At 37.8% G+C, this 72,089-nt stretch overlaps 3 protein-coding genes and 2 pseudogenes across 5 annotated transcripts; 3 read left to right on the forward strand and 2 right to left on the reverse strand.

The window, feature by feature from the left end:
• Nucleotides 1-14,429: 14,429 nt before the first annotated feature.
• On the reverse strand, nucleotides 14,430-17,036 carry LOC101004047 (annotated as a pseudogene).
• Nucleotides 17,037-29,424: 12,388 nt separating this feature from the next.
• Nucleotides 29,425-30,363, reverse strand: OR51B5 (olfactory receptor, family 51, subfamily B, member 5). Its single transcript, NM_001168852.1, is given in 1 exon segment — nucleotides 29,425-30,363. A coding segment is annotated over 1 exon segment (939 nt).
• An 8,988-nt stretch (nucleotides 30,364-39,351) lies between these two features.
• On the forward strand, nucleotides 39,352-47,546 carry OR51B6 (olfactory receptor, family 51, subfamily B, member 6). 3 transcript variants are annotated; one of them, XR_002516901.2, is made up of 4 exons: nucleotides 39,352-39,399; nucleotides 42,461-42,540; nucleotides 42,748-42,822; nucleotides 45,092-47,546. XR_002516901.2 is itself a non-coding variant. In XM_021925309.2 (3 exons), the coding sequence occupies exon 3, from the start codon at nucleotides 42,896-42,898 to the stop codon at nucleotides 43,832-43,834; it is 939 nt and encodes a 312-aa protein (XP_021781001.1). In that variant the 5' UTR covers nucleotides 39,352-39,399; nucleotides 42,461-42,540; nucleotides 42,748-42,895; the 3' UTR covers nucleotides 43,835-44,195.
• A 55-nt stretch (nucleotides 47,547-47,601) lies between these two features.
• Nucleotides 47,602-49,013, forward strand: LOC108582163 (annotated as a pseudogene).
• Nucleotides 49,014-65,679: 16,666 nt separating this feature from the next.
• OR51M1 (olfactory receptor, family 51, subfamily M, member 1) lies at nucleotides 65,680-66,672 on the forward strand. The gene is given in 1 exon segment (NM_001168854.1): nucleotides 65,680-66,672. A coding segment is annotated over 1 exon segment (993 nt).
• The last annotated feature ends 5,417 nt before the right edge of the window (nucleotides 66,673-72,089 follow it).

Here is a 72,089-nt window from a genome sequence, read left to right on the forward strand (position 1 = left end):
GATCTCAAATGAGATAGACAAAGCAGTAGGCAGAGATATAAGAGGGTAGCAAAGTTGATTTGTATTTACAAAAACAAGTGAAAAAGAAAGTTTATAGGAGTAGATAATATGGTGGTTTCATAGTGAAAAATATCATACCATTGTCAAGTAAGATACAAATAGAGAAAGCTCATTGTTTTGAGAAACTAAGCTTTTGGTGAACTTCACCAATTTCTTAATGGCTGTGAGAGAAAAAGTGAATTAAAAAAACAAAAAAGTACAGACAATATATTATTTACATTCTTCTGGAGCGGAAATTGAGGCTTAGACAAGTTAAGAAATTAACCTAGGATCACGCAACTGATGTGTGTTATAAAAGAATTCAAATTAGGTTAATCTAACCCAAATCACAAACTCATACTCTGAACCAATGTCCATAGAATAGAAATAGTGGTTCTCCTGTCCAAGTTAACCTTTCCATATAGTGGCCCCTTTCCTGAATTCCTCATGCAATTTTTTTTAAAAAAACCTTTTGCTTTTTAAGTCTTTATTCAAGAATTAGCTGCATAAACCGGGTATAAAAGCAACCCTTAAACTTGCTTGCTGCACTTGAATCCTTGGATTTCCTTACCTGAGCCACAATTTTCTCTTTGTGGTTTCTGAGCATGATCTGAGTATTGGTTATTTGCTACATCCTGCATATTTATTCAGTATTTTGATAAGAAACATATTTGTTAAAGAAACAACTCCCAAAGGGTAATTCTAGCTCATTTCCACATAGGCTATTTGGGAACACTGTGTCAAATAATCCTGTTTTTCTCCTTCACCTAGGAAAGATTGGGGTCATTGAAGTTGGTCCCCATGGCTTTCATTTTTTCTTTGGAAGGAGAGTCTCTAAGAGGAGCTGTGTCCCTAACATTAGATGAAGCACGACCTTTGTGAGTTGCTGTCAAGTGTTTTAGAGGTGTTAAAGTGGGAAGATCAGCGACTTTGTAAATGTTGACTTTTAAAAAACATCGCCCCTTTTCAAACTGTTTATGTATTGTATTCTCAAAGACCACAGTACCTTTAAAAATAAGATCTAACTCAATACTTTGCAAAATCCTTGAGCCACCACTTAACCTTTTAATGTTTTCTTTTTCCTTTTAAATTAAGGAGCACATGTGCAGGTTCTGCAGGTTTGTTACATAGGTAAATGTGGGCCATGGTGGTTTGCTGCACAGATCACTCATCACCTAGGAATTAAGCTCAGAGCACATTAGCTACGCTTTCTTATGTCCTCCCTCTTCCCACCCTCTGTCTCCGACTGGCCCCAGTTTCTGTTGTTCCCCACCATGTGTCCATGTGTTCTCGTCATTCAGCTACCACTTATCAGTGAGAACATGGGGTGTTTTGTTTTCTGTTTCTGTAGCAGGTTCCTGAGGATAATATCTTTGAGCTCCATCCATGTTCCTACAAAGAACATGATCTCGATGATTGTGCATCAGACATATATTTGCTCTTTCCACTGATTGGAAACAAACTACCCTGTGGGATAACTCATATATATGCAAACACACACGATATAATGATCATACTTCACTGAAACCTTGAACTTTTAGGCACTCATATAGATGATAGATAGATAGATAGATAAATACAGATATTTATGTGAATCTTTTAACTGTGTATCACATAATGATTTGTAATCCTGATTCATTTCTATGATGCTACTCCTTATTGCACATAATAATCCCTATATTGTCATAACAGTTCCATTCTGAACCTTCTTTTTGCATTGGATCATGTGCTGAGTTTCTATTAAAGCAGTCCAAGATTGGGCAGGCCCACAACTCTATACCCTAAATTTTTGTCTGAGAACATGTATAAAATTCAGTCTTTCAGATTTATAAAAGTAATAATGGCATATTCTACATAATATATATGACACTTGCCACGAGTAACACTCTGTCAACTATCATCTGTTTATACTCAGGGAATAAAAACTAAATATCCTCTCATATATTGAAGTAAGAATTTGCCAAAATATGATTTTTGATCATTCAGCATTAATGCATTGTATAATTCATTTTGCAGAGCCTTTCTGTTTTAGAATTATAGTTAAGCAGTTGTAGCTTTTTAAGTAACTTTATTATAGAGTCAATTCGGATTGCAATCACAGTAAAGACAACTTCTCAAAGATGTTAACTCAGTTGCATTTTCAGTGCTTAACCCAGAGGTTGTCACATGGTGGGTGCTCAAGAAAAAATAGTTGAGTGAATCAATGCTGTTAATGTAATCAAGCCATTGTGGGATTTTTTGGCCAAATTGTGGACCTTTACATTTATTTGTAATAAAATTCATAGTTCAAGCAAGTCGAAAAATGCTATCTTCTTTTCTTTATTGTTTATTTTTTCTGTGCCTTCAACTTTTATGTCAATTATAGTACAGAGAGAAATACATAACAACAGCTCAAGAACAGACTTTGTTTAAATGTTATTTCTTTATTTTATTTTTAGAGACAGGGTCTCACTCATCTCCCAGACTAGAGTACAGTAGCATGATCATATTTCACAGGAGCCTCAAATTTTAGGTTCAGGTGATCTTTCTTCCTCAGCCTCTTCACTAGCTGGGATGGCAGGAGAAGAGAAATTTATGTGTCCATGGATAGCAAGATGGCTGAATAGGAACAGCTCCAGGCTACAGCTCCCAGCGTGAGAGACACAGAAAACGGATGATTTCTGCATTTCCAACTGAGGTACCTGGTTCATCTCACTGGGGCGTGTTGGACAGTGGGTGCAGGACAGTGGGTGCAAGGCAGGGTGCAGCCCACCCAGTGAGAGTTGAAGCAGGGAGAGGCATTGCCTCACCCAGGAAGTGCGAGGGGTAAGGGAATTCCTTTTCCTAGCCAAGGGAAACTGACACACAGCACCTGGAAAATCGGGTCACTCCAACCCTAATACTGCGTTTTTCCAAGGGTCTTAGCAAACAGCACACCAGGAGACTATATCCCTCACCTGGCTTGGGGGTCCCACGGACATGGGGCCTCCCTCATTGCTAGCACAACAGTCAGATCTAACTGCAAGGCACCAGCGTGGCTGGAGGAGGGGGGCCCGCCATTGCTGAGGCTTGAGTAGGTAAACAAAGTGGCAGGGAAGATGGAACTTGGTGGAGTCCACTGCAGCTCAGGGAGGACTGCCTGCCTCTGTAGACTCCACCTCTGGGGACAGGGCATAGACAAACAAAAGGCAGCAGTAACCTCTGCAGATGTAAATGTCCCTGTCTGACTGCTTTGAAGAGAGTAGTGGTTCTCCCAGAACAGAGTTTGAGATCTGAGAACAGACAGGCTGCCTCCTCAAGTGGGTACCTGACCCCTGAGTAGCCTAACCAGTAGGCACACCCCAGCAGGGGCAGACTGACACCTCAAATGGCTGGGTACCCCTCTGAGACAAAGCTTCTAGAGGAATTATCAGGCAGTACCATTTGCTGTTCAGCAATATACACTCTTCTGCAGCGTCCACTACTGATACCCAGGCAAACAGGGTCTAGAGTGGACCTTGAGCAAACTCCAGCAGACCTGCAGCTGAGGGTCCTGACTGTTAGAAGGAAAACTAACAAACAAAAAGGACATCCACACCAAAACCCCATCCAGACATCACCATCATCAAAGACCAAAAATAGATAAAACCACAAAGATGGGGAAAAAACAGAGCAGAAAAGCTGAAAATTCTAAAAATCAGAGCACCTCTCCCCCTCCAAAGGAATGCAGCTCCTCACCAGCAACGGAACAAAGCTGGACAGAGAAGGACTTTGACAAGTTGAGAGCAGAAGGCTTCAGACAATTAAACTTCTCCGAGCTAAAGGAGGAAGTTTGAACCCATCACAAAGAAGCTAAAAACCTTGAAAAAAGATTTGATGAAAGACTACCTAGAATAACCAATGTAGAGAAGTCCCTAAATGACCTGATAGAGCTGAAAACCACGGCACGAGAACTACGTGATGAATACACAAGCTTCAGTAGCCTATTCGATCAACTGGAAGAAAGGGTATCAGTGATAGATCAAATGAACGAAATGAAGCGAGAAGAGAAGTTTAAAGAAAAAAGAGTGAAAAGAAATGAACAAAGCCTCCAAGAAATATGGGACTATGTAAAAAGACCAAATCTATGTCTGATTGGTATACCTGAAAGTGACGGGGAGAATGGAACCAAGTTGGAAAATACTCTGCAGGATATTCTCCAGGAGAACTTCCCCAACCTAGCAAGGCAGGCCAACATTCAAATTCAGGAAATACAGAGAACGCCACAAAGATACTCCTTGAGAAGAGCAACTCCAAGACACATAATTGTCAGATTCACTAAAGCTGAAATGAAGGAAAAAATGTTAAGGGCAGCCAAAGAGAAAGGTTGGGATACCCACAAAGGAAAGCCCATCAGACTAACAGCAGTTCTCTTGGCAAAAACTCTACAAGCCACAAGAGAGTGGGGGCCAATATTCAATATTCTTAAAGAAAGGAATTTTCAACCCTGAATTTCATAACCAGCCAAACTAAGCTTCATAAGTGAAGGAGAAAAAAAATCCTTTACAGACAAGCAACTGCTGATAGATTTTGTCACCACCAGGCCTGCCCTACAAGAGCTCCTGAAGGAAGCACTAAAGATGGAAAGGAAGAACCAGTACCAGCCACTGCAAAAACATGCCAAAACATAAAGACCATCGATGCTAGGAGGAAACTGCATCAACTAACAAGCAAAATAACCAGCTAACATCATAATGACAGGATCAAATTCACACATAACAATATTAACCTTAAGTGTAAATGGACTAAATGCTCCAATTAAAAAACACAGACTGGCAAATTGAATGACGAATCAAGACCCATCAGTGTGCTGTATTCAGGAGATCCATCTCACATGTAGAGACACACATAGGCTCAAAATAAAGGGATGGAGGAAGATGTACCAAGAAAATGGAAAACAAAAAAAAAGGCAGAAGTTGCAATCCTAGTCTCTGATAAAACAGACTTTAAACCATCAAAGATCAAAAGAGACAAAGAAGGTCATTACATAATGGTAAAGGGATCAATCCAACAAGAAGAGCTAACTATCCTAAATATATATGCACCCAATACAGGAGCACCCAGATTCATAAAGCAAGTCCTTAGAGACTTACAAAGAGACTTAGACTCCCACACAATAATAATGGGAGACTTTAACACCCCACTGTCAACATCAGACAGATCAATGAGACAGAAAGTTAACAAGGATATCCAGGAATCGAACTCACCTCTGCATCAAGTGGACCTAATAGACATCTACAGAACTCTCCACTCCAAATCAGCAGAATATACATTCTTCTCAGCACCATATCGCACTTATTCCAAAATTGACCACATAGTTGGAAGGAAAGCACTCAGCAAATGTAAAGTAACAGAAATTATAACATACTGTCTCTCAAACCACAGTGCAATCAAACTAGAACTCAGCATTAAGAAATTCACTCAAAACTGTTCAAGTACATGGAAACTAAACAACCTGCTCCTGAATGATTACTGGGTACATAACGAAATGAAGGCAGAAATAAAGATGTTCTTTGAAACCAATGAGAACAAAGATACAACATACCAGAATCTCTGAGACACATTTAAAGCAGTGTGTAGAGGGAAATTGATAGCACTAAATGACCACAAGAGAAAGCAGGAAAGATCTAAAATTGATACCCTAACATCACAATTAAAAGAACTAGACAAGCAAGAGCAAACACATTCAAAAACTAGCAGAAGGCAAGAAATAACTAAGATCAGAGCTGAACTGAAGGAGATAGAGACACAAAAAACCCTTCAAAAAATCAATGACTCCAGGAGTTGGTTTTTTAAAAAGATCAACAAAATTGATAGACCACTAGCAAGACTAATAAAGAAGAAAAGAGAAAAGAATCAAATGGACACCATCAAAAATGATAAAGGGGATATCACCACCGACTCCACAGAAATACAAACTACCATCAGAGAATACTATAAACACCTCTACGCATATAAACTAGGAAACCTAAAAGAAATGGATAAATTCCTGGATACATACACTCTCCCAAGACTAAACCAGGAAGAACTTGAATCCCTGAAGAGACCAATAACAGGCTCTGAAATTGAGGCATTAATTGATAGCCTACCAACCAAAAACAGTCCAGGAGCAGATGGATTCACAGCTGAATTCTACCAGAGGTACAAGGAGGAGCTGGTACCATTCCTTCTGAAACTATTCCAATCAATAGAAAAAGAGGGAATCCTCCCGAATTCATGAGGCCAACATCATCCTGATACCAAAGCTTTGCAGAGACAAAATAAAAAAGAGAATTTTAGACCAATATCCCTGATGAACATCGATGCAAAAATCCTCAATAAAATACTGGCAAACTGAATCCAGCAGGAAATCAAAAAGCTTATCCACCATGATCAAGTGGGCTTCATCCCTGGGATGCAAGGCTGGTTCAACATACGCAAATCAATAAACGTAATCCAGCATATAAACAGAACCAAAGACAAAAACCACATGATTACCTCAATAGATGCAGAAAAGGCCTTTGAGAAAATTCAACAGCCCTTCATGCTAAAAACGCTCAATAAATTCGGTATTGATGGAATGTATCTCAAAATAATAAGAGCTATTTATTACAGACCCACAGCCAATATCATACTGAATGGGCAAAAACTGGAAACATTCCCTTTGTAAACTAGCACAAGACAGGGATGCCCTTTCTCACCACTCCTATTCAACATAGTGTTGGAAATTCTGGCCAGGGCAATCAGGCAAGAGAAAGAAATAAAGCATATTCAATTAGGAAAAGAAGAAGTCAAATTGTCCCTGTTTGCAGATGACATGATTGTATATTTAGAAAACCCCATCATCTCAGTCCAAAATCTCCTTAAGCTGATAAGCAGCCTTAGCAAAATCTCAGGATACAAAAATCAGTGTGCAAAAATCACAAGCATTCTTATAGACCAATAACAGACAAACAGTAAGCCAAATCATGAGTGAATTCCCATTCACAATTGCTTCAATGAGAATAAAATACCTAGGAATCCAACTTACAAGGGATGTGAAGGACCTCTTCAAAGAGAACTACAAACCACTGCTCAAAGAAATAAAAGAGGACACAAACAAATGGAAGAACATACCATGCTCATGGATAGGAAGAATCAATATCGTGAAAATGGCCATCCTGCCCAAGGTTATTTATAGATTCAATGCCATCCCCATTAAGCTACCAATAACTTTCTTCACAGAAGTGGAAAAACTACTTTAAAGTTCATATGGAACCAAAAAAGAGCCCGCATTGCCAAGACAATCCAGAGCCAAAAGAACAAAGCTAGAGGCATCACGCTACCTGACTCCAAACTATACTAAAAGGCTACAGTAACCAAAACAGCATGGTACTGGTACCAGCAGAGAAATATAGACCAATGGAACAGAACAGAGCCCTCAGAAACAATACCACACATCTACAACCATCTGATCTTTGACAAACCTGAAAGGAAAGAAATGGGGAAAGGATTCCCTATTTAATAAATGGTGCTGGGAAAACTAGCTAGCCATATGTGGAAAGGTGAAACTAGATCCCTTCCTTATACCTTATATGAAAATTAATTCAAGATGGATTAGAGACGTAAATGTTAGACCTAATACCATAAAAACCCTAGAAGAAAACCTAGGTAATACCATTCAGGACATAGGCATGGGCAAGGACTTCATGTCTAAAACACCAAAAGCAAAGGCAACAAAAGCCAAAATTCACAAATGGGATCTAATTAAACTAAAGAGCTTCTGCACAGCAAAAGAAACTACCATCAGAGTGAACAGGCAACCTACAGAATGGGAGATAATTTTTGCAATCTACTCATCTGACAAAGGGCTAATATCCAGAACCTACAAAGAACTGAAACAAGTTTACAAGAATACAACAAACAACCCCATCAAAAATTGGGCGAAGGATATGAACAGACATTTCTCAAAAGAAGACATTTATGCAGCCAACAGACACATGAAAATGTTCATCATCACTGGCCATCAGAGAAATGCAAATCAAAATCACAATGAGATACCATCTCACACCAGTTAGAATGGCGATCATTAAAAAGTCAGGAAACAACAGGTGCTGGAGAGGATGTGGAGAAATAGGAACACTTTTACACTGTTGGTGGGACTGTAAACTAGTTCAAACATTGCGGAAGACAGTGTGGCAATTCCTCAAGGATCTAGAACTAGAAATACCATATGACCCAGCCATCCCATTACTGGGTATATACCCAAAGGAGTATAAATCATGCTGCTATAAAGACACATGCACACATGTGTTTATTGCAGCACTATTCACAATAGCAAAGACTTGGAACCAAACCAAATGTCATCAATGACAGACTGGATTAGGAAAATGTGGGCACATACATACCATATACCATATACCATGGAATGCTATGCAGCCATGAAAAAGGATGAGTTCATGTCCTTTATAGGGACATGGATGCAGCTGGAAACCATCATTCTCAGCAAACTATCACAAGAACAGAAAACCAAACACCACATGTCCTCACTCATCGGTGGGAACTGAACAATGAGAACATTCTGACACAGGAAGGGGAACATCACACACTGGGGCCTGTAGTGGGGTGGGGGGAGGGGGGAGGGATAGCATTAGGAGATATACCTAATGTAAATGATGAGTTAATGGGTGCAGCACACCAACATGGCACATGTATACATATGTAACAAACCTGCACATTGTGCACATGTACTCTAAAACTTAAAGTATAATAAAAGATAAATAAATTTTTAAAAATTAAACAAAAAAGTTTTTTAAAATTTAAAAAATAAATCAAAAAAATAAAAAAGAAAGACATAAAATCTGGGATTCATTTAAGAAAAAAATTCGTAAGGATCAAACTAGATATCCAGAGTACAAGTACTTTCTTTTCTTTTTTTTGTTATTATACTTTAAGTTCTACAGTATATGTGCACAACATGCAGGTTTGTTACATATGAGTACAAGTACTTTTTTAAATGTTTGTGAGCTTTTCCTTAAGAAACAATAACATCTTTAGAGAAATTGCCCATAAAACACTTGAAACCAAAAAAGAGAGTTTTTTATTTATGAGCAGAAAAAATGTTTACAGTCATATTTTTCTTGAGAAAATGTAGTAAATAGTGAATCTATTACACAGTCTACATAAACAAGTGAGAGAGGAAAAAACATGATTCCTCCTTTCCTTCATTTTCTCATTTCCTACTCTGCCTTCCTTCTGAATTGGATGGAAGATGTGCCCCCACAGAGCCTAGGGAGATGGGCCATGTCTCCAGAATTTTTCTAGTGAGTCCCACTGACTTACTCATGCCATCTCTTAGAGCAGTTATTCCAACAAACACACAGACAACATATGCACGTGTGTGTTTCAAGGTCTATTGTTTGGATCTTATATATTAAATAGTTATATGTTAAAAAGGTGACTTTTCTTTCTATAAATTTCAGGATCTTAGCAGAGTGCAGAAGCTCAGCCTGTTTCGGTTCAGAACTCTGCGCTCTCATGCATTGTCTTTAATCTTCAAAAAAGTGAGTCCTCCATTTGGCCCCAGTCCTGAGGGTCTAAGAGTTGGGACTACCCAACTCTCAGACTTCTATTGTCCACAAGTAAAATTCTTCCTGCCTTCTCCAACCCAGTCCAATATATCATCATCTGCCATCCATATGATTTCATTTTCAATCCAATTTGCTTTCTTAGATCTTAATTTGGTTGCCCTCTTGATCTTAATTTGGTTGCCCTTTTCTAAGCTTTTCAACTCTATTTAGAATTTTTTTGTCTACTCTTCAGAGAAAAACTATCAACAAAGAATCCTCTGAACAGGAAAGTTATCAATAAAAAATAAATGTAAAATAAGCCCTTTCCGGATAAACAAAAACTGAGTTGGTTTCAACTAAGTTGAAATCAAATGACCAAAGATAATCATTTGAATCTACATAAAATGACAAAAGCACCGGTAAAGATAATCATGTCATTATCAAAGACATTATTCATATATAGTCCTTTCTGCTTACTTCATTTTCAAAAATGAATGTATTACAATAAAAAACAGAATTGCATTGCTGGAATTATTACAAATATAAATGTAATATATTTACCAATAACTGAACAAAGGAGGGAAGTGATAACAAAGCTGTTTTGGAATGAAGAAATATTCTCTGAAAAAAAAGCTATAAATATCTACATAGAAAAATGAGTAAGAACACACAATGACACATGCAGTTCTGAGCATTAACAATTATACTTATACCAATCCAAGGGTCCCAGACTAGAAACCCTAAGACTATCATAGTTCCTTACTCTTTCAAAAAAGAAAAAAGAATCCGTACTGTAGGATATCCCACCTCAGCTGTGATCTTTACCTCTAGGCAGACCTCTGGAAAACCTTGTATGCTTTCCTTGAGTGCATCTCACAACAGAAGAGAGAGGAATCATTCCATATTCATGTTCCTGGCACTTACCCACTCACAGTATTGTGGCTAAAATAGGAACCTATTCCTGTCCTCTTTGAGGACTCAGTTCAGATCATTCACTCACAGAGCTCTCATGAGGCCCATTTTAAAGCTTATGCATGTGGAAATCACCTCCCCTGAGTTTCATCTTTCCAGCATCTCAGGAGACCCCTTGATCTCCCTTCCCTCTCTTCTCTGTTCGGGAGGAACAGGGCCCCACAACTGTTGTCAGGATTTTCAGGTGTTTCCTGAGGAATGGATGAGGAAAATTTGAAACTCAAAAACTAGCTGATGTAAGGTCAGGAACCAGGGCTTGGTTATATGACCCAAGGAGGCTCAGCATCATAATTTAGTTTATCTCCAAGGGTTAGCGGATATCAATTGTCTTCAGGGTTCGTATGTACCTCTACTGCTCCTAGAACTTATGGATTCCAATTGCATTTTTGTCCTTCCTGTTGACTTTGGTAAAATTAGTTCTTACCTACTGGAACTTCAATGGCTCTGTTAATAGTCATGCAGATTCATGACATTCAGGTTTTTTGTTTGTTTTGTTTTGTTTTGTTTTGTTTTGGGACACAGTCTTGCTCTGTCACCAGGCTGGAGTGCAGTAGCGCCATCTCGGCTCACTGCAAACTCCGCCTCCTGGGTTCAAGTGATTCTCCTGCCTCAGCCTCCCGAGTCGCTGGGACTACAGGAGCATGTCACCACACCCAGCTAATTTTTGTATTTTTAGTAGAGATAAGATTTCACCATGTTGGCCAGGATGGTCTCGACCTCTTTACCTCGTGATCTACCCCCCTCGGTTCCCGAAGTGCTGGGATTGCAGGCGTGAGCCACCGTGCCCGGCTGACATTCAGCTTTTTATCTTAAAATTATATTATTTGTAGCTCAATGCCCTTTTTTTTTTTGCCAGATACACAATAAGGAGCATAGTCTTTATTCACAGAATCTAAAAAAAACAGTGTGTAATATAAAGAAAATAGTTGCCACAAATTTTCATAGCACTATCAATACTGCATAGATGGTAATATGCTAAAGGGAGCCCATAGAAAGCATCTTTGGGGCAGGGGGAAACTTCTCAAAAGAAATATTATTCAAACTAGTAATTGAAAAATAAGGAAGGTGACAAATATAGTGTTCGTATAAGTGGGGTACAGTTTAACTCTATAAAGAAAGAAAAAATACACAGGCTATGGGGGAAGAGAAAATATGACAAACTCGGATCAAAAGAATTCTAGCAGAGCTAGTACAACAAACCGTGAGAAAATTTAACACGAGAATTTGTGGTAGCCTGATGGTTTTTGTTAATCCAAAATCATATATTTTACTTTAATGTTTGTAAAACGAAGAGCTTTTTCTACATGGTTTTCTTATCAGCTTTTCATACAACAGTCAAGTAGATTTCTTGGTACTAGTCAGAAATCGTAACTTTGGAACTTCAAGGTCAGCTGGCCTCTATCAATGGGCAGACAGCGACCCTCACTGGTGAGAGCATCAGGTTTTAACCAAGGGATTTCTCATCAAATATTCTCCCAGAGGTTTTGGAATTTTTTCATGTATCTTTGCATCTTCACAGAGCTGCTCTGCTATATCACTGAAAGACAGCGCCATTGTTCCTGCAACACGAGCAAACAAATTCCAGGGCCGACATCAAAGACTGGTAGCCTGTGTTAAGCATTAGAGTGTTTCAAATCTTTTAAGGTGTTTTAACTTTACCCTAAGCACAAGGAATATGAAGCAAGGGTTATGACTGGATAATCACTGTTATAAGTTTGTTTTGGCTAAAGAATGAGGAACACATTGGAAAAAGAAAAGAGTGAATGAGGAGAGTATAAAATACAGGTGCAATAATCCAGGTGAGAAACAGTGTTGGTGTGGATGTGAACAGGTGTTGTCAGTAAGGCTGGCTAGAAGTGATTGAAAGAAAGATTCTATGACACAGAAAGAAAAGAACTTGGTGACTGATTAAGATGGTAGGTTCAGGAGACAGAACAGTGAAAGATGACATCTGCATTGTGATTTTATGTGAGTGGAGAGCAGCTCCACTTACTAAGGATAGGGATTATAGGAAGAGAACAACTTTATTAATTAATCATAGTTCTTTGTTGATTGGTTATTTTGCATTAAGAGCCATGTAACATACTTTGAAAAGAGATTTGAAAAGAGGGAGGAGAGCCAGTACACTTTTGAACATTCTGTGTGTGTAAGCAGTCAGGTAGAGATGTCTCCTAGTTGGCTTTGTATGCGTGCTCTTAGAGAACAACTAGGAGGAGAAAAGACAGGAAAATGATCAATAATCAGATTAGATTATTTAGATTAGAAACTTTATTTTAAATTACTAGTATTATTATTAAGAGCAAGGGCTCTGGAGCCAGTTTGCCTGACTGTAAAATCTAACCTGACAGGTTCTGAGTTTTCCAGATTCAGCATTTTACTTCCTCATCTATAAAATAGGAATGATTGGAGTTGCTGAAAGGATTGTTGCAGAGATTAAATAGATAATCTTAAGAATTATTGTGACAATTATATGACTCAATGTATATGTGTTAGCACAAGGTCTGAAAATATTAAAAATAAATGGTAACTTTGCTTTGTTTTGTGGTTTTCTAAGAAGAGTATATAAGAGGGAAATATTTAGAATGGATTTAAATGAGCAAAGAAACAGGATATTTACATGAGAGTCTGTAAAGGATCAAACAATACAATTCATCTAGGATATAAAGGTAAATAAAGACAAGAAGGAATCAGAAAAAAGAAAAAGTCAATGTGTTGGAGGTCCTGGTGCTGTAAGAGAAAGTTGTATTAGGAGTAATTGAAGGAGAGAGCTAAAAAGAAAGTAAGATCATGTTCTAAGACTATTTAAAACTTCCCATGTTATTCTTAGTAGCTGCATATTTTGACATGATATATTTAATAACGCATGAAGGGGGCTGAATGCTCTTTCCTCCCTAACTATTAAGTGTTGACAGGTAAAAAGTTTTAGATGTCAATTTTTACCAATGACAGTGGTAAAATAATCAACAGAACATATGAGTTCCAGTAGGAATATCCATTCTCTCATAACCTCAGAGAAACACTCTTACAGGGTATATTTTGTTGTTTTTAATTGATGAGTGAAACAGGGCTCAGAGATCAAGTAATGTGCCATTTTATCAATTCCTTTTTCCACACTATGCCAAATACATGTGTGTTTCTTTGTTTTTAACAAATTTTCTTCATTTCCTAGAAATAATTAGACACAAGTAAAATTTACTGCATCCAAAAGTATAAAAGCTATGACATCTAGCCTTTTTAAATGAAATAGTGTTTTCTTTATGTCACCAGTTATACGCTATCCGTTTTATCTAGGTGAGTTTTGGGAGAAAAGTATATCGTAAAATCAGAATATAATTTTGAATATAAGATATAATAATTAGAATTGTTTAATAACTATATTTCTATTAAAATTATATATTTAGTAAATGTTTCCAGAGATACTTTGATATAAAGAATATAAAGACCACACATGTTACATCTTTTTACATATTTTGTAAAAATAGAATTATCTTGTCTATTTCATTGTTTACTTTTGAATTCATCTCCAGGTATCACTCTATTAGAAGTATTTACTATGTTGGACTTATTTATATCATGTTGCTTTATGATTCTTTAATGTATATTTCCCTTGCTTTTAAGATCTTGTTATAAATTCTGGGTTTTATTTTTATTTGTACACTGAGTGAACCACACATTTCAATTAGTTTACTTATTTTCTTCTTTCTTATAAGAAAAAAAAAAGAAGAAAAATCTAGTTAAAATGAGAAAAAGAGCTGGATGAATTATGAATAAGAGCAAACTAGATGGAAGATCTAAGTCAATTATTTTCAAAAGTTATTTCTGCAAATAACCATTTTCAATGGAGAAAAAAATTCTTCTACAAGAGAATCTATTAATTACAGGAAATCACTCCAAGAATGATGGTAAAACATAGGGTCATGCAATTCATCTTCCAATTTAACAAGAAAATTCATGAGCTAATTGCTGATTGAATACATTATTTCATTTGCCAATACATTTTCTATAGTATTGTTTAATGTACATCATTTTCCCTAGCTATCCTTACCTGTTGATTAATAAAATATGGTTTCTCTTCTCATTTATTGATACACAGATTCTGGTAATGTTGACTCCTTCAAGGCATAAAATGCATTGGAAGCCCTAATAAACTTTTTTTGAAAAGATTGCATTTGTTTGTAATTAAGCATGTATTGAGGCTATACCGAACACAGAAAAAATGCAAAAAAGGAACAAAAATTCAGGCGTGCAAGAAATAGAAATTTATTTTATTATAGGTTATTTGGAACCTTCATCCCATTAGGTGGCAGACACCAGATCTCATCGACTCAGAAACTTCTCACTAATCCTTGGTGGGCATCTAGCCAAGCTGGCATCTGCTAGAATCCAAGTTCTTGTTTGGTCCTTGGTTGTATTGGCGGAATGACCTCTTTTAGTTTTAATACCTTACTTTCACCTCCTTCTGATTCAGTGTAGTGCCATGCAGTACCAGTAAGGCAGTCTAAGACCTTTCATTACCTCTGATACACTGTCAGGCACACAGTAAATTATTAACCTGTTTTCCATGCAGTGTTGGGAAACTCCATCAAGCTATGTCATTCTACTATGTCTGCATAGATTCTGTAACCACTTCAAGTATCCTTGACCTCAGATAGGCATGAAGAGAAGTGATTCTGACAGAGTGGAAAATGACAACATAAAGCAAATCTATCTACCAATCAGAGCAACAAAACTAAGGTCAATGCCCTTAGGAGTAGGATGGGGACACAGAGAATTGGAGCAATGATTCTGTGTCTTTTAAATGACAGCAATGTCAGGTCTTTGGTTTTGAGCCACCTTGGAATCATATGACAAATCCATTCTGCAATGGGGAGATACCCCCAAAGTCATCAATTAGGTTCAAATTCTGTGAAAAGACAGAAGGCGACTGATGCCATTCTGTATCTGCTTGGTCTTAATACTATAGATTATTGGATTTATAAATGGGAGGAAGACACAGTAGACATAGCTCATGATAATGTGAACTACATGTGGAACATTTTTTCCAAATCGATGAATGAGGGTTAGCCCAGTCACAGTGACATAAAAAACCAGAACACAGCTAATGTGAGAAATACAAGTATTTAGGGCCTTAGTCTGCTCCTTGCCTGAGGCAATTCCCATGACCTTCTTAAGGATCAGAATATAAGAGATAAGGATAAGCACAAAGTCCAAGAAACCAGTTGATGAGAACAGGACTATAGGATAAAGTCTATTAAAGGTAAAGTCTGCACAGGCCAGTTTGATCACATCCTGGTGCAGGCAGAAGGCATGGGAGAGGACATGGGATCGACAGTAGGGGAATCCAGAGAGGGTGGTGATTATGGGCACAATTGGCATAATAAATCTCCTCATTAGAACCCTCAAACCTATCTTCACCACCTTAGCATTGGTGAGAATGGAGGTGTATCTCAGGAGATTACGGGTGCCAATAAAACTGTCACGGGCCATGACGAGTAACACTCTAGACTCCACAATAGAAAGGGAGTGGATTAGACACACCTAGAGGAAGCAGGCTCCATGGCTTATTTTCCTGTGATCCAGCTAGAAAATGCCAAGCACAGTGGGCATTATTGTCAAAGTTACACTAAGGTCTGTGGCTGCCAATATAGCCAGAGAGTAGTACATGGGCTCGTGAAGAGTGTAGTCGTCTCTGATAAAGAACAGGGTGCCCTTGCCAAGGACTGTAGAGACATAGATGACAAAAAAGGAGATAGAACTCCAAGGATGAAATCTCTCCAGACCTGGAAAGCCAGTGAGGAGAAAAGGGGCAGCACTAATGGTGGGTGACATGGTGGATATCTGAGGAGAAACAAACAAAACAGCTCTCTAGACCAGCACTATGTGGTGGAAACAGAATTAGAGCTAAATATGTGATTTTAAATATTCTGGTAGTCACATTAAAAAGAATAAAAAGAAAAGTGATAAAATTAGTATTAATAACACATCTTATTTAAGCTACTATATCCAAAATATTATCATTTTAATAGATAATCAGCATAAAAATCATATATGAGATAGTTCCCACAATTTTTTTTTTTTTTTTGTACAAATTCTTCAAAATCAAGTGCTTACACTTACAGAAAATTCTGACTCAAGCTAACCAGATGCTACTGTTTTGGACAGCACAGCTCTAGATCATACTACTTCATCCTCAGTTTCGACTACAGTAGGAGAATAGGAAGCCAGACATATTCAAAATTTGAGAAAGGTTATGGATCAGTTGCTGGTTTGAAATATAAGGAGGTCACAAAAGAAGGAATACAAGAAGCCCCTACGTACAGAACGGGCATCCTAGCTAATAGTCTGAAAAAAAAAAAAAAAAAAAACTGGGACTTCAGAGCTCAGCAGTAGGAAACTGAACTCTGACAGCCAGGTGCGGTGGCTCACTCAAGCCTATAATCCCAGCACTTTGGGAGGCCGAGGTGGGCGGATCACCTGAAGTCAGGAATTCCAGACCAGCCTGGCCAATACAGAAATCCCACATACCAAAATACAAAAATTAGGCCCGTGTGGTCACTCAGTACCTGTAGTTCCAGCTATTGCTTGGGAAGTTGGGGCAGCAGACCATCATGAACCCAGGAGTACAGGTTGCAGGGAGCAAGGAGGTACAGCCATTGCACTCAGGCTTAAGGACAGATGACCTGGTCTCAAAAAGGAAAAAGAAAAGAAACTGAACTCTGAGTATAATCTGAATGAACGCAGTTTAATTCTTCAGAGCCTTCAGAAGAGCCCAGTCTTCCTGACATTTGAATTAATCCCTATAGCACATCCTAAGCAGAAACTCAGCGGGTTTGGTTAGAGTGTAGACCTGCCAGAAATGTGATATAATAAACTAATCATGTTTTAAGCAGCTCAAGTTGCAGTAATTTGTGTATAACAATAGAAAATCCATGAAAAGTAATACCTGAGGGGCTGGAGCAAGATACAACAGGAACAGCTCCAGTCTCCACCAACTCCCAGCTAAAGCCATGGCTAATAAGAAGACCAGCAGATTTCTGCATTCTCAACTGAGGTACTGGGTTCATCTCACTGGGGAGGCCGGCTCATCTGTGCTGGTCAGGCTGCAGCCCCACCTTGGGCGAGAGCTGAAGTTATGCTTATAGCATCGCCTCACCTGGCTTGGGGAAGGGAATCCCTTTTCCAGCCAGGGGAACTGAGACACATACCACTCCTGGAGAATCGCAACTCCTGCTCCACATTGCTTTTAAGCAAAACAGGCACACCAGGAGAGGATTCTATCCCACACCTGGTTGGGAGGGTCCTACGTGCCTACTGAGCTTCCCTTGCTGCCACAGCAGTCTGTGATCTACTGGCAAGGCAGCAGCAGTGCAGGCTGGGAGGCTGCCCTGCCATTGCTGAGGCTGGTGAACAAAGCTGCTGGGAAGCCCAACTGGGTGGAGCTTCTACAGCAGCTCAAGGAAACCTGCCTTTGTCTCTGCAGACCTGTCTCTCTCTGTGAGCTAGCACAGCTACAACAACAACAACAACAAGCAGCAGACACCTCTGCAGAGATGCAAACCACACTCCTGTCTGGAGGAGCTTTGAAGAGAGCAGTGGATCTCCAAACATGGAGGCTGAGATCTGAGAACGGGACAGATCAGCCTGCCTGGCAAGGGGTCCCTGACCAGAGTAGCCTAACTGGGAGACACATCCTCAATTAGGGGCAAGCTCTGATACCCACACCTCACAGGGTGGAGGCACTTTCTTTGAGAGGAAGCTTCAAAGCAAGAATCAGACAGTGTTACACACCTGCTGTTCAGAAATACTATCTTTCATGATCTGTATAGATACCATATGACGCAGCCATCCATTACTGGGGATATACCTAAAGGATTATAAATTATGCTGCCTTAAAGACACATGCACACGCATGTTTATTGCTACAGGCACTATTCACAATAGCAAAGATCATAATCAACCCAAATGTCCATCAGTGACAGATTGGATTAAGAAAATGTGGTTATATACACCATGAATATAGCCATAAAAAGGATGGGTTTAAGGCCTTAGGGACATGGATGCAGCTGAAACCATCATTCTAGCAAACTATCACAAGAACAGAAAACCAAACAACGCATGTTCCTCTCACCTCATAGGTGGAACTGAACAACGAGATCACTTGGACTCAGGAAGGGGAACATCACACTGGGCCTATCATGGGGAGGGGGAGGGGGAGGGATTACTGGGAGTTATACCTGATAAAATGACGAGTTGATGGGTGCAGCAGACTAACAAGGGCACAAGTATACATACACATATAACAAAACCTGTGGGTTATGCACATGTACCCTACAAATTCTAAAGTATAATAATAATAATAAATAAATTAAAAATAAAATAAAAAGAAAAGAAAATGTACATATACACCATGGAATACTATGCACATAAAAAGGATGAGTTTAAGGCCCTTGTAGGGACATGGATGCAGCTTGGAATCCATCATTCTTAGTAAACTATCACAAGAACAGAAACCAAATATCCCGGTGATGTTCTCACCATAGTGGTGGAACTGAACAATGAGATCAATTTTGGACTCAGGAAGGGAACATCACACAATCGGGGCCTACTGTTTGGGAGTGGGGGAGGGGGAGGGATTGCATTGGGATATACCTGATGTAAATGACGAGTTGATGGGGCGCAGCAGACCAACATGGCACAAGTATACATATAAAATAAACCTGCATGTTATGCACATGTACCCCTACAACTTAAAAGTATAATAATAATAAATAAATTAAAAAGTAATACCTAAAATAAAAACCAAAAACACAGAAAAACTAATGCAAAATATTACTATTATCCATATTTTATTAAGAGTTTATAGCGTCCTATAATAAACTAATATTTAGAGTTTATGTAAATTATTGTATCATTTATCTATTATCACAGAATTGTCACATGACAAAGTCCTGTATAACATCAATGGCTGACAACATTAAACATTTATTTTTCACTCTAATGCATGGTTCAACTTATTTAGGCTGGACTTGCCTGGGCAGCACTGATCATTTCTGCCCCATCTGCTCAGGTACATAGGGTGCAGCTGTATGTCCCCATCCTATTGTTTTCCTGTGTCTTTCTTCCTATATCTATCACCCTTTTGTTGTGTCTATTTCTATATCGTCTCTTATTTTGCCCTCTCTAACTAAACCCCAGATGTCTCTTTTGCATCACCCAGATTTTAGCATAAAACTTAGCACAAAATTTTTACTGTTTACATTCTTTTACTAGTCTCTCAGACCAGACCTAGTGGCTCTAACTCATTGTAGTAAAAAACACAGTTCTACTCCCACTCCAACACTAACATTGCTTACCTTACTAACTGTTGTATTAATACATCAGTGGCCCTGGAAGCAATGACTGAGTTTGACATATTGATTGTAAAGTCATTTATAAAATTTTAATTATTTTATGATTAACACATTGATCACTGACTGGTATGCTGACTGTTAAACTGACTTATGTAAAAACAATGACTTCAAAATATTACTAATATACTAATTGGCTAATGTATAAGCTGAAAATGTGGGAGCTACAAAGAAGAGGAAGAAGGAGGCAGAAAGGGAACATAGGTGGATGTAAGATAAAGAAAACCGAGCCTAGAGAACTGCATCCAGAGGAGGAGGAGATGTAGTATAGAGACCTACAGGTGTCATGGTGACCCCACCCTGCACATTCACTCCCAAAGTCAGTCTCTTTCCTCTCCTGCATCTTCCAAAGAAAATTTCTATTGAAGGAAAAGTGTTCCTAATAGCACTGAGCTAATGAGAACTTCTAGATGTCAACTCAGAACTCTTAATTATTCATGTAAGCACCCACCACATAAAACTACCGTTTTTCTTTCAGAGTCAGCATTTTCTAAGAAGTTGAACTTCTGTGTTAAAGGTTGATACATCTGGCAGAATCCATAGATACAGATATCTTGCCTCTTTTCTCTATTTACCCTCTTGCAACAACTATGTGGTGGAAGAGAAGTCCAAGAAGATTGTTCTTTATTTTCCTCTCAATTGTCGTCATTCCATTCTCCCATAGTCACTAGAGCCTGACCTGAGGTATCAGAAATTAAGGGGAGAGGTGATTGCTAAGTCCTGGTGTAGAAATTAGTTTAAATGGTGTATCTGAAGACTGCTAACAGGGTTAATTTATGGGGTTATTTGTATTCAAAATTGTTCCCCAATATCTCTCTTGATGCTGGATAATTAGGCTGCTGGGATTCTTTTTTCAAGCCTCTTTTGGAGAAGGAAGTGGGCTCCAGAACTATGTTCTAAAGTCCCATATTTTCTTTGCAAAAAGAAAACAGAATTGTAGCTTCATCCAGCAGACGGAAGTCATGCTATCATACCACCTTTGCCTTGTATGATTCCCCACCTCAAAAAGAAGATACCGTGCAGCCTACTCTTGTTATTCCCTAATCCTGTAGCCAATAAGCTCACTCAACTTAGACAAAGCTTGATAAATCCCTCACACTTAATCTTTTCTTGGTTTCAAATAAGATTGTTTGTTATATATACTCACAAATGAGTACTGCTGATAAGTTCTTTCAAACAATAAGCTTGTTTTCTGTCTCTTGGTAAGTCTTGCCCAAGAATCAAGAGTTACTGCTTCTGGAGCAATATAAATCAAGTTTAAAAAATCTTATTTACTTTAAGTGTCCTGTAGTAATGTTAAAAAGGGGACATAGTGGAGGTATTCCTTACATCCCTGGCTTTCTCTGATAATTTGTACTTGAATACAATACTCGTAGTCTGTCAGAGAAATAAGGATCTGAGAATTTCTATTGTCTCATCAGTCTTGTGTCCTAAATTTATCCTGGAACTTCACCCAACTATGAGATTTTTAAAATGAATATGGGTGCTTCGTGATGAACCATGCGGGTCACATCTTGGCCCGTGACATTTCACATCAGTTAAGTTCCTCCTGAACTGCCATCTGCTCATAGGTCTTTCTAAATATAAGTAGAACAGTAGCAGGAAATCATGATTAAGAGTCAGTCTCTGGAAATGGCTTAAGTCTGAAAGTTTGTGTGTCCTGTTTGTACTCAGTGAAAATTAAGGTTTGGATTGATTTAGGGGAGCCATGCTTTGAATTTAAAATGAGGTGGGGGTAGTAAGACCCGGATATATTGATTTAATTTCAGGCTGCCCTCCTGTTTCATTAGTAGGTATATTGACCCTCTCACTGGTAGTACACTAGTCTTCTGCCCTATAAATATGACTCTATTCCTGGAAACATCACTTATCCTAGAACAGATATAAAGTAATTTCCTGCAGACTGCCCCAGAGTTGGGATAAAATCTCATGTGAAGTGACACTGTTGGTGGAGGATAAGCCTCCAGAGAATAGGAACAACTATTATCAGTCAACACTCAAAGTCACCAAGCTTAGGGGCACTGGGAGGAATTAGGCAGGGCACCCAAAGTATCTTCTATTTCCTTAAGTAGCCATTTATCTGTCTCTCCTTCATGTGTTTTCTAAGACCTTGTTCATTCTTTTCCTATTTCCTGCTGTATTGCCTGTGAAGTGAAGTATCATATCACAGCAGCATAATCTCAGATTGGGAAGGACCTCTATCTCCTGTAATAAAAGCCTTCTTTGATGCAGTGTTTCCTGACAAGGGTCATCCATTGAGTGCTTGTATCCTTCTCAATCATATAACTCAATATTTATTAGAATATCAGTTCTGAAAACACTCAGACAGTCATATTATTAGAAATTGCCTAACTTTTTAAAATGAAAATATTTTTCTGGTCTTCCCATTCGTTGGCTCTTGGCCTGAGCTCTGGTGTCACAGTCTATATCTAACTGCTGCCCTATATTACATACGGCATATAGGAAGGCAATATTCAGGTATTATAAGCTTATATTACTAACGATTCAGGAAGGTCTCTATCCTAGGATTTTTGCTGTTTGTTGAGTAAGTCTGTGCTGACAATACCGGCTTCTTTTTTTTTCTCTGTAGTTTGATTCTATTATCTGTCAGCCTGCTGGATTCCACAATCATCTCTGAAGATTCCATCCTTTAAATCATCCTCTACAGGCTCTGATGGTTAGTTTTATATGCCAATTTGACTGAGCCATGAAGTGCCCAAATATTTGTCAAACATCATTCTAGGTGTTTTTGTGAGGGTGTTTTCAGATGAGATTAATATTTAAATTGGTAGATCAAGTAAAGCAGACGGTCCTTCCTATTGCAGGCGGCTTCATCCAATCAGTTGAAAACCTGAATAGAACAAAAAGTCTGACCCTTCCCCAAATCAGAGAGAATTCTTCCTTATTGATAGCCTTCAAACTGGAATGTAGACCCTTTTTTCTGCCTTTAGATTGAACTGAAACATCAAAACTTCCTGGGTCTGAAGCCTGATGGTTTTGGGGTTGCAAGTACACCATCAATCCTCCTAGTTCTCAGGCCTTCAGACTTGGACTGGGACTAAACTACAGGGCTCTCTTGAGTTTTCAACTTGATGACTCACTTTGAATATCTTGGGACTTGCTTTCCTCTATGATCACATCTATTAATTCCTTATATTAGGTTGGTGCAACAGTAATTGCAGTTTTTTCCATTACTTTTTTTTAAATGCAGTGAATCACATTTATTAATTTCCATATTTTTATGTACATTCTAATTTTTTTAATCTTTATTTTTAAGTTCTGAGGTACACGTACAGGATGTGCAGGTTTATTACATAGGTAAATGTGTGCAATGGTCGTTTGCTGTACCTATCAACCCATCACCTAGGTGTTAAGCCCAGCATGCATTAGCTATTTTTTCTAATGCTCTCCCTCACCACACCCCACCCCTGACAGGCTCCAGTGTGTGTTGTTCTGCTCACTGTTTCCATGTGTTCTCATTTTCATTGTTCAGCTCCCACTTCTAAATGAGAACATGTGGTGTTTGGTTTTCTGTTCCTGCATTAGTTTGCTAAGGATAATGGCTTTCAGCTCCATCCGTGGCCCTGCAAAGGGTATGATCTCATTCCTTTTTTTTGGCTGTATAGTATTTCACTATGTGTTTTATGTACCACATTTTTTAAATCCAGTCTATCATTGATGGGCATTTGAGTTGATTCCATGTCATTGCTATTGTGAATAGTGCTACAATGAACATACATGTGCATGTATCTTAGTAACAGAATGATTTATACTCTTTTAGGTATATACCCAGTAATGGGATTGTGGGGTCAAATGGTATTTCTGGTTCTAAATCTTTGAGGAATTTCCACACTGTCTTCCACAATGGTTGAACTAGTTTACATTCCCACCAACAGTGTAAAAGTGTTCCTATTTCTCTGCAGCCTTGTTAGCATCTGTTGTTTCTTGACTTTTTAATAATCAACATTCTGACTGACTTGAGATGGTATTTCATTGTGGTTTTGATGTGTATTTCTCTAATGATCAGTGATATTGAGACTTTTTTCGTATATTTGTTGGCCACATAAATGTCTTCTTTTGAGAAGTGTCTGTTCATGTCATTGCCCACTTTTTAATGGGGTTGTTTGTGTGTGTGTGTTTTCTCTTTTTTTTTTTTTTTTTTTGTAAATTTGTTTAAGTTCCTCATAGATTCTGGATATTAGACCTTTGTCAGATGAATAGATTGCAGAAATTTTCTCCTATTCTGTAGGTTGCCTTTTTGCTCTGATGATAGTTTATTTTGCTATTTAGAAGCTCTTTATTTCGTTTCATTTTTCTTTATTTTGAGATGAAGTGTCACTCTGTCACCCATGCTAGAGTGCAGTGGTGCGATCTTAGCTCACTGCAACCTCTGTCTCCTGGGTTCAAGCAATTCTCCTGCCTCAGCCTCCTGAGCAGCTGGGGTTACAGGTGCGCACTACCATACCCAGCAAAAAAATTTTTTAAAATTATTTTTAGTAGAGATGGAGTTTCACCATGTTGGCCAGACTGTCCTTATACCCCTACCTCAAGTGATCCACCCACCTTGGCCTCCCAAAGTGCTGGGATTACAGGCATGAGCCACCACGCCCAATCTGTTTAGTTTAATTAGATCCCATTTGTCAGTGTTTGCTTTCGTTGCAATTGTTTTTGACATTTTCATCATGAAATCTTTGCTTGTGCCTATGTCTTGATTTATAGTTTTGGGTTTTACACTGAAGTCTTTAATCCATCTTGAGTTAATTTATGTATAAGGTATAAGGTAGGGGTCCAGTTTCAATTTTCTGTATATGGCTAGCCAGTTCTCCCAGCACAATTTATTAAATAGGGAATCCCTTCCCCATTACTTGTTTTTACCAGGTTTGTTGAAGATCAGATTGTTTTAGATGTGCGGTCTTACTTCTGAGTTCTCTATCCTGTTCCATTAGTCCGTGTGTCTGTTTTTGTATCAGTCCCATGTTGTTTCAGTTACTGTCACCTTGTAGTATAATTTGAAGTTGGGTAAATCCTGTTGATTCTATTATTCTGGAGAACCATGACTAACATAGGGCCATCTCATTTATTTTTGAGGCGCTTTGTCACTAATCACTATCATCTGTCAGTTTGGTGGCATGTACTTGAAATCAAGGGACATAAATTTTTTATATTTTCCCATAAAATAAATGTTGTCTATGAGTTTATTAATAACAATGACTGTGTCTAAGGATTTAGGCTATAAAATCAAAACAGATTTACATTCTTTAATTGGACATGGAGACCTCTGGGTCCTTAACCATTTCTAATCATCCTTGCTGCCCAATTTAATACTCATATAATCTAGTAAGTATCTTTAAATTCACCTTTCATTTACCCTATAAAAATCTGCATCTTTGGTGAAGGAACCCAGCAATTATTCGTTAATGCAATGAATAAAGTTCATCTGCCCCTTATCTAGTATAAATTCATTTTATATAGGAGGAAAAGTGATCTGTCAACTCATTAGACCATACATATTTTTTCAGTGGGTCTCTAAGATTCTTCCATGTCTTCTTAATCATTTCTAAGATTGGCTTATTTATTTTGTCTACAGGAATGTACACTTAGCCTTTCATTTCCTCAATCAAATATTCCTATGGTATATTATCCCTTCAAGCCCATACTATACAATTATAATATTATTTGAAAAAGAAAGGATGGTATTTGGCAATGGCTTTTTAAAATTCATATTCTTTTACACCTTAGATTTCCTATAACTACATGCTACTTATTTATCTTAATAGGCACCATGAAATTTATTCCTCATGAGGTCCTTCTCTATATAAGTTATATTTTTTCAGTCTTGAATGATCAAAAGCTGAATTACAGGCTTCACCTGCTGTAAGAAGGTGGTTCACCAGTTTGTTAGTCCACTGGGCCACTCCGAACTATACTCTTCTGATGAGCACAAACTTATGTGCAGTGCTTCCTGGGAGATAGTGTTATAAGTAGGCTTCTTTTTCTAACTTTCATTTTAAGTTCAGGAGAACAAGAGCAGGTTTGTTACATAGGTAAACTTGTGTCATGAGGGTTTGTTGTACAGATTATGTCATCACTCAGGATTAAGCCTAGTACCCATTTGTTACTTATCCTGATCCTCTCCCTCTTCTCACCCTCCACCCTCCAACAGGCCCCAGTGTGTGATGTTCCCTTCCATGTGTCCATGTGTTCTCATCATTTAGCTCCCACTTGTAAGTGAGAACATGTAGTATTTGGTTTTCTGTTCCTGTATTAACTTGCTAAGGCTTCTAATAGTACATAGCATTTTACCACAGGAAGACTTGTAGGAGATCACAGAAAGTTCTACATTTTATGATAATACTAACATATTGTGTTTATGATGATTGTTAAAATGGGTTTAGAATAGAAAAATATGTCTAAGTGGACTTCCACCATGTAGCCTTCTGTATAAATAAGTTTGAGATAATTATTTAGTTTTCCCTCCCACCAATGTCCTGTGTCTGTATTCATCCTACAGCATCTTCTCAATAAATTTAGTTTTTCACTTTCTTTCAGTCAGAAATGAACTTCTTAGACAGGGAAAATAACTTCATAAATCATTCATCAATGGTCAACTTTCCTGCCATTTTTAGGTTCCATTTCCTGTATTTTAGAAAAAGAGGCAGCTCTTCTACCTAACAGTATTTTCCAGTTTTAAATAATAGTTAGAGAAGATTCACATATCTGTAACTGAGATGATATAATTTTTAATAGTCTTTGGTTATAAGTGACTGAAACTCAACTGAAACTAGGCTGAACAAAATAAATTACAAGAAGAGGAGTTTATTAGGCTGTGGAATCAAAAAAAGATTCAAACTGTCCTCCTTGTCACTGAGTCTAAGGAAAACATGGAATCAGGGATTTGAAGATTCTTTGTATTTATTATCAGTTCTTTATCTACAATTTACTTTAAATACTTATTACAGTTTGAAGTCACTTGCCTGATGAAAAACATTGTCATTAACGATTTTAAGTATTGCATTTTAGTACTTCTACCACAATAAAAGCATTACTCTTTTTTTTGCAATGTCATATTGAGAAATTATTTTTTAAAAAGTTCTACTGCAGTTAAGAGTTTGGAGATACAATGCAAAATACCAGTTTTCATAGGGAACAATATTTTTGAAGTAGAAAGAAGAGAAATTTTCAGAAAAAGGAAGTAGGTACTACTTCTATAAGCATGATGGAATATAAGGCAAAAAGTAGAAGCCACTAAGGATAGACTATTTTAGTGGCGTACCATTCACACGGGCCTTATAATTAGAAGATATAAATGTGAATCACGACTATACCACTTATAAATTTTATGCCCTTGGAGGGAATATTTAACTTTTTATATTAAATTTCCCCATCAAGAAAACAGTGATAATATCTACCTCACAATATTTTTATGAATAAAATAAGTTGTGGATGTGGTAGAGCATAATTAAGGGACATATGTTTGGTTTTATGAATGAAAGTAGGACAAAAACCTACCATCACATACATGCACTCACACTCACAATTTAGTATTCAGACTGTGTTGCTCAGATGACATGGAGTGACAAGGATTAAAAAAATGATAAAGCCTATAGCTTTTTTATGTGCTCAGGTTTTTTCACAATTATGTCTCTTATTTATTTATTTTATTTATTTATTTATTGAATAATAAATAATAAATATAAGAGTCTTGCTCTGTCGCCCAGGCTGGAGTGCAGTGGCGCGATCTCGGCTCACTGCAAGCTCCGCCTCCTGGGTTCACGCCATCCTCCTGCCTCAGCCTCTGGAGTAGCTGGGACTACAGGCGCCCACCATCACGCCCGGCTAATTTTTTTTAAATATTTTTAGTAGAGACAGGGTTTCACCGTGTTCACTAGGATGGTCTCGATCTCCTGACCTTGTGATCCGCCCACCTCGGCCTCCCAAAGTGCTGGGATTACATCACAATTACATCTCTTAATGAAACAGAATATAAATGAGGATTGCAGTTTTTCTTAAGTTGGACTCTCTATGAGCAAAGCCTGAGATAGGGATTCAGATGTGTGCAATTTATTAATGAATGCTCTCAGGAGACAGGGAGCAAGGAAAAACAGTGTAGACCGAGAAAGGAGGTAAGCAAGTGTATAGTCACGGCTGGAGCTTAGTTTCAGAAGGCAAGAGGGTCAGTATTTGCCTATGGCCTGCTTCCTGGGGAGCAGGGGCCATTTTCTTCATGAGACATTTCCTACTAAGTTGAGAACAACAACCTGCAGAAAGCAGAAACCATGAACAATGAGCAGCCAACATTCACAGATGCACAGTTCTGTAAAATGATCTGGGCAAAACACCAAAGACATAAACAGTATCTTCTATATAGTCCCCTCTCCTGTCTCACTGAAGTATTATTTTTGCTCTGATTAAAGTGTAATTAAGGCGTAACCTCCCTCTTTTTAGGATATTTTAAATTGAGTTATGGGTCGCTTCCTAACTCATTAGACAATTTTAATCAAATGAGAATGACATTATTTTATTCTTCGGGAAATTTATACTTCTTAAATGGAATCAGGATGTATGTATAGAAAGCAATCATTCTTCAAAAAAATGCAAAAGCCTATTTTTTGTGTCTTCAGATCTTGTTCATAGCAAAAGGAGGTGAAGAAACTGTCCCTTCTGCTAATTCAAACTAGTTAGCCACAGGTAGATATCTGGGGATGGCCTCAACATCAGAGCTAGCAATTAGGGTAGTGGGATAAGAATGAGAGCAAGATAGAAGGAGGTACCGACTGTGTCTACATCCTCTCATTTATCCATGATTCCTCTTCTCACATTTTTTTTTTTTGTTACAAGTTTGTCAGAAGGTACTGTCTTGAGGAATAAATATGAGTTTATTGTTTTTGAGACAAATTCATGATCATTTGATTGAGGGAGAAGGAACCAACTAGACTGTTGGGATGATGAGTGATTAGTTCACTGATCAAAGAAGATTTTATTCTTTTTTGCAGGAAAATTCCTGAGCTTCAGTGACCAAATTTATAGGTTCCCATTGTTTGTATGGACATCTGCAGAGGAATTCATAGGAGTTGGAAATTGGATTTGATATAGTAAACCAAACTCTATTCCATTTCACTCAAACCAACTAATAATTTTATATTTTTATGACTCTGTTACTATCTGCTAACTTTATACCATGAAATAAACATGTTAGTTACATTATAGACATACCCATAGATGCCTAAGGTATTGTTATCACAATAATTTAGTGGAAAGCTTAGAGAAATATTCTGTATACAGGAATGCAACAAAAATTTGTACAAACTACATTTAGCTAAAGAGTTGGGCTTAAAGAGATACCTTAGGGAAACTTAAAGCTCTATTTTAACACCTATTTTACCAAGTCATATGAGCATGTATGCTAGATATGAGACTTCTTTGTTCTCCTGCTAAATATTAGAGTGTTTACATTTTGTGAGAGTGACTGTGATGGTTGGAGATCAGGTTCCAATTCTATGGGTAGTAAAAAGGTGAAGAATGCCATTCTTAATCTGCTTGGTCTTGACACTATATATTATAGGATTCATTAGTGGAGGGAACAGAAAATAGACATAGCTCATAATGAGGTGAACAATATGTGAAACCTGCTTTCCAAAACGATGAATCAGAGATAATCCAATCACTGCAACATAGAAAACCAGGACACAGCAGATATGGGAAACACAGGTATTGAGAGCCTTAGCCCTCTCCTCTCTGGAGGCAATGCTCAGGACAGTCTTGAGTATCAACACATAGGAGATGAAGATAATCAGAGAATCTAGCACAAATATAAAGACCACAAGCACAACTGGGTACAGTTGGTTGAAGGTGGTATCAGCACAGGCCAGTTTAATGACATCCTGGTGAAGGCAGAATGCATGTGAAAGAACATAGGAGTGACAATAGACAAAAAAATAGAGGGGCATGATTGGGGGAACAACAGATACAAATCCCCTAATCAGAACTCCCAGCCCAATCTTCACTATTCGAGTAGTAGTAAGCATGGAGGTATATCTAAGAGGGTTGCAGATGGCAATAAAACGGTCATAGGCCATGGCAAGCAGAATGCCAGACTCGACAAAGGAAAGTGAGTGTATAAAGTAGGCCTGGGAAAAGCAGGCTGCGCTTCCAATCTCCCTGTAATCCAGCCAGAGGACTCCCAGCACCGTGGGCATTGTGGTCAGGGTCAGCCCCAGGTCTGTGGCAGCCAGCATGGACAGAAAGAAGTACATGGGCTCATGAAGATTGTGATCTTCCTTAATGAGAAGAAGGAGGGTGCCATTGCCAAAAAGGACAGACATATAGATGAACAAGAAAAATAAGGAAATCCAGTGATGAGCTGCCTCCAAGCCTGGAAAACCAGTCAACAGGAAGGGATGCAAGCTGCCGTTGGACCACATCCTGGGTTTATTGAGTTTATATAGAAGAAATGTCTTTCTGTTTCTGTTATTACCACAATGCGCAGTTTTGCCTTCAGGGTATCACTTCGATCATATGATTCTCAGAATTGTTCCCTAAAGACAACAATGACATCAATATAAGTGATTGTTTCTCAAAATGCATTCTTAGGATTACCTATACTATTTGTATTCTTAACTGCACATTCCAGGATCTATCTCCTACCTACTTAATCAAATTCTTGGAGTTTCAAGTGTTTATATGCATTTAAGCATTCTCTTCAGAAAAATTTTTATGTAAACTTCAACTCTAAACTGTTTCCCTTAACTATGCAGATTTTAAAGAATCCATATTCTATGGGGCATTCAAGGGGATTTCAAGGATCCTAACACTAATTTATTTCTAGTCTACTACTTAAACCTGTAATTGCCTTCACAATACTGATCCCTAATCCACATTTTCCTGCATATAAAGACTTACCTGAATTATCAGCTAAAGTCTCAACAGCCTAAGAAAGAAAAGTATGGGAAGAGAAACTCTGCCACTACCACTGTAGCTAAGGAGCAGACAGAGAAAGAAACACTTGGCCTCCCGATTTCATGGACTAGTGATGGGGAACAGACATTCACGATTGGTGTGAATTACCCTCTTGTTGGATCCTTCAGTACTACTCACTACTTGTGACAATGGCTCAGTCTAATTGTAAGTTAGATAATCATAGACTTTGGGGCTGGAATAAATGATTAGGCCAGCCAAAGACATCACTTATAATAGTGTATCTCCTTCAGTTTAAACATCTTACTGTTTCTTATTTACAAGTAGTGTCTTTTTCTTTTTAAATTATTTTTCCATAGGCCCCCTCAAGTAATTCCCTAGAATCTGACCTCTCTCATTTCAAGTTCTCCATTTGTATTTAAACAACCATCTTCCTGGTTTCCTTCCCTTTATCCCCAGCCATAGGCTTCTGAATCTGTTCTCCCCAATACTGAGTGAGAGCTATTTCACTGCTTAAACAGGGTGCTGTCTTTTACTGAAGAGAAGAGATTAGTCCTTTGATAAGGTTTTAATATTCCTTCTGCCACGAGACTAGGGACTTCTTGCATATAGAAATGTGTTTATTTGCTTTGCTCAATCCCTTGCAAAGTATCTAACATGTGGCCGATATACATTCTTCAGTTCACCTAATATTTTTGAACGCCCATCATGAATGGCGTTTAAAGCTCTCTGGAATTAAATGGTAATAAGACAAAGTCCCTAATCTTATAAACCATAAATTAAGTTGAAAAATAAGTAAGACAATTTTAAATAAATATAAGTGCAAGTTTAACATAAAACAGTACTGTTCGATGTAGATTAATTGGATGGTATTGTATACAAGTTAGTATAGCAGTTTGAGGGACCTAGAACTGCACCTGTGAGGAGGTCCCATTTGACCTGCGACTTCAATAAAAAATGAAACCTGACCATATACAGACCTAGAGGAAGACTATTCCAGAGGGAAAATCAGCATAACTGGCGTTTGATAAGAAAACAGGAGAGGGACAATAGAAAATGTCAAGGAAGCAGGTAGTAATCAGGTGTCATAGGGCCTTATAGACCACAACGGGATTTTTGTTTTGTTTTTACTATAAATGTAGTGAAGATATTAGAACATTTTGAAAATCACAATAGAAAATAGTGTGGTGACATATTCTGAATTGTATTTTTAAATTACTCACTTAGACTGCTATGTGAAGAATACTAAGCAAGAGACAAGAGAAGAGATGAGTTAGAAAGCTATTTTAAAAATCCATATGAAGAGTGATGGCGACCTTGACTAGGAGAGAAGCAGGGGAAATGAAAAAAAGAGAAAAATACAAAAACTTAAACAGATACAGACGCATTTTTGAGATAGTGGGAAGATTTGCTGATATATTAAAAATGAGAGTTGGGGAAAAGTGAAATGAGGCTTCACCTACATTTCTGTTTGAACAAATGAAAGAATGCTGAATCCATTTACTCAAAATGGAATTCTGAGGGGGATACACATTTACTTGTGAGGAAATCGAGAGTCATTAGTAAATATAGCTGAGTTAGAGCAAATTCATTCCTTGCTTTTTGTTGTTGTTGTCCCATACCAGAACAACTTCTTGAAGTTGTTTTTATCCACAATTAAAAAGATGTTCTTATCCAAATATACCCCTTCAGAGTTACTTTGTCAGTGTAAGGCACTACCCTAAAGATGCCACCAAAGAAAATGATCCTCTTACCTTCCACCTGTATAGATGAGATCTAACTGTAACAGTTTCAGTGAAGAGGTGCCAGACAACTGGGCATGAGGCAACAACTCAGCACTTTTGGCTTGATTATAAGGAATAAAAAATTGAAAGAATCATTTTTCAGCATCCATATTCTGTCCTAGGACCGAGAGACATAAACCAGAATTCAGTGCTTATTGAACATACGATGAGTGATGTGTATTTTTCAGTTACTAGACGCGAAGATGATCCAGCTTAGTTCCTCCCCTTCTGTGTTCTATGTACAACTTCATTTCTCTGTCAACACTCTTACTTCTCTGACATTTCAGCAATAATCTCCTTTAACCCAATCTTTCACTGTATCTCAGCTTTGTGAAAAATTCCTTCTTATAAAAGAATATGCAGCACAAGTGATGAATCGCTACAGGGAAACTAACCAAAGTATAAGGCAATGATTGTATTTTGCCAATAACCTGCAACTTAAAGTTTCCCCTTCTCCATTCCCAAGAATTCCATGCAGACATACCTTGTAATGCAGCTATAATAGTGATCTATGGACTCACTCTACTTTGTTTTGTGGAAAATTCCCGTGTCCTCAGCTAGTTGCAGCTGTAGGTTTCTAAGAAGAAAGACAGTAAGAGAAGAGATAAAAGCTGAGGAAAAAAAATATAAGGAAGGAAAAAGATCACAAAGACTGAGGATAGAGCCAAGAAGAAGATTCTATAATTGAACACCTAGAAAATCAGATAAAGTTCTGCCATTTACAGCCATAATTTTTCTCTGCTTTGTTTAAAAAGCAAAATCTAGTAGAATAAGGGTGCCTTCCTGTTCATCTCTTAGAAAGGAAAGGAGACATATGAGAGGGTCATATTCACATCACTGAGTACTGAAGGTATTAGGTAGTGGTTGGTAGCACTTGGAATTGTTTTTGAAATGCTGTCAACTTCTGGCTGAATTCTGTACACATATCCAAAGCTGTGGACTATTGAGATCCTTCAATAGGAAATCCTTCTCCTTATCTTTCTCTGGAGAGCTTATAGAAGAGTCTCCTAGTACACTCCTTACATATCTAGGAGTATTTCACCATACTCCCATGTACCATAACTTGATTGATGGTGAGGAGGAGCAGGATTATTGTGTCTTGCCTAAAGACTCAGATCATGTTGTTCCTTCTCAACATCTGTTAAGAGAAGCAGTCACTGAGGTTATTAATAAAGACAGCACCTTCCCAGATGTCTCCCTTTTATAGCCAACTTGGACCTTAAGGAATATTTACTCTGTATTAACTCGTCCTTTGAGGGAGGTGGAACACTTAATTAGTCCTCCAAAGCTCTTAAACAATCTTTTTCCAAACAAAGTTACTGAGCTAATCAAGCCACTGGTAGGAACTTTATGTGTGGGGAATCAGACAGCCTGTCTTCATAGCCCCAGCAGACTCTGGTGTCATCTTTGGGAGGTAATCTATTCCCTATACTTACTTCAAAGGTCAAATCTTTCCCAGTTTATCTCAAGAGAAAGCTGTATATCTTCTTGGCCTATGTAATCTGAATTTCAATTATATTTCCTGCTTGGTTTAGATCAGAGAAACCTTGAAAGTAGAGAGCTATATAGACGAGAGTCAATATAATAAAATTCAGGCAGCCTTCTCTAGTACCCAATGTGAACCCACAATCTGCAGTTAACACTAACTATTCCCTTGTTGAGTTTAATCCACCAGAAGTTTTCTCTTTCCCGGGGGATGCAGCAGGCATGCTCATCACTACGGTGCTTCAGCCAAGCACACCACATCACTTTAGTCCCAGGGACTGTAATATTTTTGGTTTCCCCTCCAATCCTGACAGGAACTACTCTGCCTATTATTGGTTTTAAGGGGAAATATACTTATATTACCAGAAGAACAAATTTCCTTTCACTGAATAAATTATTCAGCTGTTACTATGCTGTGTTATAATTAATGTAATGATCAATGCAAATCAAAGACTATCACTAACTGTTATGAATTGAATCATGTCCCAACCCAAAATTTATATATTAAAGTACTAACCCCTAGTAACTGAGAATGTGGCTGTATTTAGAGATAGGTCTTGAAAGAAGTGATTAAGTTAAAATGAGGTCATTAGGGTGTATCCTAATTGAATATGACTTGTGTCCTTATAGGAAGAGGAAATTTGAATATGGACAGATACAAAGGGAAAACTATGTGAACACACAAGGAGAAGATGGCCATCTATAAACCAAGGAGAGAGGGTTCAGAAGAAACCAACCCTGCCAACACCTTGATTCTGGACTTCTAGCCTTCAGAACTTATGAGAAAATTAGTTTCTGTGGTTTAAGCCATGCAGTCTATGGTACTTCGTTATGGAAGTGCTAGAAAATTCTCTAGCAATGTAAACATGGGCAAGCTACTTAACCTTTTCAATACTGAATGTATATTTAGGTATAAACTTAATAAATATGTATAGAAATTAATGCTGCCTATTACAAAATACTGATGATAGACCTAGACAGGCTGATAAAACGTTCTTGGACATTTTATCAAAGAAATGAATACTTACGTTTATACAAAGACTTGCACATGAGTGTTCATAAAAGCTTTATTTTTATCATTGCTAAAAACTGGGAACAACCCAAATGTTCTTCAATAGGTGAATAGATACACTGTGGTACCACTTGCAAGAGATTGCTGCTTAGCAATAAAAAAAATAACAAACTATTAACACATGGAACTAGTGGATATATCTTGGAAAAATTCTGCTTAGTGGAAAAAAAAGCCAATGATTTCATCTACATAGTTTTATTGAAATGGTAAAGTTATCGATAGGGAAATCAGCAGTTGCTATGGTTTAGAGATAAAGAAGAAGAGTAAATGTTTCTAAAAAGAAGTAGTGTGAGGGAGCCTTGTGGAGATAGGTTTATTCTGTATTTTGACAGTGGTAGTATGCATATTAATCTAAACATGTAATAAAATTGCATAGAACTATATACGTATACACAAATATATCAGTGCATGTAAAACTAATGGAATTTAAATAATCTGTGTGGATCATATCAATATCAATTTGCTGGTTCCGATAGTTATTCACGATGTAACCACTAGGTAAAAATGGATTGAGATGTCCACAGGATCTCCCTTTATATTTTTTGCAACTTCTTATGAATCTATAATTATTTCAAAATAAAAGGTTAAGAAAACAAATGCCCTTAAAGTGAAGGACTTATTTATTTATTTTGCTTTTGTTTTTTGTTTTGTTTTGTTTTGTTTTGTTTTGTTTTTTTGCTTTTTTTTTTTTTTTTTTTTTTTTTTTTTTTTTTTTTTTTTTTTTTTTGCTTTTTTATGTGGAAACTTTACTGAAACTCCAGATAAGCATCAGTCTCTGTGAAACTTTGGTGACCACAGGTGCAGTTGAAAACCAGTAAAACCCTGCAGATATTTTTGGAATATCTGGATAATATGTTCATTGGTCTGTAAGTGATGAGAACTGAAATTAGATTGGGCATACAAATCTGCAAGTTCTTGGAAAATGGCCTCCAAATATAAGATATTAACAAAGAAATTGTTGTAGACATGAGATACATGTAGACATGTTGTAGACATGTTGTAGTCCAGAATCCCCTTTAGAGAAAGACTTCCTGGTCAGGCACAGTGGCTCAAGCCTGTAATCCCGGACTTTGGGAGGCCGAGGCAGGTGGATCACCTGAGGTCAGGAGTTTGAGACCAGCCTGGCCAACATGGTGAAACCCCATCTCTACTAAAAATACAAAAATTAGCCAGGCATGGTGGTGGGCTCCTGTAATCCCAGCTACTCAGGAGGCTGAGGCAGGAGAATCACTTGAACCCGGGAGGCAGAGTTTCCAGTGAGCCAAGATTGCATCACTGCATTCCAGCCTGGGCAACAAAGCAAGACTCTTAAAAAAAAAAAAAAAAAAAAAAAAAAAAAAAACGAAAAAAGGGAGAGAGAGAGAGAGATTTCCTGCCTTGCTCTGGGAATATGTCAGCAGACAGTCTTCCACTCTCAGCTCATACAGGACCCTCAGCTGCACAGAACCACTTTGCCCAAAGCCAAGACCTCCCTGGGGCAACTCACATCTGATGACTAAGTGAGGCAGGGTTTTGAAAACCTGGCCATTTCCCCCAATGTGGGGTAATATCGTTGGGTAATACTTGCTTCAGAGCTTTCTCCTAGATTGGTCAAGCCTTTGCCAGCCTGTATATCAGTCTGATTTCTTTCTCTGACCAATTCTACCTCCTCCTTCTTTCTTTCAAAGGTATTGCTTTCTAGTAAATACATTTTACTTTAAAAAGTGTCAGTATCTACTTCTGGATAGCCCAGCCTGTGTCAGGAACATAGTCAGTTATCACATGGCTTGATTATCTGTGAATGTGTACATTTGGTTGTTTAATGAGAATATAAATGTTCTGGATAGGGAGCTACTATAAAATATATCATCACACAGGTGATACCATACCTATTTCTGCTAACAAGATAATGTTGTAACTATGTGAAATGCTGCAAGAGGGTGGATCCAGCTATGGTTGTGATTTCCAGGGTCATTCTGGGAGCAAAAACAATGCAGGCTAATCAAAGGCACAAAACCAATCTGGGCATGAAAATTTTTGATCCCCACCTCAAACCATAGGCAAAATTCAATTTATGGTGAATAATTAAATAAAGATATTATAAGGTAACAGAGTGATTTTTATTCATTGATTTTAGATTTAAGATGCCTTAACTATTACACACAAATAAAACCATAAATAAATCTGAATTGAAATTAAAAACTTATTTTTGTGAAAATTATTAAGAGAATACAAATGTCAGGTATAAGTTGTAAATGTTCTATACTTATATCTGGCACAAGAGTTATATAAATAATTTATAAATAAAACCCCAAAATCAATAAGAGAATAATAGACAACCTACTTGTTTTTGAAATGGGTAAAAGGCTGAAAAAGGTACTTTACAAAGGAAGCAAGTGATCAATAAATATATGAAAATGTGTGCAATGTTATTCATTATCAAGGAAATGCAAATCAAAATTTCAATGAGATATGAGTACACACGCAGTAGAATCGCTTCTTAGAAAACCCCAAAACACCTAGTGTTGTTAAAGATGTAAACCAACTGAAACTCTGATGAACTGTTAGTGGAATATATTTTTAACAAATTATCACTTTAGAAATTATTTGATAGTATCTACTGTAGATAAGTATATGTTTATCCAAAGAATTGTATTCCTATGATGAGGCCTAATAGAAATTCATATGTATATGCACAAAAACAAGCAGTCAAATAAACATGTAGCAGAATTATCTAAGTAGCATTCTGTGACAGCCCCAACTATTACTGTTAACTATCAAGAGCACCAGAGTAAATATGGGGTATATTCATACCATGGGAATATTGCATAGGAATGAAAATGAACAAACTATTATTACGTAAAAGCACACAGATATTTCTCAAAAACATAATGATGAGTACAGAATCAAGACGTGAAAGAAAACATAGACTATAATTCCATTTACATAAAGGTGACAACTTAATAAAACTAATTTGGAAGGTGAACTTGAAAAGAGTGCAAAGGAATTTTTGAGGTAAGTTCTAGCTCTTGTTCTGGGTGGCAACTACGTGAGTGAACTTATTCTGCAACAAATTCATTGAGCTAGACCTTTATGATGTGTTCACACTTCTTTATGTAAATTAACCTTAATAATTTTTTTTTACTAAATAACAATAGGTTCATTGAAGCCCTTTCTGCTCTCTATCATGTATTTTCTCAATACTCTTTTCATCATCATTGTATCAGTAATCAAATATTTAATTTAATTTATTAACCATTAAAATAAATTAAATCTCACCATTTGCTGAATGAGAAAAAAAATGTATTTGTATGTTCATTGTATATCCTTTATACATACATCTGTACTACTACACATGTTTAAAAAATCTGGTTGCTAGGGAAAATAGTGTTCATGAGACAGTGGTTTAATCTGGAAGTGAAAATTGCTGTCTATCAATCAGAGAAATATTAAATCGCCTGTAAGATCATCTATCTCCAATGGTAGAAACTGGGGAATATAGCATTGATTCCACGGTTTAAACACTTGAACATCTAAATTATGAAATGCCATACAATTATGAAAGATAGAGTCTGTTTCTCACACAGTTCACTGTGCAATAAGGGAAGATAATCCAAAATGCAAATAATTAAAATAAGTTTAATTGGTTATGACAGACATGACAATATTTGACATGAATTGTTTATTAAATGTTGAGTACCATTTCAAGTGCTTTCTCTTTAAACCATACCACACAATAACTTTATGAGGTGGCAATTATTACATGCATTTTACAGGTAAGGACTATGAAATACAATGAGATAAAATAATTCCAAAGTAGTACAGCAAGAGCCAGAGCCACAATGTAGACAAAATATTCAACTTCCAACAGAGGAAAACTTCCAGTAAAAGCCAGGATACCGTCAGAGATCTTGGGTTGTGCTGTTCAAACCCAATACCCACAAGGCTGAGGGCACAAATAATAGAGAAAAAGACGAAAGGAAGGAGGTAGGGAGGGAGGGAAGAGAGGAGGGAGCAGAGGAGGGTGGGAGGTAGGGAGGGAGGAAAGAACAATAATTATCTAAATCAGGAATGGTCTCTGGGGAGGAGCTTCTAAAATAAATGTTCCTCCCAGCCAGGCTCATGTGCAGATTCTGAAAAGATGATGCCCAAATCTTTCATACAGCTAAAGATGTGCGATACATGACTATGGAACTGAAGAATCGAAGGGAACATAGTTTCAGGTCAGTGAGGGTATTTAATGAATCTTCTCTGTAAGATCTCATTGCAGGAACCAAGGCAGAGAAAGACAGGGAAATCGAAGCCGACTTCTCAGCAAGAGAAAAGTAATAGTGTTGTCTGCTAAGAGTAGATGTATATAGTAGGCATGGGTCCTAAAGACTTCCTGACATCTCTAAAACTTGGTTTCTTTGAGAGCTACCTCTTCAAATATAAAAAAGGTAAAGGATAGATTCTGGAACACATAACACAAAGAATTCTAGGAACAAACCAGAGCATGGGTGTTGACTCAGGCATGAATTATGAGGTTGTAGTAATTTCTCTCCTGCTGACTGATTTTTTAATCTCTCTGGCTTCCATTCTAACCCTGACAGTCCCCCTGCCCTCAACCCCATGTCTTTTACCCTAGAAGTCCAGGTAAGTGCCAAATATAGAACCAAATCTTCCAAATTCTTGAGGAGGTATACCTCTGTAATCGTCAGAGGTTCAAATACTTTCTAGAAAAAAAGTCACTATCTGGCCATGCGACTGATAAACGAATTCAAAATTAAGCTTGGATGGAGCTTGGGTTATGTGTGCCTCTGGATCAGGGATAGAGATTCACATAGCTATGTGACTTTAGCACCTGGAAAAGTTTATATTGTGTAATAGACATCCACTACTCTTCCATCTTCTTTTACCTGCTTTCTTCTAGTCGCACTGGCAGCTGGTTAGATAGTACCCACCCAGATTGAAGGTAGATCTGCCTCTCCCAGTCTACTGACTCAAATGTTAATCTCCTTTGGCAACACCCTTACAGCACACCTAGGAACAATACTTTGCATCCTTCAATCCAAACAAGTTTGCACTCAATATTAACCATCACAGGAAGGATAATAGACAAAAGTAAGGGGGTAAAAAATAATGGAGAGATTAACTGCTTGAGAAAGAAAAGAGTGTCAGGAAAATTGAAGGAAAAAAGCCAAAGGGAAGGTGAGAGAATATATGAAAGTTAACATCTCAATGGGCTCCCTCTGATGTGTCTGCGTAGAGCCATCAGTTTATGTGGCAGAGTTTGAGACTCTGAGAGTTCGTTTTTCATTAACAAAAACTCAAGTCTATTCTATGACAGAGACCCTGGAAGAGGGTGAATGGCTGCAGGGATGAGGTAAAAGTTTTAGATTTTTATCCCCTCTGAAACTCACAGGTCATCTCATGTACCACAAAAGCAACTGACTGAGTCAAGTAAAAGCACTCAATTTTTCAATGTGAAAACAGAAAAGACAAACAGCTATTGTAAGGATTCTACCCAAAAACCGAAGTGTATATAATGCCCCAGTCCAATACTTGACACACCGTAGAAATTCAACAATTATTTGTTCCATACATTTGTTTCTCAGCTTTATTTTCCCTACCTAGTCTTCCTACTCCTGTTTTTTTTTTAAATTTATTTATCCATTATATGTTTATTTAGTAGCACTATAACACAATTAACTAGATTAATGTTCTGTATTATCTTTTCCCTTCCAGCTTTATTTAGGTATATTTAAAATTTGCTAAGAAAGCAGATCTCACATATTTTCACTACCAAAAAAATTAGTTATTATGTGAGGTGATAGATACATTAATTAGTTTGATTATGGTAATCATTTCACAATGAATACCTATAATAAAACAGTGAGTTCTATACCTTATTTACAATCTTTATTTGCCATACCTGCTTCTTTAATCCTGCATAAACTGAGTATTTTCTGACCCTTTCACTGACAGGCAGATTGAGCAATAATACCGCCTTTCCTCACTTTTTGAGGACAGAGTTGCTTTCCCCTTTACTTCCCTCAGTCCCAATGCCCCAGGCTCAATATTACTTTTAGCTATGTCAGAAGTTCCCACACTAGCTCATCCATCTTTTCTCCTTCCCCTTTCCCACCCAGACATATCACCTTTTATCTGCTGATTAGAGAAACTGTAGTTTAATATTTTTATTTAAAGTCAAACACAGGCTCCTAAAAACCCCATCATCATTTTCTATCTGTTCCCAAGGCCTCCACAAAAAAAAATGAAATCATTTGACACACCTCTGGGTGAATGATCCTGACATGTACTTACCAGAGAAAGAGAAAGGAGGTGCTTCTCTGAAACAATAACAAAAACACAAATATTATCTACTCTTTACAAAACATGCCCCCGTACTTTATGTCAAGAGAATGCCTAAGAAGACAGAAATCACTAGTAGCGTTTACTGGTTATGTAACCAAATCTCAAGATTAAATGACTTCCCCAAGATCATTATTGTTAGAAAGAGCAGAGCTGAAACTTCAACAAATTCTTCTGAAGATGAAAGTCCAGTAATCTTGGACTCATTTTTTTTCATGGACAGAAAGAGGTCTTGTAAGTCATACATAAATTTACATCAATATGCTCTTTCTATAGTATGTGAGATGTATAGTCTAAACCAACCATAAGAGAAGGTGGGCCTATTTTCTCTGGCTCATGCCACCAACACACAATTTATTCATTCTCAGAGGTTGGCTGCCTGTACCAGCTGAAATCTTAGAATTCTAACAAGTCACAGAGCCTTCTCACTTTTGTCAAATCCCATCAGATGCCATAGTTTTAAAAAAAAATTCTCCTTGATCTTGCCTGAATTACCAATTTTTATTTTTGCATCGCCTAGTAGGTGATATAAAACAGTAGTCTGGTGCTATTATCAATTAGTGCCTTCAAATGCTTCTCATCAAATCTGCATTTCTCTGCTTATGCTTTAATTCATATTATGAAAATTTGAATTTTTTGAAGCAGCATATCAATAACTAGGGTTACAAAGCTGGGCAACATAGAGTTCTATGTGCTTTGGAACCACACACAAATAAGTCACTCTTATGTTATTTTCTAGCTACCCTAAAGTCTCTGGAGCTTCATCAATTGATTTTTCCCTCCAGACATATGGAAGAAAAGTCATCTCTGAAATTTACTATTTTATTGTATTTGTTCATATATTTCTTACTTGTGTATTTGTTTTTCCATAGAATGTTTATATCTGCTCTTCCAAGAGCATTAAGAACCATTTTTCTACTGATCTTTTAGGTCTCACATAGTCTGGGAAACCTTTACATCCACCCTCAAATACCACCAGTCAAGATGAAGAGCACCATGATAAATGACCTGTAAGTTTCAGGCCATTACAGCACTATTCAAACATAGTGGTTTCTTCTTTCATTTTGTTTTTATTTTCTGGGTTATATGATTTACAATGAATTCAACAACGTTTATTCTGCAAGAATAGCTGTATCTCCAATGTATTATCCAATAATCTTACATATAGTAAACCCTAAATAATATATTCTTTATACATTCTATCTTCCCCTACCTAGGAATCTCCCAGGAATGACTAAATTATTATCCTTGCTGTCACTGAAAGTCAGGACTGGTGAACATCTTATGAACAGGTAGAATTCTCAAGAAGCAACTTTTATACAACTGATTACTATTGCATTACCTGGAGTAAATGCAAAGCGGGCAATGACGCTCAATAACTCTGCTTCCACCTTCCAGCTTACTGGCTTCCAAGGCATGGAGAAAGCACACCACTGGATATTCATCCCATTATTGGTAGACTACATCTCCATACTTCTTGGCAATGGAACTCTTCTCTTTCTCATCAGGAATGATCATAACCTCCATGAGCCCATGTACTATTTCTTAGCTATGTTGGCAGCTACAGACCTCGGAGTGACATTGACCACAATGCCCACAGTGCTAGGTGTTCTATGGTTAAATCACAGGGAGATTGGCCATGTGACCTGCTTCTCTCAGACCTATTTTATCCATACTCTTTCTGTCGTGGAGTCAGGTATCTTGCTTTCCATGGCTTATGACCGTTTCATTGCTATCCGCAACACCTTAAGATATACCTCTATCCTGACCAACACCCAGGTAATGAAGATTGGTGTAGGGGTATTGACAAGGGCTGGTCTGTCCATTATTCCAATAGTTGTTCACCTACACTGGTTTCCCTATTGTCGATCCCATGTACTCTCCCATGCTTTCTGTCTACACCAAGATATCATCAAGCTAGCCTGTGCTGACATCACCTTTAATCATCTCTATCCAGTTGTAGTTTTATTTGCAATGGTCTTGTTGGACTTTCTCGCCATCTTTTTCTCCTGCATTTTGATTCTCAAGACTGTCACGGTCATTGGTTCTGGAGAAGAAAGGGCCAAGACCCTCAACACATGTGTCTCTCATATCTGCTGCATCCTGGTCTTCTATGTCACTGTAGTTTGTCTGACATTTATTCATAGATTTGGAAAGCATGTTCCTCATGTGGTTCACATCACAATGAGCTACATCTACTTCCTTTTCCCACCTTTTATGAACCTGGTTATCTATAGCATTAAAACTAAGCAGATTCAGAATGGTATACTTTGCTTATTCTCTCTGCCTCGCTCTGGAGCATGACATTGTTCTACTGGTCTCTGAGGAATAATTCAGGGAAACTGGACAGGGTGACAATGTTGCTGGCATAAGTAACTAGGAAAGTAATTTCAATGAGAATTAACCAATCCCTCAGCATTTCAGTGGAAATCAACCAATCCCTCTGCTACTTAGAACATTATTTTACCCTGCCTGTCTATTGCTGATTTGTATATGATATAATATATGTACAACACTAAGCACATATCTCAGTGCTCAACTGATACTGTTTTCCCAGGTAATTTAACTCACATTGATTAGCCTATGGCTGGCACCATGTACATACATACATACTTACACACATACACATATATATACACACACAGATACATACATACACACAGTTATATATATACTTAATATTTATTTAGTATACTTAATTATATATACTTAATATATATAATAGTGCATGTATGTATATGTGTATGTATAAATATTACAGAAATAATATATTACAAGAAAATATATATATATATGGACCAAATTATATATATACAATTCTTGGGTCTATGATTTGGGTCACCCATATTTCAGTCAATGCTCATTGCCCTCCATATGGTCCGTATGTGTTGGTCTTGTTATACATAGGAATAAAGCATTCTTGACCTCAGACATAGATCCAGTTTTCTTGCTCATATGGAGCTGGCTGCTGTTTCTAGAAAACTGCACATTGTGAAGAAATGAGCTTTACTCTCATTTCTTCAATGAGAGTAAATCATTTCCTTCAATTCAAAATGATAAGTCTGGGGAAAGTATCTCTATGAGAAGTGTCTTCAGTTAAAACTTTGAATAACAGTTATCAAATAATACTGATAATAATTTAAAAACAGAGATATAATTTCTAATTCAGATGACTATTGTCTTGATAGTTAATTCCAGTTACTACTGAACAGAGAGATGCATTTTCGTAAAGTAAAGTGGCATGAGAGGTCTGGTTTAAAAGTATATCCTAGATAAGACTAGATGGCAGTGTCTGGCATGTGCAAAATAGCCGAGGTGAAAAACAGTTTTGGTCATATGTGGAGGGTGGGAAGGAAGTGAGAGGATGGAGGCAATGCTCATAACTAGAGGGTAAAAAGGCCTTTTCTGGCTCCAAATACCTTTCAAAGTTAATTCTGTTCAGAGTCTAGGCATGAGGAGAGGGGGTTTGTGGTCCTATGGCCAGGTGAAGAGCCAGTATCCATGACTCAAATGACAAGTTTTAAATTAATTTTAAAAGATATTCTTTTGACCAAAATACAGGGTATGAAATGCTTGGACTACACAAGGGGCCACCCAGTGACCAGCCAGCTGGATTTCCCTCATCTCTGGCCTCTGTCATACTGACACTCTGAGTGATCTATGGCTGCCCACCTACTCTTCATCACAGAAAGGTGGGGATTTTTTAGAATTCTTGGGATGTATAAATAACATGGAGAAAACAAAAATAAAATAATATCTTTACAATAGTTTCCAGGCTAGTAAATGATCTTTATCTGATTAGACCAAAAGATTTTGTTTGTTTTACTGAACTTGGCTGTGTGTCTGTCTGTAGCATGTGTGAAATTTGCCTTTCTCTTTTGTAACTTCTTGACTGTGTGCTCCAGGATGGTAAACATAACATAATTCTTATTCCCTACTGTATTATAGAACCTCTCACATAGATCATTTTTAACAAAATATAATTTTTCATTAAAATGAACAAATAAAATGTAAAGTGATCCATGTCTTTGTATGTGTCTGTTAGTTCTTCTGTCTGTCATTGTTCTCTGTATTGTCTTCCACGATATGGGCAATGTTTACTTAATTCTGTTCTTTCTTTCCTTGCGCTTTTGGGAATGAATTTGGGGGATTTAAGCCATATCAAAGAAAATCTTCCTTGACTCACCCTCTAGGTCCAGTGATCCTGAAACCTGCCATAGCAGGCTAGTATAAAGATAATTAAGACAACAATATGTTTTATAAATTCTGTAAATGGACACATTTGACTGACAACCCTGAGTTTCTCTCCTCCCTTTCTGTTCTTCCTTATACTGAAGAGATGTGATGAAGAGACCAGATAAAAAGTCCAAGAGAGGTGAAAGACTGGGACTTGCAGTTTCTCTTTGTGGAGTCTTACGAAACAGAGCAGAGCTCTGGGCTCCCGATGGTCCCAGAAGAACATATCAACAGTAAGGTCAAAGACCTCACCCCTCCTAGTGATCCTCCCCTCTGCCTCCCGCCCCTCTGTGCCACCAGCCACACTGAGCACTCAGCTCCTCCCAGCTCCCAGATCCACAGCCCTGGCCAACATCAAAAGGGCATCTTCACCAAGAACGAAGAGACTCAGCCACTCAGAAGAAAAGGTCCTCCAGAAGCCAGGGAAAACTGGTGAGATAAAAGACAAACAGTTTGAAGAGTATGTCCAGAACTTCAAGCCGCAAGAAGCAGAGGGTACCAGACCTGAGAGAACTCTGAGGATGTTTAGAAGCAATCAAAGGCATTCAAGAGACCTTGACGAAGCTGAGTCACTGCGTGAAGTCTGTGCGCTGGATTGGTCTGGGCAGGAAGGTGTGAAAATGGTTGATGAGAAAGGTGATGTGCTCTGGAAAGATATCCATGAAAAACTCGTGATGCATCCTTGCTAACACTGGAAAACTACCTGGACCAATTTCCTGACTTGAAGAATCGCATCACCAAGTGCAGCAGGAAGCTGGTGGACTATGACAGTGCCTGCTCATCCCCATCAGGCTCAACAGAGCTTCAGGAGGAAGGATGAGAGCCTCTGTCTAAGGCAGAAGTAGAATTTCAAAAAGCATAGAGAAGGTTTGAAGGTTAATGTTGACTTACAAGAAGAGTTACCATTATTATGGTCAAGACAAATTGGATTTTATGTTAATACTTTCAAAAATGTCTCCAGCCTTGAAGCCAAGTTTCATAAGGAAACTGTGGTGCTTTGGTACAAACAGTATGAAGTGATGATGAAACTGGGTGACCAGTATGCTGACAAGGTCTTCAACATTCAAAAAGCCACACCCAGTAATTTGGGTCCTCTCCACATTGCAAAGATTTCCTTGGCCTAGGGAGCTTTTACTCCACCCCAGCCCAACGACTAGTTCAAATGAAACACTAGCACCTGCTTCTCCTGTGCTAGCATGACCTGAGTCACCCTTGCAGTCCCATCTCTGTCTAAAGTCACTTGATAAAGGAACTGCAGCAGGAAAATCTCATCTTCACAGACTGTCCTAAAGTAAGATAGGTGATGTGTACTGTATCCACAAATCATCTGTAACAGTTATGTTTTCAGTGGTGTGTCATTTCAAATAAACCTTGGGAAATCTCTAACAATTACCTTAAAAAAATATTTTTTTGAAAAAAGAGTAGGGTCAAGGGCTGTAGGTAGCAAAACTTTCTTAAAGGATCAATGTAATGCCTTGCTCTGATCCTATAGTGACATATGCTTCAATATAAAGACAAGGTCCTGGAAGTTCTTTTAAAAATCTGCTGCAAAAAGGCCATCCTCCCTACATTTTCTTTTCTACCCCTATGTGATGCTTAAAATAAATCTTATTTCTGGAGATGAGGCTGATTCCCAAACCTAGATTCAGGAAGAAACCTTAGGGACTCCTGTTCCAAAGTTCCAAATCCCTCAGGCTGGGAGAATAAAGAAGGAGAGAGGAGAGAGAAGTGGGCCTTATGGAGGAGTTTATGAAACTAATGTTCTTTGCAGCTTGGCTTCTGGGTATAATCTAAAAAGGTGGTGTTGGATCCAGTATCTTGACCAGGCTTAGGGATTCATAGTCACGTCTATGGCAACAATGAACAGACTTATGAACATTAAAGGTCAGTAAAGGACTACAGTGTGTCTTGGCCTGGAGGCTCAGCATAGGCAATAGGGGGCATGGCAGCGCAGAATGGGCAGTAGACAGTTGGTTTATTGGAGATTTTAGAGGGAAATGCAGTAATATATCAGTCAAGATGTGACAGGGTATAAGACTGTATCATCCCAAAGACTCTCTAAAATCTTTAGAACTTGGCTTCTGAATAATCTCTTTTGCAAATTCCTAGAAGAGGGAAAATCTTAGATCTTCTTTTTCATTCCCTAGCAGAGAGATCTAGTTAGGAAAAAATCAAGCTGAAAATCCATGGGAATAGAGAAAGATATCTCTGGTATAGTTCCGGACTCTGGTTTGCATTGTCTGTTTCCTTTGTTGCTCTCTTCAGCTGCATAAACCAGCTTCCTCTTTGCCTCTATATGTTCCACCAAGTACTTACTCCCAGAAAAGATGAAATTAGAGTGAGGATGGGAGTCACTGTAATGACAAGGGTACAGACTAACAGAAAGGAAAACTTACCAAATAGATTAGTCTCAGATTGTGTAAAGCAAACTTTGACATGAGACACAATGCTTTAAATTGCTGCATATTCCCAGAAATAAGCCTAGTATCCACCAGAAAATGTATGCAAATCCTGTAAACAAAAGTCAGAGAGAGCTTGTTGGTTCACTTCATTCCATATTGAGGTATCAGCACTGCAGATATTGAAGATCTCAAACACACTCAGATAGACAGTGATAGTGGATCTCATGTCTCTGTTGGGGTATGGGGTGGATAAGAAAAAGTGTTCACTATTTTTACCAGCAGGGGAAACTACCCACATGAAAATGGTGCTGGATGCTTTGGACAAAAAGCCATTCAGAGCCATAAACGATGGGAAGATGATCAGGAATTTAGAGTATTTATAGGTCAGATGATCAGTCTATGGCTTTGGAAAATTGTGAACATTACTTGTTGAGCCTTATAATGAGAAAGTGATGATTAAATCAGGTCTGCTGGATACTGTGAATCAGAATAGATAACATCGCTAGATATAATTACCTAGTCAGAGAGCACAGATGAAATAAGGAAAGCAAAAGTTAAGAAATAACAGAAGTCTTCCGGTGGCAGAGTGGCGGCTTAGCCTACTGGAGCAAAATGGAGCTCAAGGCCATGAGCAGATACTACAGCCCAGTGAACCTGGCTGTCTTCCCCCATCTGATTCTAGTGCTTTTGACCATCGGCATGCTCTTCACCACCTGGTTCTTTGTTTACGAGGTCACCTCTACACTTGTGATATCTATGAAGAGTTCCTCATCTCCTTGATGGCCTCATTCTTCATGGGCTTTGGAGTCCTCTTCCTGCTGCTCTGGGTCAGCGTCTACATGTGAGTGCCCAAGAGTAACAACCAGCAGCTTCATTGAATCCCTGCTTTTGTAAATTACTCTTTTTTCTATTGCTGGAAGTGTCCCGCCTGTTGCTCATAATAAAGGCAGATGTATGGCATAAAATAAATAAATAAATAATAGAAGTTAGGCAGGGATTGGGGCATGAAGGTTGAAAACAAGAAGGAAAAGGAGCCCAAGGAAATGTAAATGTTGTAAAATGTGCTAAGTGGCATTAGCACATGTCTGGGTGGCATTCCTCCACGAGAAAAAAGCTTCAGGGATGAAAGAGACCCTGAGTGTCTTGAAAACTCAAAGTTTTATGAACAGAATGATTAGTTTGGAGAAATCATTTTTCATCAATACAGGATCTCAAGTGTTTCCCAGCAATGAAGCCAACCCCCACCCCCCCCCCCCCCCCCCCCCCCCACACACACACACTGGTAAGTGGACAGATATCGTTTTTCAAGTCATGAAGCAGCAGTCTCGGAATTATGGAATTTTTTTTTTTTCTTCAAGCTATGGTATTGAGTACATGATCCTAATCACCAATTAATTGTTGCTTTAAGCCCTTAACCTCTTGACACACACACACACACACACACACACACACATATACTCTCTCTCACACACACACACAATCATAAACACACATCACCACCACCCAGCTCCATGAGTTACTCTCACTATTTTTATTAAACCAAGCACAGATATCAAGTTTTTGAGTGTGAATGCAGAAAGAAGATATATTGAGGTAGATTTTTCTCATAGATACTGCTAAGATTATACTGTCTGGAATCTTATGAGACACAGAAAAAGAACAACTCTGCCATATGGCCATTTGCTTGTGTTTGGACTTGTGAAGGTCCTTCCATCATTCTAAGTCTGTTATTGGAAAGCGGGAAAGTAGCATTTTTGTGAGGATTCTATTAAAAATTAGGGACCATATGCAATACATCCAGACTATATTTATTGTACAATAGAAAGCAATTACCATAGCAATTATGTTCCCTAGCTGTCTTCTCTCTGCAAACCCCAGCCCCCACTCAGCATGACATGGGAGGTATAAAAATAGGCAACTCAGACCCATCTCTGTAAAGGAGGAGAAGCTTGTGTTAGGAATGGAAGAATGCTTGGGCTGGAGAACAGGGCTTCACAACAGGTGATAGATTCACAACAGTGATAGATTCACCCACATATTCTGTGATGTGGACCTCTGAGCTAGGTAATATCTCATTCTCCATGGTTGCAATAAGGTTGATTATAGATTCAATAAAGCAAGAGGTATCTCAAGGATAAAGAAAGAGTAAAATTTCCAGGGCTCAATAAGTGACCACCTAAGGGCAAAATACTTCCCTAAATTTTGACAAACTTTACATTCAAAAAGCTTATCTAACTATGACAAAGTTTGACACAACTAGATGAGCTTTTGATCTGTGTACTTTCCCTCAACCTTGACCACCAAACATGACTTCACAAAAACATTGGAATTTGGGGGCATATGGAGGCAAACCAAATGTAGAAACAGGAGGTCATGGTAATGCTGTGATGCAGTTTAGGAGCTATGTGATGGGTCATTTGTGTGACAGGCTATGAGATCTGCACATCTTTCTGTTTAGAAATTCCTGCCATACTTATAATTCTCAATGGTCAGTCTCCCTGCTGGACTATAAAACCAATGACATGCCAGCTTTAAGCACAGTGCTTTAAAGACAGTAGGACTTTAAAAAATATTCTGTATTAAATGAAAAAATAAACTAAGGGTGAGTGGTATTTCTGTGTCTCTCTATTCCTCTTCTCACTCCATCTTCATGTGCATCTCTGGATATCTCTGATTTTGTGCACTCTAAGGCATCCATCTAAGCTGTTTGCCCATCCAGCATATGACAGGAGACTCTTCAAAGTGAATGATCAAAGTCCCTTGTTTATAGGGTCTCCCCACCTTCTTCCTTCCTGAGCATGTGTTCTGGATATGCTGAAGCCAACCTTACAGGACTGTGTTATGTTTCCTAAGTTTCTATTGGTGAATTTTCATTTAATACAGTTTTATGAAATGATTTTGGTAAATAATTTTTAGTCATTGCAGCTTGTATGGTGGATACACAAGGAGAAGCAGAGAGAGAGGGAAAAAAATTACAGAACAGAAGACTACTACTACTGTCTTATCAGCAAGGTCTGATATGACCCGTGTCTTGTGCCAACCTTCTATCTCATCCTGTGACTTAGAATGCCTAACTCTCTGGGAATGTAGCTCAGTAGGTCTCAGCCTTATTTTACCCAGCTCCTATTTAAGATGGAGTTGCTCTGGTTCAAACACCTCTGACAAAAGGAACAAAAATGTAGTTTCTGATATACTAGCACTCAGAATAGAGACACTTGCACAATATATGCATTCCAAAATGTATTTTTTTCACTTGAGCATTCTGTTTATGCCTATTTTTATATCCTCATATTTAAATCTTGACCAAGGCTATGCATTTTCCTATCCTTACTCAGCAGTTTGTGAGGAATCATTCTTCAAAGTTTCACTTCTACCAGGGTAGAGCTACTTCTCTTCTAATTATATCTTACACCTCACAACTAACCCAAGCTTCACCTGGTTCCTTGCTCCTATAGAGACCCTGGCTCACTCAGAACTCTCTTTATTTTTTCCTCTGCCATTCAGATTTGTTGCATCCAATAATTTAACTATGAACCAGCATGAAAAATCCAGTTATGTCTTCTGTAGGCTTCTTGAAACCCGTTGTTTCATGCTTCTTTATACGGTCTTATGCAGTAGTTTTGGGAATTAAACAGTTTGGTTTAGAATCCCACCTTCCACTTATTGGCTGCATATCCTTTAGCAAAGCACTTTATCTTTCTGTGTTTTGGTCCACTCATCTTTAAGTGAGGATACCAATAGTAACCACATGGTTGAATTATTTTAACGATTCAATACATTAATATGTCTAATGTGTTCAATAGTGCCTGGTCCATTGTATGATAGAAATCATTGCTGCTATTATTATTAATATTATTATTATTATCATCATCATCATTGAAAATTTTGTGAAAATGAGACAATTTGACCTTTGGGTTGAGAATATACCCTGTCTGGCTCTGACAAAGAAAGTAAAAACCTCTAAAAAGCTCTCTAACGATCATAATACTTGAGGTTACACAAGGTATTCTAACATAAAGTCTTGTGTTTTATTCTCATGTGCATCCTGTGAGAAAGCAGAATATAGTAGAGGTTTCAGTTTTATCTGTCAAGAGAAAAATTTGAGGTTTCCAAACATTGAGTTACTCAAAATATTATGCTTTAAAACTGATGTAAGCAAAACCTCAGCACAGGACTTCTGAAAGCTTATGATGGCTTTTTAAAATTTATTTATTTATTTATTTATTTATTTATTTTTCAGGGCAAAGTGTTCTTAGGAGCAAGATGTTGGAATTTACACCATTTTCATGGGGATTAAGAGAGGTTTCCTTCTGAGGATGTTGGAAGCCTCTGCTCAGAAACTTTTTCCTTCCTCATCATGCTTACAGATCTGATGACACCCAAGAAGCCTAAATTGTGTGTCAGCCAACTGGATGTGGACAAGATAGTTTTCAGACTCCTTCTGAGATTAGATATGCATTCATCAAGATGAGTGCCTTTGAAGCAGAATCTGTGATAGGGCTGTTGGGCCACCTAGAGACGTATGATCATATGACTAGGATCTAAGGTTAGACATACAGAAAAGAAGAAGTCTTTAAAAATAGGCATTCATTCATTCATTTATTCATCCATTCACACATATAACCTGAGTCCCTACTGATTTTCTAGTACTGAATTAGGCCAACATGATAGAAGAAGATATGTATGTCCATGTGTGTGGGGTAGTAGAAACAAAGTCAAAACTTAACAAATATTAATTAAAGTTATTATTACTAGTTAGTGGAATACTATTAACAGCAATATTTTAGCAGCCACTATTTGTAAAATATAGCACTTTTAGGAGAATTACATCTATTATGCCTCGGTAAAACTCTATGAAACAGACTTTTTACATATTTTTAGGAAAAAAAAATCTGATAATTTGAGACATTTTTCAAAATCATACAACTAGTAAGTAGTTGAGTTTTTTAAATTTTCCATTCAATATCCTAAATATGTCTATGATATAAATTTTAAAAACTATATATACTCCATGTATATTAAATGTAAAGTGAAGACCTTTTATCCTTACCTTTTTGTCCTCCCTGGAGATAATTTCTCTTTATAATCTGGTATACATTTCTCTGCATCTTTTCTATACATTTATATATAAATATATGAACATGTTCAAATATATAGTCTTATTGGCTGGTAGCAAGGTCTGTGTATAGCACTGTTATTTCTATGATGCCACACTAAAATCAGTGCTGTTTGTATGCATTTTTGTGTTACAGTGAATGTAGACTACAATCCAAAATAAGTCAACAGTTGTTAAAAGTGATGACCTCATTGGTTTTACTATCAACATAGAAAGAAAGGGAAGACATTTTCTCAGCATTTTTACTCAAGGAAAGGAAGTGGGGAAAGAGGCTTTGGTTTCCTGTGTCAATCGGTATCAACCAGATCTTCAAACCTCCCTCTGCATGGCCCCAGGTGAGTCAGTGTTCCACAAACCTCTCCTGCCATCTTATAGTTTGTACAGCATGTGCAAGCTGCTTCTGTAGAAATACGTGTAGAAAATCCAGATATATAAATGCTAGAGGCTACCAAGTAGTGAGTTTAAAAATAATTATCATAATCATTAATGTATTTATTATTATCATTGACAGTCACAGTCTTTTATATGGAATCCTAAAGTTCAGAGTTCTAATGCTTAAGCTATGAAATGTTAAATAAGTGAAGATAGTATCTTTTATGCTGATTGTCCAGGATTGGACATGCTACAGCAAAGTGAGATAGGAATTTTATGTATATCATCTACAAAGACTAAACTGAAATAGCTGGTTGTCAGGTCAGAGCAATTTACAGCGAAAGTTAAATTCAAATCTTCAGAGGAGCATTTGCTGATATGTCTCTGTCCAATTTGGGGGCACTAATTTTATTATTATTAGTAGTAGTAGTAGTATTATTATACTTTAAGTTCTAGGGTACATGTGCATAACGTGCAGGTTTGTTACATATGTATACTTGTGCCATGTTGGTGTGCTGCACCCATCAACTCGTCAGCACCCATCAACTCGTCATTTACATCAGGTGTAACTCCCAATGCAATCCCTCCCCCCTCCCCCCTCCCCATGATAGGCCCAGGTGTGTGATGTTCCCCTTCCCGAGTCCAAGTGATCTCATTGTTCAGTTCCCACCTATGAGTGAGAACATGTGGTGTTTGGTTTTCTGTTCTTGTGATAGTTTGCTGAGAATGATGGTTTCCAGCTGCATCCATGTCCCTACAAAGGACACAAACTCATCTTTTTTTATGGCTGTATAGTATTCCATGGTGTATATGTGCCACATTTTCTTAATCCAGTCTGTCACTGATGGACATTTAAGGACTTCATGTCTAAAACACCAAAAACAACAGCAGCAAAAGCCAAAATTGACAAATGGGATCTAATTAAACTAAAGAGCTTCTGCACTGCAAAAGAAACTACCATCAGAGTGAACAGGCAACCTACAGAATGGGAGAAAATTTTTGCAATCTACTCATCTGACAAAGGGCTAATATCCAGAACCTACAAAGAACTCAAACAAATTTACAAGAAAAAAACAAACAACCCCATCAAAAAGTGGGCAAAGGATATGAACAGACACTTCTCAAAAGAAGACATTCATACAGCCAACAGACACATGAAAAAATGCTCATCATCACTGGCCATCAGAGAAATGCAAATCAAAACCACAATGAGATACCATCTCACACCAGTTAGAATGGCAATCATTAAAAAGTCAGGAAACAACAGGTGCTGGAGAGGATGTGGAGAAGTATGTTTTATTTTTCAATTAACATTGCTCAAGATTTGCTAAAGATATGAATTAACAGATATTCTTTTTGTCCAAATTTTGAAACATTCAGTCAATAATTCTTCAAAAAATGTTTAACCCATTTTTTTCTCTCCTTTTAGGATTCTAATTTCACATATGGTGGACAGTTTGATACTTTCCCACAAGTCTGGCTTTCTGGGTTTCTCTCCCTGGCTTCGTCTCTCACCATGTGATCTCTTTTCATGCACTTGCTCTTTGTCTGCTTCCTGCCATGTTTGGAACCAGCATGATATATTTATCAGATGCAACTGCCCGATCTTGGACTTTTAAGTCACCAGAATCATGAACCAAACGAAACTTGAAAAAAAAAAAAAAAAAAAAAAACTACCCAGACTGAGGTACTCTGTTATAGCAGAACAAAATAAGCAAATTACACTAAAACTTTAGCCCAACTTGGAGTGGGGAGAAGAGATGGTTTCCCAAAACGGGTCTCTCTGGAAATTTTCCACAATGAAAATGAAAATCAGTTCCCTTTCATAATGACTGAAGAGAGGTAGGATGTTATGAAAGAAGGCGTTTCTGAAAGAGTTGCTATAGGAAGATGTGGAGACTTCTCTGTAAGCCTTCCAGACTCTCTGTGCATACACAGATGCAGGTGTCCAGGGAGGCAGGGGGATGGACAAAATGAATTGTAACATGAAAATTTCTTAAGGGCTGTGGACCAGTCCAGAAGACCCTTTTGGCAATCCCAACTTCTGTGGGTCTTTCCAGTCTGAAAGACCAGCATCGATCTCACACTACAAAATGCAGTTCTTCTGGGAAGGACTTGTTCTAACACGCCTGAGAGAGAGTTGACCTTGTGGCCATTTTCTGTGACAGAGACACCTAAAAAGAATCTGTTGTGAGTCTGGAGACACTGAGAACCCTGTGAGTGAGGATTTTATTTAGGTCTATGTCTGGTCAAAGTGGGGATTTAAGGCTTGGTCAAAATGATTAAGACTAAAGGCCAAACACATAGATTTGTGTGAGATTATCATCTGTAAAAATCTGAAAAAGCCAAGGAAACCTGTATCTCTGCATCAATTTTAGGTTTTTATGTGAGTTTGTAAGATGTAGATATGTCTATTTTGTGCATGAGAGAGAAGAAGATCATCCTCAAAGGAAGAATGAACTTGTTGGCAGCTTTCAGCTGTGTGGTGGGTATTGAGGACACAGGAAGGTGGTGCTAGAAGAAAAGCCACACTTTCTTGAGCTCTGGGGATAGTAGGGCCTTGGTGTCCGTCAGAATTTAAGCCTATCCTTGGGCTGAATGCTCCCCCTGGTGGCTACATTGGAAAACCACAGCAGGTGTACAGACTTTGGGAGTTCAGTTCTCCCGGAGGAATCTCATACTTCCACCAAGTCTGGCTCAGTGGGCTGGGTAGGTATCAATTCTGGATAGAGGTTCCTTAAATATAACTTATACTGGCCCCTTGAAAGACAGGCTTTCCACCCCGCCATCTCCCCACCTCGCCTCTCTCTCTCTCTCCCTCTCTCTCTCAAACACACACACACACAAACAATATTACATGCAATGAAATATGAAAATCATTTGCACATTTACAAATAGGCACACTGTTACAGTGACACTTTTCACTTTTAGTAATGGATTTAGATTCTTTAATAATGGATTCTAATACCTTAAAGGTTAAGGCCTGAATGACTCACACCATTGTGTTGATACTTCACCTTCCCCAACCATCATGCACTCACATTCACTTCACCTAATATTCGCATGATTACCCATGGTGACAGAGATAGGTCCGAGGACTTGCTCCTTCATTGTCCCCGTCATCCTTCTCTTGGCCTGCAGCCTTCAGAAACTACTTCTGCCTTCCTATCCTGGGATAGTGACACTATTTTGGAAACTTCGTTGAACAATCTAACATCTTTACTCAATGTGAGCTTCATAAAGTCAAGACCATGTCATGTTTATCTGTGTATCTTCAAGTTCCTGATAAGAGTTTCTCCAGGATGCACTTAATGCATGTGAATGAAAATCGATGAGAACATTTAAAGTAATTTCAGTCAAACTTCAAAGAGGACTATTTTGTGATATGATAAAACAAATCTAAAGATCATTTAGAGCAATAAAGAATCAAAAATGCTGAGTTCTTTCATTTGGTTTTCAAATAAAACTATTGCTTGGGCACTGGCCCTTCAATTGTATAATTCAGAGAAATAGAGTATAAAGCTATTATACAGATGTTAGTTTTAAAAAATTAAGCAAATATTAGAGATATCTAGATAAATGGTAGGTTATCCACTAAACAGTATTGTTTACGTAAAAAGCTGTCAATTATATATCTTCATCTAGTTCCATACACCAAAATAACATCTGTTTCCAGTGCAGACTTTAAATCCTTCCTGCATATTGCTAACAATGTACTCTGGAAAATATGATTGTTATCGCCTGCCTTTTTAAACCCAACCATCAAAATGTGTACCATCTTTGACATGTCATATAAATTCATTCAGGTCTTGCTCCTGCCTACCTCTACTGTTTTATTCCAAGGTATTAACTCTCTTAAATGTTATATTTGAGCATCAGAAAATCTTACAGTTCTCAAAACACATAACAACTTTCCTCACCTCCATGCCCTTGCTTACGCTACCCCTCCTTTTTGGAAATAGCTTTCTATAAAGCTCCATCTGTGGCTGATTCTTACCTAGTCTTCATAGCTCAGGTTGGGGCTTACCCTGGCCCTCACCTGTGGACCAGGTGCTACCCACAAGTGTTAATATAATTGCTATGTCCATCTCTTACATTGCACTTAAGATAGTTGTCTTCCTATTTTATATGTGATAGATGCCCCTGAATAATAGCAATATTTGCTGTTGCTGGTAATAATAGCAGCGTTGTTGCTGCTCTACTGTCCTTAGCTAGGATTCCAGTGAAACAGGCTAAAATTATGTTCTTAATAAATGCAGGATTTTCTCAAATTTTTCTGGTAGTGGTGCCCTCTCCTACAAGCCTAAATGAAGATGCTTACCTCCTTCCTTTTGGATGCAAGCCAGAACCCTCCTCATAAGTACAATTTAATAAGACATCCTGCTCTCTGCATCTTGACCTATCACCCTGACTCAGCTCCTACACTCTGGCCTTAACAACCAGTTACTTACCTGGTGTAAGGTGGTGCCACTTCTATCTGGGTGTGGTCTGATCACACTGGCATATCATAAACTTCATGGGTCTCTGTCCTGACTTTAGATCTATATGCCCCATTTTGGAGTTTATCCCCATACAACTCCAATCAACCATGCCCTATTTCAAGGATGTAATACCTTGCTTTATGCCAGTCTCCAAGAGTGTGTTGGTGGCGAAGAGGTTGTGTGTGAGTTTTGAAAGAAAAGAGAAATGTACACATGACCTGATCACATTACCTCAGGTTCTGTAACATAGTCTGGGGAAGAAGTACAAGACGATTTATTTGTTTTTACTAAATGTTGATGGCATTTGCTACCAGAAAAGTAAAGAAGGCAAAAAGTTTTGTAAAGACTGCTTGTTGTAGGGTTCACTGAAGGAATGTCCAGTTCATTCAAAGAGGAAGTAGAGAGCTTTGGGAAAGCCTGAGACACTGACCTGGATGTTTGCTTGGGGTAGGATTGAATATGCAAGATTGACCTCTAGGTCCAAAGTTAGAGAGGCTGGCAGAGATGGAGGGCAATTTAATTATCTGTGGTAAACAGAAATATAAAATAGATAGGAAAATGAGTGCAGGAGTGAGAGAATCTTGAAGTAGTGGTGATTGTGGTGCTTCAAGGCAGATGTGCAATTTAAAAGCCACTGTGGACCTCACATGGATAATCCTCCTCATATACCACATCTGGCCTCTCTGGAAAACGATGGGTCCATTACTAGTGGATAACAGAAGACAGTAAATAAAATGATAAGTGATATGAATTGATTTCTTTATGAAACTAAAAATAAACAAATGAGGCAGTAGTCCTTTTGTTGCAGCAGATGTCTGTGTAGCCAAAACCTGGGGACTGAATGCTAAAAAGTTAGGGCTCTTCAGCTTCAGGAAAGAGGGGTGGAGATAAAGAAAGTCTCCTGCCAATAGGATTCCCAGCCCTGGGGACCTTTTGTTTACCATTAAGTTCTCCCAGCTGGAGCCATGGTCTTTAGGAGGATAAATCCTTCCATGACAGCCACAAGCTGGTGCCTCTCAGTGACCCTTGTGTCATCCTTATCTATATTCTTCTTTCTTCCTTTGGAAGCCACTACTTGGCTTCACATTTTTGTTATTACCTCCTGGTGAGTCTCACTACTGTCTTGTGCTGGGGTTTCAGGAGCAGGTAATTAGGGGGACATAGGAGAGAGGAGGGAGAAATGCAGGAAAATGGGAATGCATAAGTATCACAAAAGCAGTGAGCCCGAAAAGAGGTGGTCTGAGTTACAATTATGGCTTTTCCCCCAAATGTTTGAATGTCCTTAGCCAAATGGATTCCCCACATTCCCTGCACTAAGCCCAATGGGATTTTTATTTGTTTGTTTTCTTTTGTTGTTGTTTCTTTGTTTGTTGTTTTTAGAGATGAAGTCTAGCTCTGTTGCCCAGGCTAGAATGCAGTGGTGTAATCATAGCTCACTGTAAATTCAAACTCCTGGATTCAAGCAATCATCCCACCTCATTCTTCCAAGTTGCCAGAATTATAAGTGTGAACCACCATGTACAGCAGGCTGTGCCTTAGATTTTTCACTTGGAAAATGAAGTCTTAGAATCCAGGGTTCTCACAGAATCTCTTCTGTTATTCTCAGAGTCTATGCACAGAACCAGAGCCAGAGAAAGGAACAGAAAACAGGACCTTCTCATGCTGGAAAAGAGGAGAGCTCATCTGCAGTATTCTGTTAGGAAGGCCAGGAGGCAGAGCTGCTTCACTTCCCTGATGAGTGCCTGCATGGCCAGGCAAGCACCTCCCTGGATCATGTCTAGAGGTCAGGATGGCAGAAGCCCTCTGGTCTCTATACTCTTTCCTGCCGAGCCATCTGGTACTCACACCCTCTCCTTTCTCTCATTAGAAAAAGTCATTCACTTATTCAACAAATTATTAAATGCATTTTATGTGCTGGTCCAGTTAACATAGGAAATATCCCATCCTCAATCTGCTTATTTTAGTCCAAACAACACCTTATAACTTCCCCAGTATCCAAGATATGACCTTCCCCTTCCAAAATCCTCCTCTACAGAACTCAAAACAGGCATATTTACAGACAAGTTTGACCACTGTGGAAATGTTCGCTAGGGGTTCAAAAATGAATAGTCTGGTTCAATTCTTTGTGTTTAGGTGCAGCTTCTTTTGCATATTCTCCTATTTACAAGAAACAGTATCCTCCACCAATATAGTTCATTAAAAAATAACTAATATTAAATTCAAACAAAAGAATATTTAGACATAGGTAAGATAGAGAGCCAATTACTCATTGTATACTGAAAATCTCTCTTTTCAGGAATTTTCCCCTGTGATCTAAGCTGAATCTACTCTGCCTTGAATATTATAATTATGTTTTAATTAGACTCAACTGATTGCTCTGAGTGGACTCCTCCGTTGCTTAGAAGGCATGAAAAAATGACTGTTGCTCTCCTATCATGGACAATTGTCTCTCTTGCTAGGAAAAAAAACCCTAAAACTTCCTTCCCAAGAGGAAGTATCCTTTCCAAGAGAAATAATCCCAGCCCTGTCATTGTCTCTGTATAGACACCAGATCCCTCTCCCTGTCCATCTCATCACTCTGAAGTTGGTGAACACAGAGCTGACAACAGAACCCCAGGCACAAAGAATCAGGATAAGAGGTGAGTACTTTATTTATTCACCCATTTAGTTTTTCACGCAAAAAAAAAAATATATATATATAGTGGTACCTACAACATCTTAGACACTGTCAGGCTCCAGAGGCCCTTAGAGAATTCTAGTCTAATCAACTTTTAAAAATGAATTATTAGGTTGGTGCAAAATTAATGGTAGTTTTTGCCAACATAAATTTATGTTCTAAACACATATAATAAAGAATATTTATAAATACTACCTATAATAGATAAATAATATATGTTGTACAAAGTATATGTAAGGATAAATATGTGTACAAATACATAACAATAAATATTTTGTATATTTATGTTTACATATATAAATATATGGACACATATATGTATACTCTATACTTATATATAAAAATATCTATAAAGTATATAAAGAATATATTATATACTAAAATGTATATTCTATAAAGTATATATGAGTAAATCTATACACTTGTGTTATTTAAACATACATATTTGTACTTATATAGCTGTATAAGTATATTCCATATATATATAAGTATCATAAGTATATATAAATATAAAAATATAAAGAATGTGTGTGTATTTACACCTTAATAGTACATTACAGGTACTACATGAGAACAGAGAAAGATTTACCTAATTACCTAAATAAAGATTTACCTAATGCTACAGAAGGAAGTCAGGAGATTTGCCGGAAGAAGTGATATTTGTACTAAGTCTTAAAAGATCAGCAAGTGTTTACTGGTTGGAAAAACAGGGGTGGTTTTTGCCAAGAAAGCAATAAATATAGAAGAATAAAAACAAGAAAAGTATGTGTGGGAAATTGAAGGAAAAAATGATATGGGTGTGTTAACTGGGAAAAGATGGGTCTGGAAAGGTGTCAAAACAAGAAGGGCCTGGCTAAAGATGGTGTTACAGGGTGTTTTAGGCTACAAGGACCACGCATAGAGAGACAAGGGTTCACATCTTATCCTGATTTTAGCTCACTACCAGGCCTTGGGATGGTTGTTTACCTTTTTATAGTTTTCTCCTTGTGAAGTAGGGATAAAATGTTTCATAGTTATAAGAAATATTCATGATTATGTAAAGTTTTTCACAGCATCTAAATCATGTATGACCTCAATGAATTGGACTATCACTACAGATCTTTTACAAGTTTGAACTTTATTCTAATGACGGGGAGCTACTGAAGGACTGAAAACAGTGCAGTGATTCATAGAGTTAGCACTTTCTGCGTAATTTCCATGGCTGCAGTAGAGGATGGACCAAGGGAATGAGGAGCCTGGCTTTGCATGTTGAATGACAAGTAAGGCAAGCAGGTGTGGAAAAGCTAAGAACAAGGACACTGGCTACAGAGATGAAGATGAAAAATAGATTACAGGCATAGATTAAAAGGACTTAATTAAAAATTAGATACACAAAGAGGGAGAGGGTTGAGTAGAGCACTAGCTCAAAAATGTTGTCTTGAATGACTGGAAATGGCAAATAATATTATCAAAAATCATAAACATGAGAAGAATCAGGTGTGAAGAGATTGATGCTGGGCTCAATGTTAGATGTGTTGAGTTTCATCAGTATTCTTTTGGAAACACCTAGTGAGAAGGCAGAAACTCAGGCCTCATATGTAACAGAGTTATTTGGACTAGAGATTAATGTCTAAGAGCTACTACTGTATAAGTAATAATAATAAAAGATAATATAATGAATGAGAATTTAAGGTGTTCAAGGACAGGAAACTGAGTAACATAAATATTTGAGCAATGGAAGTAACAGAGTACATAGAAGCGATCACAAAAATCAGAAGAGAATCAGCAGATCTTGGCATTAAGAATTTCTAGAGAGAGCTCTAAAAAGGAAGGCATAGCCAGGACACACAACTATTGCACCAAAAAAAAAAAAAAAAAATCAATAAAAGCAGGTATAATTAAGACTCTCCATTGCATTTGGCCCCTAGAGGTCACTAGTGAATTTAAGGAGCATTGCTTTAGCTAAGAAGGTTTTAAAAAAAAACATTATAGGGTAGTTGGTTGAGTAGTAAACTGAGAAGTGAAGAAATGGAAAAGAAATGTGGACCATTTTTTTTTAACTTTACAAATTCATTCTAAATTTATTGAAGAATGCATAGAAGTAGCAAAAAATATGTGAAAAAAATAGAAGAATGACTTATTATAAAGCTGGACTAGTTAAAACAATGTAGTGTTGTCTTAGAAATGAACTGATAGATTCATTACACAAAATAAAATTAATAAACAGACCCATATCTAGCAGTAAGGTGGCGGAAAACATTTCAAATGGGAGAAGAAATATTGAATTGTTTAAAAAAATAATATTGGGAAAATGGCCATCCATTAGGAAAAGATAAAGTTAGAGCCTTACTTCATACCATATGTAAAAATAAGTTTTGATTCAATTAAACATAAAAAGAAAAACTAAACATTTTAGAAATACACAGTTGAATAATTTCAGAATTATGGTCCAAAAGAGATCTTTTAAACTAAAGAAAGAAACCCTAGAAATCATATTTAAAAAAAAAAAAAAAAAGCAGATTTTCCAAGACAAAAAAACTAGCACCTGTGTATTTTTTAAAAAGATATTTCATTAAAAATTAAAAGACAAACAAACTGACAAGACAAACTGGGATAAAATATTAGTCACTTAAAACAGAAAAGTATTATGATGTTAAGAAAAAAATGCAAAAAATAAAAATAAAAATAAGGAAATGAGGTGAGGCCCCCCTCACCTCAAGGAGGGACAGTGACGGTGAAGGAGAGGTTTGAAAGACTAGAAGGTAAGGAATTGATATATTAATAATTTGGTTCAATATACTGAATCACGTCAGGGTGGGGAAGGAATCAAAGGAACCTGAGTTTAGGTTTTAGAACAAGGCAACTGAAGGAAAGAGAGAAACATTTGTAATGAGATAGGGGAGCAAAAAGAAATCAGTTTGGGTTTGGAGTAGATTGATTTGGGGCTTCCATGTTAGCATTTATCCTACAAGGACTCCAACTCAATCTACTCCGGACCGTTCTTTTACCCCTTGCCAAAGTGATGTAGGCCTTATATCCACGCAGCACCTCTGCTCTCAACTCAAAACTCACAAGTATAATAAAATTCAAAGTAGCTTGCATGACCTGCAAGATCATACATGACGTAGCATTTAGCTGCCACTTCAAGTGCTTTTGCCACCATTCCCCACATTGCTTCCTCTATTGAATATACATTGTCCTTCTTTTGTCTTTTAAACTTGTCAAGCTGCTCTCTGCTTCTGGAACTTTCACTTGTTCTTCCTTCTTCCTTGAATGTTTTTCTTTAAGATAGCCACACACTTGCCCTCTGATTTTGATTGCTTCTCTAAAATTACCTCCTCAGAGAGGTCTTCTCTGACTACGTTATATAAAATGCATAACTCTCACCTTCCTCCTTTACTCCACATTTCTTTATTGCATTACATTACCTTGCATTGTAGTATGTATGTATGTGTTTCCTTTTACCTCTATTCTGTTTCTGTTCATTATATTTTCAGTACTTAGTTGCAAAAGTAATGTGGTTTAGGCCATTGAGAGTAATGGTAAAAACCACAATTACTTTTGCACCAACCTAATAGATTCATGTCTGCCATGTAACACAATTTCAATATCTATTTATTGAATCGATTAATAAATAATTATTGAAGTAAGATTAATGGTAGTGATACATTTTAAATAATTTATTCAAATAACATTTAAAGGGTTCCAACGGTGTGGTGGCTAAAAAAGTCAATGCCTAGAGCTAAAATTAAAATTAAAAAAGAGACAGTCATGGTTTATGTCCACAAGCAATTCACATTATAGAGGCAATACAGAAATTGACGATGCTGCAGGGAAAGTATCATGGTAATTAATGCATAGTGAACTATAGGAACACATAGGAGAGGGTATTCAAACTAAACTTGAGGAATTTAAGAAGGCCTGAAGGATATCATATCTAAGCTAAGGTGGGTTGTATCAGTAGAAGGTACAAAGATTAAGGGAAAGCTATCTAAGGAAAAAATGTTTTTATTACAGGAAGAATGAAAATACAAATGTTTACATATGAGCAAGAATACTAGATAAACTGGAAGAATTGTTTAGTGTCATTAACACCATGAATGTAGCAGAGAAAATTAAGGTAGATAAGAAAATAGGATATATACAGAGAGAAAATAAGGTAGGGTCTTGAATGTCATTTTAAACCTTTTTTACTTCATTAAAAACTTTTATGTCTCTCTTGCTATATAGTAGTCAACTGAATAGAGTAGTAGAAAAGATAAGTCACTGGAACGTCCAGAAAGAGTGATCTGAATTAGAATAGCATCAATGAAGGTGACGATGAGTAAACAGACTTGAATTATTTGGTAAACAGAAACTCCAGGACTTGGTGATTGGTTGATTAGATACTACGGAGGGATATGATACGGAGAAGTCTAACATATAACATGATATTTGACTTGGGCCACTGAGATAACGAAAAGTACAGATGTTGCTAGAATCTGGAAATCAAAAGAGAAGACAAGTTCTGGAATTATATATTTGTTATTTACCAGTATATGGATGGTAAATGAAATCACGGGAGTGGATGACGTTAAGAAGAAATAATAGAATATGGCCAGAAAATTGCCAAGGATGGGAAGAGCTATACTTAAGGGTGGAGCAATAAAGACACACCAGCAAAGAGGCAGAGAGGAACTGGAATAATAGAAATACAGAGAAAAACTGGTGAGGGCAATGTTATCAAAGAAAGTTCAGTAGTGAGCCTGGTGGAATTCATAAGGGTGGAGTAGATAATACTAAAGGTGATGATGACCGTGGTACTGCTTGGGATGTTGTGAATGTTAGTGAAGCTGAAGAATTAGTAACCAGAAATATCCATTTATTTTCAGCTCAATCCCCGAGGAATGTCAGCCCAATATTCATGCAGTCTTCAATTCATGCCACTGTCCAACATTACTCAGTTTAGCCCCATGTTCTATCTCACCAGCTTTCCTGGATTGGAAGCCATCAAACACTGGATTTTCATTCCTTTTTTCTTTATGTACATGGTGGCCATCTCAGGCAATTGTTTCATTCTGATCATTATTAAGACCAGCCCTCGTCTGCACACACCCATGTACTATCTACTGTCCTTGCTGGCCCTCACTGACCTGGGGCTGTGTGTGTCCACCTTGCCCACCACTATGGGGATCTTCTGGTTTAACTCCCATCATATCTACTTTGGAGCATGTCAAATCCAGATGTTCTGCATCCACTCATTTTCCTTCATGGAGTCCTCGGTGCTCCTCATCATGTCCTTTGACCGCTTTGTGGCCATCTGCCACCCTCTGAGGTATTCGGTCATTATCACTGGCCAGCAAGTGGTCAGGGCAGGTCTGATTGTCATTTTCCGGGGACCTGTGGCCACTATCCCTATTGTCCTCCTCCTGAAGGCTTTTCCCTACTGTGGATCTGTGGTCCTCTCCCACTCGTTTTGCCTGCACCAGGAAGTGATACAGCTAGCCTGCACAGATACCACCTTCAATAACCTGTATGGACTGATGGTAGTAGTTTTCACTGTAATGCTGGACCTGGTGCTCATCGCACTGTCCTATGGACTCATCCTGCACACAGTAGCAGGCCTGGCCTCCCAGGAGGACCAGCACCGTGCCTTTCAGACATGCACTGCTCATCTCTGTGCTGTGCTAGTATTCTTTGTGCCCATGATGGGGCTGTCCCTGGTGCACCGTTTTGGGAAGCATGCCCCACCTGCTTTTCATCTTCTTATGGCCAATGTCTACCTTTTTGTGCCTCCCATGCTTAACCCAATCATATACAGTATTAAGACCAAGGAGATCCGCCGTGTCATTATCAAGTTCCTAGGTCTTAAAAAGGCCAGTTCTGAGTCCTGGGGCTAAAACTGCCCCGAGTGCCTATAAGAAGGCCCCAAATTGGACTGAAAATTTGAGTATGTATTATTGAGTTATTATTGAGGCCCCAAATTAGACTGAAAATTTGAGTATTGAGTATGTATTATAGCACCCCATGCTCTCAAAGTTTTTTGCTCGCATCCTAAATAAAGTATGGGCAAATTTATTTCTTCAGCTGTGGCTTAAAAAAAAACTGACTTTCTCTTGCTTAAATTTGAATGATTCCTCCTACATCTGAGAACTGGCATTTTTAGTAGCATCAAAGCTATCCAGAAAGCAGCTTTGTTGAAGACCATCATCAATGTAACTAAAACTAAAATGAAACTAAATAAAAGCTAAAAAGAACAATAAGTAACAGAGCACCCAGAAGAAAGCCTGGCAGAGACCAGGTAAATGCCATTTGCTCTAACTCACCTCCAGAAATACACCTCCTTCAATGGTTCCTTGGGACTGCTTCCATCTTCTCTACCTGGCCAAGTTTCTTCTCATCTTTTTCTATGCTGATCAGCAGTAACTTTCAGACCCCCAAGTCACATCAGAAACCTCAGAACTCCTGCATTCTTCCTCAACACCTGGTTCAAGCAACACCCACCGCCACCCCCACCTCCCCAAATTTCTGAGGTTCTGCTCTCTCCTGACCATATTCCTCTAGAAGAAGAGACTTTGACCCTATCCTTGACTCCTCTCATTCCTGATTTTACCTTACAACCTCAAGTCCAACATTAAGCTAAAGTCAGTATTTACTTTTAGGTGCTTTAGTTGTGTGATATTGAACAATGACATGTAATGTGAGAAAGCTTCAGCCAAGGAAACTCTCACAAACATATTGAAGTCACAAGCCCATTGCTCAGGAGGAAATAAACTTTACATTGGCTGATCAGCCTGTCCCTACGAGTGACTAAATGCAATCCTTGCAGGAGTCTCAGCTTTGAAGTTGCTTCCTCAAGGACGTTTTCACAGATAGCTCCTCCCTTTCCAATAGTGGAGCACCAAATGTTCCATCAGTTTCCTTCCACCGTGCCCTGCGTGACATTTGTCATACAGTAATGTCCTGTTTATGAAGGTGTGTGCATGTGTCCATTAGAACAACTAAATAAAGATCCTTGGAGAAATTATGCATGTCTTGCACACCAGTAAATCTATATAAATACAATGCCTAGCACATGCTATATACTCGATAAATATTAAATGTATGTGTGGACATATAGATACATAAAGTGGGATCCAGAGCTAACAGAAGTTCTCTTCTTGTCTCGAGGAACTCCTCCTCTTCACATTCAGAAGCCCAAGAAGACACCTTTCTGCTGGCATCCATCAAGATGTTGTCCTCATTGTCCCAGTTCTACTTTACTCAGGCCCTCTGGATCCTCCCACCCATTCTCCTACAGGTTAAAATTACCATGAGGCCAGGCACAGTGACTTATGCTGTAATCCCAGCACTTTGGGAGGCCAAGGTGGGAGGATTGCTGAAGGCCAGGAGTTTGAGACCAAACTGGACAACACAGGAAGACACTGCCCTTATCAAAAATATATACATATATTTATATTATAAATATTTTATATATTAACATAATATATATGTGTGTGTGTATATACACATGAATACCTATATACATGTATATATAGGTATATATGAGTGTGTGTGTGCATACATATATCTACATATATGTACGCGCACACACACTCACATACTCTTATATATTATGACCAGGAGATACTTCCTGAAAGTTGTTCTTCAAAGTTCTGGGGAATGAGAAAGCTTGTACATAAACCATCACTTCTCCTGTCTGATCAGGGTCCACAAAAAATGTGCTAAGTTGTTTAATTAACTAAACTCTACATTTCTTAGCATGGAGTTAGCAGTATAGAAGTTCCTGGGCCCTGAATAGTGATATCCCTGCCTCCACAATAAGGCAGACTTTCCTGCCTCTATGTTCCAGGCTCTGCCTCCTCTCTCCCTAACTCCTCCCCTCCTCTTTATTTCTTTTTTTTTAGCCTGAGGCTGAAGTGGGAAGAGTGCTTGAGCCCAGGGGGTTGAGGCTGTAGTGAGCCATAATCACGCCACTGCCTGGGTGACCAAGTGAGACCCCATTTCAAAGATAAAAAGGAAAAGAAACAAAATTTCAAAGTGAAATTTAAAAAATAACCAAACAAGAGCTATTTATGACAAATGCACAGCTAATATCATACTTAATGGGCAAAAACTGGAAGCATTCCCTTTGAAAACTGGCACAAGACAGGGATGCCCTCTCTCACCACTCCTATTCAACATAGTGTTGGAAGTTCTGGCTAGGGCAATCAGGCAAGATAAAGAAATCAAGGGTATTCAGTTAGGAAAAGAAGAAGTCAAATTATCCCTATTTGCAGATGACATGATTGTATATTTAGAAAACCCCATTGTCTCAGCCCAAAATCTCCTTAAGCTGATAAGCAACTTCAGCAAAGTCTCAGGATACAAAATCAATGTGCGAAATTCACAAGCATTCTCATACATCAGTAACAGACAAACAGCCAAATCATGAATGAACTTCCATTCACAACAGCTTCAAAGAGAATAAAATACCTAGGAATCCAACTTACAAGGGATGTAAAGGACCTCTTCAAGGAGAACTACAAACCACTGCTCAGTGAAATAAAAGAAGACACAAACAAATGGAAGAACATACCATGCTCGTGGATAGGAAGAATCAATATTGTGAAAATGGCCATACTGTGCAAGGTAATTTATATATTCAATGCCATCCCCATCAAGCTACCAATGAGGTTCTTCACAGAATTGGAGAAAACTGCTTTAAAGTTCATATGGAACCAAAAAAGACCCCACATTGCCAAGACAATCCTAAGTCAAAAGAACAAAGCTGGAGGTATCATGCTACCTGACTTCAAACTATACTATAAGGTTACAGTAACCAAAACAGCATGGTACTCATACCAAAACAGAGATATAGACCAATGGAACAGAACAGAGCCCTCAGAAATAATACCACATATCTGCAGCCATCTGATCTTTGACAAACCTGAAGAGAAACAAGAAATGGGGAAAAGGATTCCTATTTAATAAATGGTGCTGGGATAATTGGCTAGCCATAAGTAGAAAGCTGAAACTGGATCCTTTCTTTACTCCTTATACAAAAATTAATTCAAGATGGATTAGAGACTTAAATATTAGACCTAAAACCATAAAAACCCTAGAAGAAAACCTAGGTAATACCATTCACGACATAGGCATGGGCAAGGACTTCATGTCTAAAACACCAAAAAGCAACAGCAGCAAAAGCCAAAAATTGACAAGTAGGATCTAATTAAACTAAAGAGCTTCTGCACAACAAAAAGAAACTACCATCAGAGTGAACAGGCAACCTACAGAATGAGAGAAAATTTTGCAATCTATTCATCTGACAAAGGGCTAATATCCAGAACTTATAAAGAACTCAATCAAATTTACAAGAAAAAATCAAACAACCCCATCAAAAAGTAGGCAAAGGATATGAACAGACAGTTCTCAAAAGAAGACATTCATACAGCCAACAGATAAATGAAAAAATGCTCATCATCACTGGCCATCAGAGAAATGCAAATCAAAACCACAATGAGATACCATCTGGGATTAGAATGGCAATCATTAAAAAAATCGGAAACAACAGGTGCTGGAGATATGGAGAAATAGGAATACTTTTACACTGTTGGTGGGACTGTCAAACTAGTTTCAACCATTGTGGAAACAGTATGGCGATTCCTCAAGGATCTAGAACTAGAAATACCATTTGACCCAGCTATCTCATTACTGGGGATATACCCAAAGGATTATAAGTCATGCTGCTATAAAGACATATGCATATGCTGTGTCTGTTGCAGCACTATTCTAATAACAAAGACTTGGAATCAACTTAAATGTCCATCAGTGACAGACTGGATTAAGAAGATGTACTTTTATATACACCATGGAATACTATGCAGCCATAAAAAAGGATGAGTTTATGTCCTTTGTAGGGACATGAATGCAGCTGGAAACCATCATTCTCAACAAACTATCGCAAGAACAGAAAACCAAATACCGCATGTTCTCACTCATAGGTGGGAACTGAACAATGAGATCATTTGGACACAGGAAGGGGAGCATCACACACCAGGTCCTATTGTGGGGAGGGGGTAGGGGGAGGGATAGCATTAGGAGATATACCTAATGTAAATGATGAGTTATTGGGTGCAGCACACCAACATGGCACATATATACATATGTAACAAACCTGTGCGTTGTTCACATGTACCCTAGAACTTAAAGTATAAAAAAAAAAAAAAAAAAGAACCAAACGCTAAAAATGTGTATGTATATTTGTGTGGTTTCTTGTGTATGTTTGTATGTATGTGTGGGTGCTGTCAGAATCTCAGGCTTGGGAGACCCTCTGGAACCCAGCAGTTTCTCCAGCCTTACAAGCTGGCACTCCTTAAACATAGGCTCCATTCTATACTTGAATTTACATCCACATAGTAGGCCATATTACTCAATAGCAATTCTGGGACTTAGAATATTCTTCTACATGTTGAGAGGAAATTTCTATTCTATAGATTTCATTTGGTAGAATGGGGTATAAAAAATGAAGGATTTGGATTAGATTAGCATTGAAGTTCCATTTTGCCTCTTATTAACAAATAGACCACTGATATCTAAATTTCATTCTTTTCAAATTAGGAAATACATATAGGTAATAACATATTTGAAAACTTCCTACCTTACCAAAATTTAAAATGCAAATTAAAATGTTTTAATTCGTTACTAAACGAATATTAAAGAAAAGAGTTAACAATCAATATCTGTGCTGTTAAGAATGTGGTAAAAGAGGTATTTTCACACACTGGAATGAAAACGTGATTTAATTTGCCTTTCAGAAAAAAACAAAATACATCAAAAGACTTGAAAATATTCACGCTCTGTGTCTCAGAAATGCCACTTCTAAAAATCTGTCCTAAATAAAGGATAAATTAAAAATTTAGGATGTAAGCTACTTGTGGCAAAATATTTTTCCTGTTTGCTCACAGTTCTAAATCCAGCTCCTAAGTCAATGATCAATAAATATGTGTTGAACTATTTAATAAGTGAATATTATAATTTAATTGTGTTATTGTCCATAATTTTAAGAATGTAAGCACACAAAATGTCTAGAACAAAAATGTTACATAAATCAAAGCATATTCATTTGATGCACTATTTATTATTAAAATGACATTTAAATGCTTAGGAAACTGTTAGCAAAATTTTTTTTTTTTTTTAATGTGTGAATTTTATTTGGATTCTGATTTTAACACATTGCCAATAGCCATTTTTGAGACTTCCAGAGAAATATCAATATGCTGTGCATTACATTATACCTAGGAAATATTGCTACTTTTGTTAGATGTGATAAGGA

This window comes from Papio anubis, chromosome 12 (assembly GCF_008728515.1).
Source record: "Papio anubis isolate 15944 chromosome 12, Panubis1.0, whole genome shotgun sequence".
NCBI lineage: Eukaryota > Metazoa > Chordata > Mammalia > Primates > Cercopithecidae > Papio > Papio anubis.

Excerpts from the sequence above, each read along its gene's own strand:
- OR51B6 (XM_021925309.2), top strand. The coding sequence starts at position 42,896 with ATGACGCTCAATAACTCTGCTTCCACCTTCCAGCTTACTGGCTTCCAA.